The sequence below is a fragment of the Diabrotica virgifera genome, chromosome 4 (genome assembly GCF_917563875.1).
Source record: "Diabrotica virgifera virgifera chromosome 4, PGI_DIABVI_V3a".
Lineage (NCBI taxonomy): Eukaryota > Metazoa > Arthropoda > Insecta > Coleoptera > Chrysomelidae > Diabrotica > Diabrotica virgifera.
The window spans coordinates 156,155,428-156,227,516 of NC_065446.1; positions in this window are offsets into that span (position 1 = coordinate 156,155,428).

Here is a 72,089-nt window from a genome sequence, read left to right on the forward strand (position 1 = left end):
TAAATTTATCTGACCTGGCCCATTGTTAAGACCCACCCGGAGCGATAAGCAACCGAGGTAGACAGAGTTGGTCTTTTGACAATTAACACTTACTAGACGGTAAGAATTTAAGGGACTGGTTTAGATGAAGTTCTATAGAACTCTTTAGAGCAGCGGTGGATATAGTAAAGATAGTGATGATGATATCCAACCTCCGATTAGGAGACGGCACTTGAAGAAGAAGAAGAAGAAGACGGTATGGGTAATCCCATAATAAAGCAAAGAAATTTTACCAGAAAACATATTTAAATTTTACCTGAAACCGGACCTTTTATACTATTATCGGTTATTCCAGGATGTTTATAGTGGTAACTAATTGAACTCGACCATTTACTGCTAAACATACCATACCTTTATAGTTCACAATATCTCATTTAGAAGAATGTAATTGAACAGTGAAACATATTTTATAATTCCAAACAACTTTTTTTAATAGCAATTTTCGATATTGTGAAATCTAAAGGTACTTTACTCTTGAGTGAAATTCATATTTTTTTACATACCTCGTATGTCAAAATGTAAAATCATATGTAAAACCTCGTATGTAAAATTACTAAAATTTTATATTTGATGGTTGCATCTGAGATCATATACGATGCAGAGTATTTTATAAAGAATAACTTTTTTCGTAAAACTGGTAATAAAAAAGTTATTAATAGGTTCGAAGTTACGCAGACATAATGTTTAAGAGCTAAAAATATTTTTTTGTTGAAAATGTATTATTGTGTGTGTGGAAAGATAATGGCAAGGAATCAAGTCCATTTGCCACAGAAAGTTGTAAAAGGAATTTTCTTATAGTATAACTACAGAGATGTGGGTTATGCCGTTTAAAATTTGTATTTTATTTTCTTTAATAAAATTTACTAAAAGTTCAAGGTGTTTTTATTGGCAGCTAACAAAATGTGTGTGAGATTTAATGGAAGAAAATATTTCATTTCAATAAGTGTACGAATTAAATCATTGGATTTTTTAAAATGTTTTTTGCAACCGAAAAATATATGATTTAGATCTCCGTAAGAGTTCTGATCACAACTACAGGCCGAGGACTGTATAATGCCCAGCTTAGCAAGGTGCGATGGAAATCGCCCATGATTTGTTTTAAGTCGAAAAACACTTGCCGAAAAGAATTTTGAAGTAGGGTAGTTGAAAATATATAGAGGTGGGGATGGTAGGGTAGGATGTATTTTAAAGTAGGTATTTTGTGAGTTTTCTACAGTATTTTCCCACTGTCGTTCCCATTTTAATCTTATTTTATTTTTTATCAAATGAAAGACGTCTGGTAATGTATAAATATTACAAATGTATTATTGTTCAAGCTTATTATTAAATTTTAGAGAAAACATTTTTGATCACTTTTTATAAACAATTTTTTAGTTGGTAATTTTCGGTTTTTGTATTACATTTTTGTTATCTTTCTTAATTTTTGTCAAAAAGGAATAGTTTATTTCATTTCTAAAATAAAATTATTGAGTACATTTTAAAAAATACATCAAATGCTTTAAAAAATCACCTATAAAATTGTAAAAAATTTTTCAAACTTGAGTAATACCGTTTTAAAGTGCTGGTAATTCTGTAAACTACGTTTTTACTTAAAACTTACGTAAAAGTTTTCAAAAATTGCATTTTTTGCGTCATATCATTTCAATTAAATTTTTGGCATTTTTTTGAATGAAACATTGTTTAGTAAGATGTTTGAAAGGTAAGTTGTGCAAATTTGAGAGCTTTATAAGAAAAATTTTATTAGTTACACAATTTTAAATAATGTTTAAACAAAATTCAACCCACACCGTACTTATGCCCATACATTTTATTTCTTTTTATTATAACCATAAGATAGCTTAATTGTTCTTCTTTCCAATTAATCTATCCTTTCTTGTCCCTTCTCTTAATTTCCTTCTTTCTTGTCCAATTTGTAAACTTTTATTTGATCCATTAATTAGATAAATACACTGAAATAACTCAGCCGTGCACTTCGCTAGTTTACAGTGCGCCAATGTTTGTGAGAAGGGTGACTTTAGCGTTATAAATAAAAAATTATAGAAGCTACAGATTTAATTTTATAAAAATTTTAATCTTATATTATAAGGTTTTTTTCAATAGTCTGAATTTTTCAATAGTCAAGTCAGTTTTTTTCTAAACTTTATATTTTCGGGGTTATTTAAAGAAACATCTAATTTCGCAGTTCATTTGTTTAATAAAAAATTAAGTGCCCACTTCTAGGTAGAACTTTTTAATATGTTGTTTATTAAACATTTCTTAGGGCCATCGGTACATAATTCGCAAATATTTTAAGGCTATCCCTACTTTTTCTGTCTTTACACGGCAAATTACTTGTAGTAAAATTGTCACTGGTATGGATATGTAAACTTTACTTGACAATTTCATCATTAACTGTAAAGATGGCTTTTGAATGTTCTTGGATAACTTTTACTAGTATAATTAATTACCTTAATTGTTAATTCAGTTAATTAATATGATTATTTCATATTTCCGACCAATAGAAAGCTACAGAAATACAAATTAAATTGATCATTTTAATAATATCCCATCGTCAAGTATATTACTTCAGATGCCCTTCATTGCTAGGAAAAAATACATTCAGTGACATTAATGAAAATTACTGTTTTAAAACTTATAAAAGTGATGACTTTCAATCGTCAAATATTTATAACAACTGTGTGTTTAATTGTACTAATTTGTACTTACATAAATAAATTACAATAAAATTTTGGTTTTAAACAGTTTTATTCATGAAATAATCGCAGCAAATTGCAGCTCCATCTCTGAAATTATTATCGAATTGTTTCCCTCGTGCCACTTGACGTAATTTCACTCCCCTTCGGGTCGTGAAATTAATACTGTCAAAGTGTCACTCGGGAAAAATTCGATAATTTCAGAGCTCTTGAGCAATTACTACTGATAATTTTTTCACTACCTATGTATTCAGTAATAATTTATCTACTGTACAACAAAAGCTAATAATCAATCGAGAAAAGAGGGAAAAGTGATAAAGTGATTTTTTAATAATATATTGTTACTATGAAACGCTTACAATTTTGAACATCTGTAACAACAGTTCACGTCTTAAATCAATTATTTATCAAACACACTCACACTATCAATATTATTTAATCAACAACTGAAAATATTCCCGATGCCAGGTCAAATATTTAAAATTGTCACTGTCTGACTGACAATATGCTGGCAATATTCTATTTACTACTGACAACGATTTGGGAAAATACTACCACGGACATTGTGTTCATTTTTTTTTTCAAATCCTGAAAAAAAAAACAATAAATATTTTTGAAAAATTTAAACGCAAAATGAAAGACTAAATTATTACCAAGGGCCGAAAGTCTCTTACAATAAAAAAAAGTTTATTTTGAATGAGATATTTTGAAATTAAAAGTCACACTAAATTTTTTTTAGTTTTTTTAGCCCTGTAACTTATTAAAATAAACATTATAGAAGTTCTCAGGGACTTTCGGCCCTCGCTAATAACGTAATCTCTTATTCTGAGTTTAAAATTTTCAAAAATACTTATTAGTTTTCTCAGAATTCGAAAAAAAAAATGAATTCCATTTGAGTAGCATTTCAGCAGAAACTACGTACCCATCCCCTTAATGAAATTAAAAAAGATCTATATTGTTTGATTTTTTCCGAAGGGAAAATCTATATGCATTTGTATTAAATATTTTGTATTTGTATTAAATGAGGCGCTCAGAGCAACAGTGGCACAGTCCACAAATTGAGCATTTTTAGATTAATACATCAATAAAAGCAGAAAAATTGGATATATGGTTCAACAGTGGTCTACACAATCTAGCTCTATATTTGGCAAGATGGCACTACATAATGTATTGTTGCCTTGACAAATACTAAAAATACGAATGAAACAGTGGCCTAACCCTCAATTGTGTGGCTCAGACCCAACAAACAAGTGTTCATCGTATCAGAATCAGAATAATACGCATAATTCGTAAGAATGACTATTTTTAATTTTATAAAGTAATATTTAATAATAATAACTTTAACCCCGTCCTTGGCTGAGTGGTAAGAGCGCCTACCTTTGGATCGAAAAATCCTAATGGTTGTGAGTTCGAATCTCACCAGGGTCAGAAATGTTTCATTTATTATAAATTAATAAACGAAAATAGTTTCTGCCCTTGTGGGATCGGTACTCACCGGAGGGACCGCAGACGTTCAGATACAGTTAGCGTCTCTTTGCAAAGACAATGACGTCAACTTTGCAAAGTAACAAGACACTTACTCAACACACACACACTACACATTACACTAGGTACCTAACTGTTAAAAATTACCATACCTACCATGCCAATGGCCATTAGTTGTCGAGGCATTAACCTTTAAAAAAAAAACAATAATTTAATTTGTCATATTAATTTCCTATTTGGTGGCAAATTTTGTGGCTTATTACAAACTAAGGTAGTAAATTAGTAATACAAACTATTAATTTGTATTAATTGTATCAATTAAAATAAATAATTCTTTTGCGATTCAATTTTTAAATCTTTTTTCTGTCGGTATCTTACTGTGTACAGGTAATGCTAAGAATTACCATAATCTGTTCTCGGGAGTCTTAGTACACAAGATAAATGACGATGAACGACCCAAAAATACGAAAAATGTGCATTGCCAGGTAATATTAAAAATGTTTACAACCTTATAATACTTTGAGGCATACGCAAAAACGTTGCCAAACTTCAGGGCTTCTTATAATCGGTAGCTCAATGTGGGCTTCCTAACGCTGCTGAACTTCTACAGAGTATATACTTTTTTTCGCAGCGCAAACTGGTGGTAGATACCATGAACTACGAGTGTATGTTTTGATAATAATTCCAGGCATAAGAAGCCCGGGCTTCGTATTGTTAATCATGATTTCAGAGCTACCTATGGTACATTTCTAAAATTTGTCCGAATATATATGAAGCCCAAGCGTATTTACATATTCTGAGCTTGGTTAAAATATCGAGAGATGGTGTAAAGTACGTTTTTTGGGGAAATAACATTAAAGAATTACGAAGCCCGAATCCGGGCTTCGTGAGGAGGTGTCGGGCTTCGTATGACCGGTGCGATATAGCGTTTTTGGCTTCCCAAAGTCGGAATCCATATATATATATATATATATATATATATATATATATATATATATATATATATATATATATATATATAGTTTGAATATGATTCTTGAACCTTAATATATTTTTTAATTTGGGTTTCTTGGGCTTAGGTTCACAAAGAAAAAGAGATGGCTATGATGTTATGTCATATCATTTAATCGACGTTTCGACAGGAATATCCTTGCTACTAAACTAAAAACAAAAACTCCTCAATCAAAAAAATCGCATGTAGTATATGAAATCCCTTGCTCAGATTGCGATGGGGTATACATTGGACAAACCAGCCAGCTACTCAACTCAAGAATACGTTCTCACAAATATGATAAAAAAAACTCAACGGCCCTCACAAAACATGAAAACGAGAAAAAACATAAATTCGATTTTGACAACACCAAAATCTTAAAAACTGAACACAACAAGAAAAAGAGGGAGCTCCTAGAGTCTATAGAAATAAAAAAGAACAACCATGCTATTAATGACAAAAGGGACATCAAACATCTGAACAAATTATATTATAATCTAATTTAAAATATAATACAAAAGAAATTTCAGCACGCCTATGATGCGGAAGCAACTAGGTATTTAATTGATTGATATTTGAAACATCGATATAACATCACAATAATTCGACACAGTACCTAAATTTTAAATGTATCTACTAGTGGGTCTGTCCCTATGTTTTTAACATTGTTTTATTTTGTGACGTCTATTATTGTTATTGTTTCACTGCCAACTTTACATGCAGGGTAAGTCAAAATGTTTTCTTAAATTTTGGTATTGTATCTTTGACGAAATGTTTTTTAGTCACGTAATGATCTTGAAAAAGGCAAGGATATTCCTGTCGAAACGTCGATTAAATGATATGACATAACATCATAGCCATCTCTTTTTCTTTGTGAACCTAAGCCCAAGAAACCCAAATTAAAAAATATATATATATATATATATATATATATATATATATATATATATATATATATATATATATATATTTATATATATATATATATATATATATATACTATATATATATACATACATATATATATATATATATATATATATATATATATATATATATATATATATATACATACATATATATATATATATATATATATATATATATATATACATACATATATATATATATATATATATATATATATATATATACCTCACACTTACACTCAGTGTGAGGCTGTATAAATTGGTGAGACTGGGAGGAATTTATTTAATCGCGTAATTTCCCACAAAAGTGATTGCCGAATCAAAAAACCGTCTTGTGCTTTGGCAGAGCATGTGATTGATAAAGACCATATCATGGATTTTGACAACATAAAAATTTTGTGCAATGAAGGTAATAAATTCAAAAGGACTTTTTTGGAAATTAGTAGAAGCGATCATAGTTTAAATAAAAGATCAGAAATTCAAAATTTAAGTAAAATTTATAATTACATCATTTCCTTATAATTTTATCACAACACCATAAATATGTCACCTTTTTTTTTAATCTTTATTACATTTCTTTTGTACTTCTGTAAACTACTAAAATATTTTTTCTCTACTTATTTATTTCTTCTTCTTTTTTTTTAATAAATCATCACGGTATAATATATTTAAATAAATTGCTTTTAGCTACTTGTCGATGTAGGCTGATTTTTTCACTGACATTGACTTTGATTTTTTGTATTAAAAATTTCTTTCCAATTTACCGATCATTCAAATTCAAAATTCAATTCAAAAATTTAAATCTTTTGGCCATTAATTTATATTATGCAGTCTGGGAAGAATTCATTTTATGGATATTAATAGTTTTCCTCTTATTTATATGTATTAATGTTAGCAAGTTTTAATAACCAATCTAGATTTATCTGGTGAGTTATATTTTTACATGATCTTTGTTTCCACTTTATCAGTTACTTTTTAGCTCTTGAAAATGAATGTAAACACATTCGAAAGCTCGAGTAATAAAAAATAGTATTCTAACAGCCCCTTTTTTATTGACTCTAACCCACCGAAACTCGAAGTGTTTTATATATATATATATATATATATATATTATATATATATATATATATATATATATATAAAACAGATGAAATATATATATATATATATATGAAATTATATATATATATATATATATATATATATTATATATATATAGTTTGAGTTTAATTCTTGAACCTTGATATATTTTTTTACCAATGTTTCTTGGGTTTAGGTTCATAAAAAAAGCTTGTCTATGATGTTATGACCATATTTATTGATATATTATCCGACGTTTCGGCAGGAAATCCATGCCTTTTTCAAGGATTGACTAAAACAACATTTATTGAAAGCTACAATACAATTTAAAAGAAAATCGACTTACCATGCAATCGTAAATTTAGTTTTGAAACAAGTACACAAATAGACGTCACAATTAAAACAATGTTAAAATGTTAAAGCATAGGAACGGACCCACTAAGTCATTGCGTTAAGAGAGTAATGAACTGTGTCAAAAATTATTATGGTGTTTATTGATGTTTGATTTTATGTTAAGTCAAAATAGTTGTCTTCGTCTCATAGGCGTGCTGAAATATTATATAGTTAATTTTAGATTAAGTTGAAATATACCCTATTAAGGTTTTTGACATCCCGTTTATCATTGACAGCTTTGTTATTTTTTTTAATTTCTATGGACTCTAGCAGTTCCCTCTTTTTTTTGTTGGGTTCACTTTTTAGGATTTTAGTTTTATCGAAATCAAATTTGTGTTTCTTTTCGTTTTCATGTTTTGTGAGGGCTGTAGTGTTATTTTTGTCATATTTGTGAGACCGAATTCTAGAGTTTAGTAGCTGGCTGGTTTGTCCGATATATACCCCATCGCAATTTGAACAAGGAATTTCATATACAACATGTGATTTTTTTGATTGCGGGGTTTTAGTTTTAAGTTTAGTAAAATTCCTTTTCAAGAGATTATATCCTTTGTGAGCAACTGTAATGTTATGCTTGGCTAGAAGATTCGAAAGTTGTTCAGATAACCCTTGTATGTAAGGCAAAGACATATATTTCTTCTTTTCCTTATTATTTTTGTTGTTGTGGAATGAAATAAAAGTATTTACAGACATCCCTTTAGAAGAATTTGTTTCAGCAGTCGAAACAACATTAAAATCAACATATTTTATATATAAAAACAAAATTTTCCAACAAATAGATGGATGCGCTATGGGTGCTAGCATATCTAGCGCCATTGCTCAATTAGTTCTAGAGCACCTAGAGGAAATTGTTTTGAATAAAATTGATTTTAATATTCCTTTTTTCTATCGATACATAGATGACTGTTTAAGTGCAGCACCAGAGGACAAAATGAATGTTTTGCTAAATGAGTTCAATAACTTCCACCAAAAACTCAAATTCACGTTAGAAGTTGAAAAAAATTGTCAAATCAATTTTCTGGACCTGACCTTACATCGAGACAACAGTATCATAACTACTTCATGGTACACCAAAAAAACCTGGTCGTCAAGATACCTAAACTTCAACTCTCATCACCCGTTGTCCCAGAAGAAATCAGTAGTTATTGGCCTAGCCGACAGAGCCATCAGATTGTCTGATCCCATCAATAGACCTCATGCTATAAAAAAAGCAAAAACAGCACTAACACTTAATTCATTACCCACATCACCTCATTGAAAACACCTTCAAGTCACGACTACATACATTTTACAACAACAAAAATAATAAGGAAAAGAAGAAATATATGTCTTTGCCTTACATACAAGGGTTATCTGAACAACTTTCGAATCTTCTAGCCAAGGCATAAACATTACAGTTGCTCACAAAGGATATAATCTCTTGAAAAGGAATTTTACTAAACTTAAAACTAAAACCCCCCGCAATCAAAAAAATCACATGTTGTATATGAAATTCCTTGTTCAAATTGCGATGGGGTATATATCGGACAAACCAGCCAGCTACTAAACTCTAGAATTCGGTCTCACAAATATGACAAAAATAACACTACAGCCCTCACAAAACATGAAAACGAAAAGAAACACAAATTTGATTTCGATTAAAACTAAAATCCTAAAAAGTGAACCCAACAAAAAAAAGAGGGAACTGCTAGAGTCCATAGAAATTAAAAAAAATAACAAAGCTGTCAATGATAAACGGGATGTCAAAAACCTTAATAGGGTATATTTCAACTTAATCTAAAATTAACTATATAATATTTCAGCACGCCTATGAGACGAAGACAACTATTTGACTTAACATAAAATCAAACATCAATAAACACCATAATAATTTTTGACACAGTTCATTACTCTCTTACGCAATGACTTAGTGGGTCCGTTCCTATGCTTTAACATTTTAACATTGTTTTAATTGTGACGTCTATTTGTGTACTTGTTTCAAAACTAAATTTACGATTGCATGGTAAGTCGATTTTCTTTTAAATTGTATTGTAGCTTTCAATAAATGTTGTTTTAGTCAATCCTTGAAAAAAGGGCATGGATTTCCTGCCGAAACGTCGGATAATATATCAATAAATATGGTCATTACATCATAGACAAGCTTTTTTTATGAACCTAAAACCCAAGAAACATTGGTAAAAAAAAAAAATATATATATATATATATATATTATATATATATATATATATATATATATATATAATATATATATATTGTATTTGCGTCCCTCGTGGCTTCTGTATAGTTTTGACTCTTCGTGACTTCCGATCAATATACAGCGTGTATATTAACAAGAATATATTTCATACAGTTAGCGCTCGCTTTGGCATCCGTTTTACTGGCAACAACGTACTTATAATATCAAGTAAAATATTTAACCTTGGTCGTGTTTAAGTGCAAATTTAGTTGTAGAACCCAGACAAATTCTATTTATAACTTTTGCCAATTAGGTGGTTTTGCTCGGATATACGATAAGGATTTGCTGTAAATTGTTTGTTTTCGTTTTTTTATACTCTTAAATCAGGTTAGAAAAACTTATTTCTTGGGTGTAGTTATGAATGATGTATTTTCTAAACTTTTAGATTTTCTATTTTATTTCGATGGAAGAAGATTATGGATTTCGGAAGATTTCGATGGAATAAGTTATATTGTAATATACTTAACAATACCACTATATACCCTTGACAAATTTTTATTTTTTAAAGTTAATAATTGTTTGATGAGCCTTTCGATAAGTTAGGTTAGGTATATTATTAAATTTTATTTTGATAATAATCGGTACTGTTTCTCTCTCTCTCTCTCTCTCTCTCTCTCTCTCTCTCTTCCTGTAATCCCTTCCCAGCGCATCCTTATCTGTTTTATTCTTTCGAAATTTGTATACAAGTATTTTCCATTGCTCTCTGTTTCTCGCTCTCTGTTTGACTTCTCTCCAACTCAGGCCAATTCTTTCATGATCTCTTATTACAGTTCTTCTCCAGCTATTATCAGGTCTTCCTCTTCTTCTTCTTTCGTCTGGTTGGTATTCGAGTGCTTGTTTGGTTATATTATTTCGATCCTTCCTCAGAGTCCGTGTAATTCATTTCCATTTCCTATTTTTAATCGTGACTGTTATTTTCTCTTGTTTTGTTCTTCTCCGTAGATCTATGTTTTTTATTTTATCTGGCCAGTATATTTTTAGGATTTTCCTCAACGATTTATTTATAAAGGTTTTTAATTTTTTGCTAGTTGTTTCTTCCTGTCTCTTCCTGTAAATATTTTGATTTTGGTTAATTCTGATATATCGCGTGTGTTCAAGATTTTCCTTAATGCATTATGAATATATAATGAGTGCATATTGTGTCTTTACTATCCTTTTTTCTACATCTGATCTACTAGCGCCTTTTTTTCCATGGTTGATCCCAGATAATATGTAAAGTTATCTACCTCCTGTATTTGTCTTCCTTGTATTTTAATTTTAGTTTCTTGGTTGCTGTTTTTTAAGTTTTGTTTTTTTTTGTCTTTATCTTCAGGCCCATTACCCTGGAGTATTTTGCAAGCTTCTTTTGCTTATGGCTGCTATGTTCGGTTAGGGTAAAAATGTCATCTGGGAACTACAAATCCTCCAACTAGTCCTCCAACTTTAGTGTTTTCCCTGTCAAATTTCGGATGATATTGTACTGTATCTTCAGGTCGTTTTCTTGCGCAGCTTTTTCTGACATTTTTACCATATCATATACATAGTATCTTTTGTCTTTCCTGGCTTGCTTTTTAACCGCTATATTTTTTCTTTGTATTTCCTTTCTGCTGCTTTTTCCTTCTTCGGTTGCTTCTTTTTGTAACATTTTTTTTTAAGTTTCTTTCTTTCTTCTCTTAGTTGCAATTTGCAATAGTCCAGAAAAATAAGGTTTTTGTCGGGACACTTGACCGGCCAGGTTGCAAATGGGTTTTTTGGAGTTATACCTATTACATTATAAATACAACAATGCCCGTCACAGTTCGGACGAGAATTTTAGTAATTAACAAATAAGGGTCAAATATGACAGTTTTTCGTTTAAATCGCTACAGGTAAAAATAAGGTAATTAAATATCTTATTTAGATTATTCACCTTTTAGTAGATAAGCAAAGGTTTAAAATTTTTTAAATTTTGATCCGATTATTTGTTACTTCGGAAATTGCAAAATAAAACTAAATTTCGAAAATAAAAAAAATGTTATAACTTATAAAAATATTGTTATAAAAATGAAATTAAGACTTTGATATTGCATGAAATGTTGAGTCAAACAGTCCATAATGCACAATAAATTTCAAGACGATTTGTCAATTAGTTTAAATTTTATTCGATTTGTTTATCACAAAGAGCTTTTTTTGCAATATTATTGTTCAGAAAATTATAATAATACAGCAATTCTGTGGAAGCCACAGGAAAGAAGAATACTTATATTTTTAACTTATTTAAAAAATCAATAAGAAGTCATTTTTAGCATTCTGAAAACATTTTACGAAAGTAGAATCATTTTTGGCTTCTAAACAATTTTAATAACCATATTAACATATTGACTAAATCTGCGTTGGGATTTGAAAAGCTGATATTTTTACACGAATTTTCAAAAAAAAACTTTTCGCCTAGGTTAATTACGAGCAAAGTTAACCACTTTTATTACTTATTTAATTCACAGTTACTTCTATGTACATAAAATTCTCCTGTAACAGTGTTAGTTATCATATTCCTCCGAAACGGCTTGACCGATTTTTATGAAATTTTACACGTATATTCTGTAGGACTGAAAATAGGTGGTAATCTATTATTTACACCCATACGTTATAAGGGGGGTTGCCCCCTGCCACTTTTGTATTGTTTTGGAGAAAATTGTCTACCTTCATTTTATATTATGTACCATTAAAAATATATACAACCCTTAATTTTCACCTTTCTACCACCAACCCCTATTTTTTAATAGTTATCTATTTATTTACATCTATAAAATTCTCCTGTCGTAATGTTAGTTGCCATAATCCTTCGATACCGCTTGAACGATTTTTATGAAATTATGTATGTATACATATACTTGTATATGTATACATAACATTTTGTATTGTTAGGTGGGTATATGTGTACATAACATACTCTACAAAACTACAGGTATATATAAATTTAAAAAATAATGATCAAAGTCCATCAACAAACTCCGGAGATATTAAGCGCAACATATCTTTGAAAAGTTAATTTCATTTTTTGAGTGCACGGATTTTAATAATTCCGCTCCACAGACCACGAGTCGATTTCGTTAGGACGTCATTTTTAAAGATATATTAACAACTCTGTTCAAGTTTACTCAAACTTTTACACATAAACTATATACATACCTTGAACTTTAAAATAGCGCTAGTTAGGTTTCTTAATTGTTATAAAGGAACTAGCTGTGAATTAAATAAAAAAAGTGCCTAACTTTGACCGTAATTAATCAAGGTAAAAGTTTTTTTTAACATTTATGTAAAAGTACACATCGAAAACAATGTGATAACTACAGGGGTAATTTGTGTTACTAAAAGATAAATTTTTCATATCTACAGTATTTTTTGATAAAATGCATATTTTTCGAGGTATTCTCAAAAAACCCTCTAAAAAAGTCGATTTTTTCGTCGAAAAACTGTTACTTTCAAGCGCGAATAACTCGAAAAATATTAGTTTTACGAAGAAAATGTAAAAAACATTTCTTAGAATTACTTTTTACATCGATTTACATGGTTAAAATGCAATAAAAATTTCCCGTCCCCGAGATGGGGTGGCAACCACCCCAAGCTTTTAGCGTACAGCGGCATGATATAGAAAATGATCCTTGGCCTATTCCCTACGCCCTACCTTCTGTGAAAATTTCAAGTAAATCCATGCTGGACGAAAAAATTGCGAGTCAAAATGCTTCATTTCCTCGACTATAGAAGGAGGAGAAACAATCAGTAAATGTAACGAATATAAATACCTGGGTATGAATATGAAAATCACGAATGATGGAACACTAGACGGAGCCGTTAAAGAACGAAACATTCAGGGCAGGAAAGCAATTAGGCTCCTAAACTCAGTACTCTGGGACAAGCAGGTAAACAACCAAAACAAGAAAAAGATCTATAACGCCGTAGTGAAAAGCATTATAACATACAGCTGCGAAGTATGGCATATGAAGGAAAAATCAAAACGAATGTTAGAGGTCACCGAAATGGATTTCTGGAGAAGGGCTGCAGGAAGATCAAGAAGAGAACATGTCACCAATGAACGGATACGAGAAATAATGAAGGTCACACATACAATAAATGACGAAACCAACGAAATACAACTACGATGGTTTGGTCACGTATAAAGAATGCATGAAGACAGAATCCCAAAACAAGGGCAAAAATGGAAACTGCAAGATAGAAGAAGATGAGGTAGACCGAGGAAAAGTTGGCAGGCAGGAATAAACACAGCCATGGATGAAAGAGGTCTGCAAGTAGATCAATGTACGGACAGAGAGGAATGGCGAACGGGTATCGGAAGACGAAGAACGTTATAAACCGGTAATATAATAATAATGTAAAAGTACCAGCTTTTTAAATCCTAAAGTCTAGGGATGGCGCTTGTTGAACAAAAAACCGGTTTTTGGTTATACCGGTTTTTTTAACTTACGGTTTAACCTGGCGGTTATAACCGGTCAAAAAATCGGTTGTTCCAAAAACAGGTTTTCGGTTTTTTTTTTAATCAAAAGCAAATACTCAATAAGTTTTAATGTTACATTTATATTGCACTTTAGTTTGCTCAATTTTCCTCCCGAAAAATTCCCCAACCAATTCAACCTATAAAAATTTTCCCAGGCGCTTTCATGTTACCCTAAAAATGGGCCAGAGTACCCCAATCTCTGATTCGTCGCTCGTTGTAGACGGCGTCGGCGTATATTGCGTTGTCAATAATTGGGATATTCCCAAAAGTGATGGTCCTATCGATCTATCAAAATGTCCCTTGGATCTATCAAGTTTTAAAAAATGTCCAAATGACTTATAGGTATTTTACAAAATAAATTCGATAAACCAATTCAGTATTTACTTCTCTATTGCCATCAAAAAATTTCAGTAGGTAATATTTTTTAATACGTTTGTATAATACCTACCATTTATTTCGTAAGAATTATTAATTGTTTAAAAATTACATAATGGAGATTCCTAATCGTATTTCGGTATTCACATTATACAAGAGTCTCAAGTCTCAAGTACTCAAGTATAAACAATTTTTTAGCTGATGATGGTTGGAATATCGATTTCAAGCAGATCACATACTTTTATGTAAATATTATCATCACATGCACCATTTCACCAGTCTTTGAAACATTTATTAATCTAAATAACTATTCTCAAAATTGTTTCATAAAAGCTGATGTGACACTTTCGTCCAGTTCTCTATTAGTAAATAAAAGTTGAATTATGGTTGTTTGGGTTAATTACTTCGCATTTATTATTTATAATATTATATGATTAAGATCGAAAATATATAGAAATTTCTTCATTTTTCTCTAAATTAATTTTTTTCCACTGGCAACTTATTCGGTTTTTCAATGGTTATTACTTTAAAAAGAAAAAAACCGGTTATAACCGGGACAAAAAAACAACCGGTTTTACCGGTTGTTTCGAATTAAAAAAACTGGGTTTAGGTTATAACCGGTAGGTTTTTTCCATCCGTTAGTCGATTAATTTAGTTTGCAGTCAATACTAACAAAGTTATTCAAATTGTTTATAAGCCAAAAATGACTCTACTTTACTAAAATATTTTCGGAATGATAAAAATGAGTTTTTATTATTTTTTTAAAAACTTTGAAAACATAAGTATTCTTCTTTCATGTAGTTTCCACAAAATTGCTGTATCATTATTATTTTATGAAGAAAATCATGCTTTATCATTGCAAAGAAAAGGATTTTTTATTAAACAAATTGAATAAAATGTAAACTAGTTGACGAATCACCTTGAAATTTTTTGTTATATCTGGACTGAACATGGACTGTTTGACCCAATTTTTCATGTAATATCAGTCTTAAGTTTATTTTTGCAAAAGTTTATTTTTGCAACTTCCGAAGCAACAAATAATCGTACCAAAATTCAAAAACTGCCATTTTAAACCTTTGTTCATCTACTAAAAATGAATACTCTATCTGATATAAGATATTTAATTACTTATTTTTACCTGTAGCGACTTAAACGAAAAGACTGTAATTTTCAGGGCCGTGCCGTTCTATGATGCGGTGAGGCAGCCGCATCAGGCGGCATCACAAGGGGGCGGCATAATCAGTAAAATCTAATATCTTCTTCTTCTTCAAGTGCCGTCTCCTAATCGGAGGTTGGATATCATCATCACTATCTTTAATCTATCCACCTCTGCTCTAAAGAGTTCTATAGAACTGCATCTAAACCAGTCCCTTAAATTCTTTAACCGTGACATTCTCCTTCTTCCAATGGACACGCGCCAACTCGTAACTCTTAATGACAAACTTTTTCAAATCAAAATGTACGCCGGCCAATTCGTAACTTTTTTACTACCTGACCCTCCCAACTTGCAACTTATAGAGGTGAATTCGAAACCATTGTTTAATTCTAATTCTATTTACACATAAACATTACATCTACTGGTAATGCAGCAGAGTTATGCTCCACGTAACGTAGAGCCACACCCAGAGCTTTAGTGGCATCTGCGTGTGACACTCAATATGACAGGGAAGCTTCTTCCTCGCTTTCTTCATCTTCATTAGTCATTAGGGTTGCCTTGAGGTTGAACCAAGTCTACAATGTATTCATCCGTAAATTCTTCGCTCCCTTTGTCGTCAGCTTCAATCCATTCTGTAATTACACTTTCTTCTTAGTTTTCTGATCCATCTTGTATAGGGGAACGGGGAAAAATGGAGCTTATTCAAATTAGAAATCAAGCCATGGAGTTAACGACTAAGCACAAATGATGACACTGGCTCTGCATCAGTGACATCAATCTGAGATGGGTGGAAGAGGGAGAGAGACAGGCACAGCGACTCAAAACGACAAAGTAAACTTTCAATTATTAGTTAGGCTAACTTTCGGATAATCCGACCTTTTCGGAATCCGAACAGGCTGCCCCCCCAATTAGTTAGGATTTGCGGGGTTTTACTGTATATAGGTACCTACTATAATATCTGCGTTCCAATCGGCTGGTAGTCTGTTTTGTTCATATTTTTTGTTGTATTAGCTGGTTTATTTCCTTATGTAATTCTATTCCTCTGTATTTTTTTCCACTGTTATTTCATTATCTTCTGCTGCTTTTCCGTTTTCTATGTTTTTAATATTTGTTTTTGTACGTTTTCTTCTGTGAAAATTTCTACTTCGTTGTTATCTTGTTCTTCTTCATCTGTTTCCTTCATACCGAATAGCATTTTTTCGTAATATTCTTCTCATATTCTGCCGATCTGTTTGTCTTCAAACAGGGTTTCTCTTTTTTTTTTTTGTTTTTTAGTACTCTTGTTTTAATGCTGGACGTATTTTTTTATCTGACTTTTTTGTAAAATTGTTATATTTGATGGTTTTCTGTCTTTTTTAATGTCCTCCAGCGAAACTCGTCACTTTTCTTCTTTTTGTTTGTTGAGTTTGCTGTGTTTCTCGCTATTTTTTATTCTTCCCTGTTTTGTTTTGACGGATTGGTTGTTTATCCACGTCATTCTAGCGTAGTTTTTTAGTTTTCTGCGTTTCGCAGTCTTGATCGTACGTAAATTACACATTTAAAATTGAAAAGGATTTATAGGTTCCAAATTAGCTAAAAGACGGTGTTTCAATCCCTGTTTGTGTATTATCGCTCCAAACCCTTCTTGGCAGTAGCGCACCCAGGGGGGGGGGGGTTGGGAGTTAAACCCCCTTTCCCCCAGGGCATATGAAAAATATATAAATAATATCAGGAAAATGTAACTTGTCTTTCACAAAATATAGAAAAAAATTTCGATGCCCAAGCCAACCCCCTTCCCCCCAGAGAAAAATTATAGGTGCGCTACTGCTGCTTGGATGTGTCCCGTTTTTTTCAAATTTATGATATGGTCACCCTACAGTAGAAACGCTTCTTAATTCACGAGAGTATTCTGCACACTTGTTCTTAATCCAGGATACAGTTTTTTGTGTCAAATTAGAATTTCATAATGGTAGATAAGTTTATTTTAATTTTCTAATCTATTTCAACAGTAGGGCCCCCGCATACTGCAGACTTCTTACCTGCCGATAGTTTAGTCGGGTTGGGCAAAATTAAAGATTTTTCTTTTTAAAATATGTAAGAATGTAGTTCGTTTGGTATGGCATGAGTACTTTAATTTTTTTTAAGTATGTATTCTATTTGTTTTTAATTTTGTAGACTAGCAGACTTAACTACTTTATGTAATGTGAAATTTAAGACTTACTACTATATTTTAAATATTTTTCAAAATATTATTTTCTATATCCTTACATAAAAAAATACATTGAGTGTATGAAATAAGTAAGGAATGTTTTAAACATTTTTATTATTTTCCAGACACCTTTGCACCTATTAGTTGAACAAATTATATTATTAAAAATTTTGTACTTACTTTACTTAAGCCGTCCTCTTGTACCCTACGCTGTCGAGGTAAAAGTTTTGTAATAAAAAAATTAAGAATTCAATTTTAACACTTCTATAATATGTTACAATTGAGCAATTAGACCAGCAGATTCGGCAACTGGTTATGATAAATTCATCAATTTTAATGAACATACTTTTTAATTTTTTATTTTTGCAGTGAAAAAAAATACATTGTTAATTATACAAAAAAATATCATTAATATATCACAACAATATTTTTTTCAACATACTACAATAATCAATTATAAAAATATCCGAAGTCTAAATTCCAACATTTGAGGTGACAACAGCGCAGTGGAAGCCATGAGGACATAAACTCAAATATACGGAGACCACTACAACCGCAAACTGAATAAATATATATTTGGAGGCCATCAAAACCGTTAAAGTGATTTTAGATATACAGCAAGCGAACATGGCGCGCCTGACGGCAATTGCTCCAAGTAATGTGTATATTATTATACAGATAACGTGACTGAGGACGTCCGGCCAATATTTTGTGTAAGCATTGTAGGAAGTGGTACCTTTCATTTGCGATACATTTTAGGGAAAGTCCTCGTGGCAACCGTATATCGGAGTTCACGAAGACCTGGAAGCCACGAGAGACTACGGTTTAACATGGGGGGACGTCATAAGATGCTAAAAATAAATATATATATATATATATATATATATATATATATATATATATATATATATATATATATATATATATATATATATATATTGCATTTGCGTCCTTCGTGGCTTCTGTATAGTTTTGACTCTTCGTGACTTCCGACCAATATACAGCGTGTATATTAACAAGAATAATTCCATACAGTTTGCGCTCGCTTTGGCATCCGTTATACTGGCAACAATGTGCTTATGGTATCAAGTAAAAATATTTAACCTTGGTCGTGTTTATGTGAGAATTTAGTTGAAGAACCCAGACAAATTCTATTTATAACTTTTGCCAACTAGGCGGTTTTTCTCGGATATACGATAAGGATTTGCTGTAAATTGTTTGTTTTCGTCGTTTTTATACTATAAAATCAGGTTAGAAAAACTTGTTTCTTGGGTGTAGTTATGAATGATGTATTTTCTAAACTTTCAAATTTTTTATTTTATTTCGATGAAAGAAGATTATGTAATACCATAATATACCCTTGATAAATGTTTATTTTTTAAAGTTAGGAGTTGTTAAATGAGCCTTTCGATAGGTTAGATTAGGTTTATTATTAAATTTTATTTTGATAAATAATCGGTATTGTTTCTCCCTCTCTCTCTCTCTATCTCTCCCTGTAACGCCTTCCCTCCTTATGAAGTATTGAGCGTTCTTGCGTTTCTTAGCCAAAAATCAAAGACGGCTAATTCACAGGATCAGGACATCCTTTTCTGTTGTATTCTTTTGAAATTTGCTATACAAATATTATCCATTCCCCTCTGTTTCTCGCTCTCTCTTTGACTTCTCTCCATATCAGGCCAATTCTCTCATGATCTCTTTTTATAGTTCTTCTCCAGCTATTATAAGGTCTTCCTCCCCTTGTTCTTTCGTCTGGTTGGTATTCGAGTGCTTGTTTGGTTATATTATTTCAATCCTCCTTCAGAGTATGTATAATCCATTTATATTTCCTTCTTTTAATCGTGACTGTTATTTTTTCTTGTTTTGTTCTTGTCTGTAGATCTGTGTTTGTTATTTTATCCGGCCAGTATATTTTTAGGATTTTCCTCAACGATTTATTTATAAAGGTTTGTAATTTTTTGCTAGTTGTCTCTTCCTGTCTCTAAGATTCTGCGCCATACAACAATATTAGTATATAGTATTAATACAGCTGTTAAATATTTTGATTTTGGTTAATTCTGATATATCGCGTGTGTTTCAGATTTTCCTTAATGCATTATATAATTATATAATGAGTGCATATGATGCCTTTACTATCCTTTTTTCTACAACTGACCTACTAGTGCCTTTTTTTCCATGATTGGTCCCAGATATGTAAAGTTATCTACCTCCTGTATTTGTCTTCCTTGTATTTTAATTTTAGTTTCTTGGTTGCTGTTATTTTAAAGTTTTGTTTTTTGTCTTTCTCTTCAGGCCCATTACCTTGGAGTATTTTGCAAGCTTATCGATCTTCTTTTGCTTATAGCTGCTATGTTCGGTTAGGAGACAAATGTCATCTGCGAACTCCAAATCCTCCGAGTAGTCATGCAATTTCCATCTAATACCTGTTTTATTATCGCTTACTTTCTGCATGATCGAGTCCGTTATTATTAGAAATAATGTCGGGAATAGCACACATCCTTGTTTAACTCCGCTTTGTATAGCTATATCTACTACCATTTTTCCCGCATGTTCTAGTCTGGCTCTATATTCCTTGCAAAATAGTCTGATTAAGTTGATGTATTTTATCGGTAGTTCGTATAGTTTTAGAATCTTCCACAATTGTTCTCTGTTTATACTATCGAAGGCCTTTTCAAAGTCAAAGTCAAAGTAAACATTATGTTTATATTTTTTGCCATTCACGAGCTTGTTCCAAGATAATTTTAGAGTACGAGAGATACAGCGGTACAGGTACAAGATACAGAGGTACAGATAGAGTACAAATTGTGGTCGATAGTGGACCGTTTTGCGCGGAAGCCTGCTTGGTTGCTTCTTAGTCTTAGTTTCTTGTCTAGTTCTGGCTTCAGTCTATTCAATATGATACTTGACATTATTTTGAATGTGGCACTTAGCAGTGTTATTGCTCGCCAATTCTCGCATTTATTTAAATCGCCCTTTTTTGGTATCTTAATGGTTACACGCTCGTTCCATTCCTGTGGGAGATCCTCATCGGCCCATATCTTGTTAAAAAGTTTGTGCCCATTTCTACTGATTCGTTTGCATCCGCCTTTATTAGATGTATCAGTAGGTTGTCGCTTTCAGCGGCTTTGCCATTTTTTAGTTGATTCAGTGTGTTTTGTATTTCTTCTTTTGCAATTTCAACGGTACTAATGTCTAATTCCTAAGAAAAGTATATGGCCTGGAGGCCCGGTGCAAGAGGAAGACGGCACATGGAGAATCAGGAGAAATGACGAGGTTAATGATCTGAATGAAGGGTATGACATTTTAAGATTTGTGAAAAGTCAAAGACTGTCATGGCTGGGACATGTTCAGCGACAAGAAGACACGAACACGGCAAAGAAGATGTTACAGTGGAAGCCAGTAGGAAAGCGAAAAAAGGAAAGGCCCAGGACGAGATGGTTGGATGACGTGAAAGACGACCTGAAAACCATGAATATAAGACAATGGAGGAGAAGGGCCCAAGAGAGACCTGAATGGAAGGACATAGCCAGACAGGCAAAGACCCATCCAGGGTTATGATGCCAAAAGAAAAAGAAGAATGTCTAATTCCTGTATTACATTATGTTCGTCTATATCTGGTGTTTGGAGAATATTTCCTCGCAGTGTTCTTTTCATCTTTGTATTATTTTATGTTCTGATTTAATTATATTTCCTTGTTTATCTTTAATTTGTTTATTGCTGTTTAGTGTTTTCCCTGTCAAATTTCGGATGATATTGTACTGTATTTTCAGGTCGTTTTCTTGCGCAGCTTTTTCTGACATTTTTATCATATCATTTACATAGTTTCTCTTGTCTTTTCTGGCTTGCTTTTTAGCCGCTATATTTTTCTTTGTATTTCCTTTCTACTGCTTTTCCTTCTTCGGTTGCTTCTTTTTGTAACATTTCTTTCTTAAGTTTCTTTCTTTCTTCTCTTAGTTGCAATAGCCCAGAGAAGTAAGGTTTTTGTCGGTACGCTTGACCAGCCAGTTTGCAAATAAACTATATATATTTTTATAAACTATATACCTACTACATTATAAATACAACAATGCCCGTCACAGTTCGGACGAGAATTTTAGTTACATATTAACAAATAAATAAGGGTCAAATATGACGGTTTTTTCGTTTAAATCGCTACAGGTAAAAAATAAGGTAATTAAATATCTTATTTAGATTATTCAGCTTGTAGTAGATAAGCAAAGGTTTAAAATGGAAGTTTTTTGAATTTTGATCCGATCATTTGTTACTGCGGAAATTGCAAAATAAAACTAAATTTCGAAAATAAAAAAATTGCTATAACTTTTGCAAAAATGAACTTAATTAAGACTTTGATATTGCATGAAAAGTTAAGTCAAACAGTCCGCATAATACACAAAAAATTTCAAGACGATTTGTCAATAAGTTACATTTTATTCGATTTGTTTATCACAAAGAGTTTTTTTGCAATGTTGTTGTTCAAAAAATAATAATGATACAGCAATTCTGCGGAAACCACAGGAAAAAAGAATACTTATATTTTTAAAAAATTAATAAGATGTCATTTTTACCATTCTGAAACATTTGACTAAAGTAGAATCATTTTTGGCTTATAGACAATTTAAATAACCATATTAACATATTGACTGCAGACTAAATCTACTTTGGGATTTGAAAAGCTAATATTTTACACGAATTTTCAAAAAAACTTTTCGCCTAGGTTAATTACGAGCAAAGTTAGCCACTTTTATTGTTTAATTCACAGTTACTTCTAGATAAAATTCTCCTATAACAGTGTTAGTTATCATATTTCTCCGAAACGGCTTGACTAATTTTTATGAAATTTTACACGTATATTCTATAGGAGTGAAAATAGGTTGTAATCTATTATTTATGCCCCATAAGTTATACGGGGGGTTGCCCCCTGTCACTTTTTATTGTTTTTGAGAAAATTGTCTACTTTAATTTTATATTATGTACCATTAAAAAATATATACAACCCGTAATTTTCATCCTTCTATCACCAACCCCTATTTTTTAATAGCCATTTATTTAATTACATGTATAGAATTCTCCTGTCGTAGTGGGAATTGCCGTACTCCTCCGATACCGCTTGACCGATTTTTATGAAATTACTATGTATACTCGGTAGGTCTTAGAATCGGTCGTAATTTATTTTTCATATCCCTGAGTGATAAGAGGGAGCTCCATAAGATTTTGTATTGTTAAGTGGGTATATGTGTACATAACATACTCTACAAGACTACAAGTATATATAAATAAAAAAAAATAATGATCAAAATCCATCAAAAAGCTCCGGAGATATTAAGCGCAACATATCTTTGAAAAATAAATTTCATTATTTGAGTGCACGGATTTTAATAATTCCCCTCACCGACCACAAGTCGATTTCGTTAGGACGTCATTTTTAAAGATTTATTAACCACTCTGTTCAAGTTAACTCAAACTTTTACACATCATAAACTATATACATACCTACCTTGAACTTCAAAATAGCACTAGACTAGTTAGGTTTCTTAATTGTTATAAACAAACTAGCTGTGAATTAAATAAAAAAAAGTGGCTAACTTTGACCGTAATTAATCAAGGCAAAAGTTTTTCTTTAACATTTATGTAAAAGTACACATCGGAAACAATGTTATAACTACAGGGGTGTTTCCGTTACACCAACAATCAGCAAAATATACGGAAGGATCTTAAAAACCGAATAGAAGACGAATACAAGGAAATGGAAGCAGAAGAACAAGCAGATTTTAGAGCCGGAAGACCTACAATTGATCACCTTTTTGCAATCGCACAAGTCATGGAAAAGAAAACAGCGATCAACCAAGAAATTCATTTCGTATATATTGATCTAAAAAGGCATACGACAGTGTACCTTTGGTAAAGTTATGGGAGGCAATGGAGAATACAAATATAAACATAGAAAGCATAAAAATAATTAAAAATTTTTGTAACAACACGACCACGAGAATTAAACAAGGAAACAAACTCACCGAAGGATTTCTGACAAATAAAGGGCTCAAACAAGGATGCTGCCTCTCTCCAACACTTTTTAAAATATATTTGGAACAAGCTCTTAAAAATTGGAAACGGAAATGCAAGAACATGGGACTCCCACTAAATGACCATACACTATTATACTCTTTGTTTCGCAGACGACCAAATATTAATAGCACAAGACTACGATGATATTTGTTACTTGACAAGAAAGCTAATAGAGAAATACAGGAGATGGGGACTAGAGATCAACATAGGAAAAACCAAATATATGAATATCGGTGAAACGCAGCAGGACTTGATACTAGAAGGAGGAGAAACAATCAGTATGGAACAATGATGGAACACTGGACGGAGCCATTAAAGAACGAAATACTCAGGGCAGGAAAGCAATTAGGCTTCTAAACTCAGTACTCTGGGACAAGCAGATAAACAACCAAAACAAGAAAAAGATCTGTAACGCCGTAGTGAAAAGCATTATACATACAGCTGCGAAGTATGCCATATGAAGGAAAAATCAAAACGAATGTTAGAGGTCACCGACATGGATTTCTGGAGAAAAGTTGTAGGAAGATCAAGAATAGAACATGGCACCAATGAACAGATACGAGAAATAATGAAGGTCACACATACAATAAATGACGAAATCAACGCAATACAACTACGATGGTTTGGTCACGTACAAAGAATGCATGAAGATAGAATCTCGAAACAAGTGAAAAACTAAAAACCGCAAGATAGAAGAAGAAGAGGTAGACCGAGGAAAAGTTGGCAGGCAGGAATAAACAAAGCCATGGATGAAAGAGGTCTGCAAGTAGATCAATGTGCGGACAGAGAGGAATGGCGAACGGGTATCGGAAGACGGAGAGCGTTGTAAACCGATAATATAATAATAATGTAAAAGTACCAGCTTTTTAAATCCTAACGTCGATTAATTTAGTTTGCAGTCAATACTAACAAAGTTATTCAAATTGTTTATAAGCCAAAAATGACTCTACTTTACTAAAATATTTTCGGAATGATAAAAATGACTTTTATTATTTTTTTAAAAACTTTGAAAACATAAGCATTCTTTTTTCATGTGGTTTCTACAAAATTGCTGTATCATTATTATTTTATGAAGAAAAGCATGCTTCGTCATTGCAAAGAAAAGGCTTTTTTTTATAAACAAATTGAATAAAATGTAAACTAATTGACGAATCGCCTTGAAATTTTTTGTGTATTATCTGGACTCGACATGGACTGTTTGACCCAATTTTTCATGTAATATCAGTCTTAAGTTTATTTTTGCAAAAGTTATAGATCATTTTTTATTTTCTAAATTTAAGTTTTATTTTGCAATTTCCGAAGCAACAAATGATCGCACCAAAATTCAAAAACTGCCATTTTAAACCTTGTTTATCTACTAGAAATGAATACTGTAGGCAAGATATTTAATTACTTATTTTAACCTGTAGCGATTTAAGGCCGGCCGTTGTATGAAAGAGAGGTCCCCAAATGCCGGCGCAACAGAGAGAAAAGATTCTTTCCCGAGAGATGCTGCCTCTATCGGAGAAATAACGCAATAGATATCTAAGCGAGGCCGCAAACGGCAGAATTTTTAGTGAGTCGATAGTTTAGTTAAGTACAGAGAGTATGCAGGTGCGGCCTCGCTAAGATGACTCGAAATCGTTTTATATATCAGGTGCGAACTTTTAATTTTTAGTAGGCGGTTTAAGGACGGGGTCTCGCTGAAAATTTTACTTGGATAAATACTGTGCTCGTATCTCGTGGTAAAATCTAAACCAAAAGTATTGGAGAAATCTATTTTAGTCCATGTGGTGAGACCGCTCCCGTCTGGGAAATTTCTGATTCGGTTTCTTTGTGGATTCCTATTCAAACATGTCCCCTCTAAACAAATCTGAAGGGTGCCGGGCGGAATTTTTGGGCAGAAACTGTTTAAACAATTTTTATAAACAAATAGAAAAGATCACGTTTTTTTGCCCCGGAACATATATTTTTAAGTTTAGTGGGTCATTCTAAACAAGAAAGGTATCTTGTAATTTTTTTCAAAAATTGATAGTTTTCGAGTTATAGGCGATTTAAAATCTGAAAAGTGCGAAAATACTCATTTACGAGGCCTAAAAACTCATATTTAAATTAGAACTTTTGAGGTTGCCAGATTCTTAAATTGAAGTTTAAACATTCAGCTTGAAGATTCTAAAGAGTGATTGTGTCTAACCCTAATTTAAACCGTCGTGTTTTAATTGTTAAATATACATGTCCATCCGATTTTTTTGTCGGTGCGGCGCGCTCTATTTAAAAAATCTCCAGTTTTCCTCCAAAAAATATTTTTTCTAGATTTTTTGGGACATTTTAAATAAAATAAGTTTCTTGACATTTTTCTCGAAAGTTAACAGTTTTAAAGTTATAAGCGATTTAAAATCCAAAAATGCGTTTTGGCATTTTTCGGATTTAAATCGCTTATAACTTTAAAACCATTAACTTTGGAGAAAAATGTCAAGAAACTTATTTTATTTAGAATATCACAAAAAATCTAGAAAAAATATTATTTGGAGGAAACTAGAAGATTTTTGAAATAGAGCTCGCCGTACCGGCAAAAAAATCGGATAAACATGCATATAACAACTAAAAAAAAACGGTATAAATTAAGGTTAGACGCGATCACTCATATGTGGACCATATAGAACAATTTGGTGTTGCAGGAAAACTTTTACTTCGGATGTCTGGGTTAGGCCTTTTTTGGACCAATTATAACATACTACCTCCGTAACTTTGGAACCGTTCATTTTAGAAGGGTTATGCATAGGACCTTTTTTGTTTCAAATTTAATGTAGAACAATTTTGTATAGAAGGTTGTTCATGCTAAATCGCATAGTTTTAGAAATATTGACGAAAAACGTAAAAAACTACGAATTTACCGATTTCTCCCCCCTCTCCCCCCCAAACCCGACGCTCAAAATGGTGTGACTTTTTTCTGAACATTATGTGGACCATATAGAACAATTTGGTGTTGGAGGATAACTTTCACTTTGGATGTCTGGGTATGGGTCTAACTATACCATACTATATTCCCTAAAATAAAATGTTTCATCATAACGGCTGACCTGAGTAAAAATCACTTATTTATAAGTTAAATTTGAATTATAGGCTTGGATCTCGCGTACAAAAAAGAAGTTGATTAATAACAAGCTGAAAATTTTTAACTTAACTGTGTCTAGTCGGACAAACTTTGATGTACGGGAACACTGAAACAGGCGAAGCTTTAATTGTGGAACAGGTTAAAAATTTGGAACATCAGACTACGAAAACGTTCCATGTATTTTGTCTGACAGAACTTCCAACTGATTTGTTACGATTTCATTAAACTCTTATGCAAAAATCAGACTGGTATTATCACCAACTGGGCATTTTAATAAGTTTAACACGAAGAACATGTCAAATGGCAGGAATTATATTTTTGATAAATAGCAATATGATTTTTGCATGAGAGTTTAAACAGTAACAAATCAATTGGAAGTTCTGTTCGAAAAAATACATGGAGCGTTTTCGTAATCTGACGTTCCAAATTTTTAAACTGTCCTACAATTAAAACTTCTCCTATTCTTCTCCTGAAAAAACTTCTCCTGAAAACTTAGTGAAAACAGAGAAAATTTAGTGAATTGCAAATATTTAATTCAAAAGAAACTTTTTATTTATTCTAAGGGACTGTCGGCCCTCGGCAATAACGTTTTCTTTCATTCTGCGTTTAATTTTTTTAAAAATACTTATTAGTTTTCTCAGTATTCGAAAAAAATGAACACATTTAAAACACAGGAAAATTTTGAGAGGCGACATTTTGCGTCTTTCCCCTTAAATTTTTTTGCAACATGAATGAAGCACCCTGTGTATTAAATTAAAAATATACATTCAAGTAAATAAACAATAATATTTTGTTATATCAAAGTTTTCAAACAAATTTTATATAGGGTGTCTGCATAACTAGCAACCATATGGTTTCATATTAATTTTATTAATTATTAATTTTAATTATTATTAATACATTATTAATTTTACGGGAAAAGGTAATACCCAAGTTAAATACATAATCATAATTCATAGAGTATGTGTTTACTTAAGGGTAATTATCATTAGAGTAAAAGATTCACTTTATAGGAGTAAAACTGCTAAGTTGCGTTATGGGTACTAATTTATGTTTCTAGTCGTCAAGGAGTGTGATTTGATGTTTGATTTTCATATGGCAAGCGTAATTCAATCTATCTACATACTTCAAAGAAAAAAATTAGGAAGGGACAATAAAATGTAATATATTTTAGACGGAGTACGTTCAACATTTCAGGACGGGAATAATAATAATTTTTTCAGTAATAACACAATATTTGATTTTTGAGATTTCTCTAGCTGTTCATGAAATAAATAAAATTGTATATAAAAAATGATTATCTCATTTAAAATAAATATTTCTTATTTACCAATCCTTCGGTTTGGCGCCCCATTGGGGTTACGCACGCGTGCACCGCACGCGTTGCACGCCCGGTTACGGGGCCCTGATATTATTCCAAGTACGCAATAATGAACCACCCGCATCCCTCAAAACGGTATTACTCTCTATACAGTACCGAAATTTCCAAAGGAAAGTTTCAAACGGGCCATACCGCTCCTGAATTTTGCACATGTATATAATATTTTTCGTAGCGCCATCTTATACATAATGGCTACATTAACAGAGCTTAGATTCTTACAGATTCCTATACTGTATTCGTATTATATGTCGAATATTTACGTTTCACATGCCAATTTCTATTAATTTCAGAAATTGATTTTAAAAGTACACCACGCAAAAAGTACTTTATTAATTCACATTTTTTTAACGTTATATCCTTCCATTACTTCTACTGTAGTGCTAAACGGAATTTTATCATGAAATTCATTTAAATACTTAAGTAATTTAGATATAAACGCTCTTATATTTATTGAGAAAAAAGCAAAACTTTCACATTTTTTTATAAACAATACACAACACGTAGGATAACAAAAATATGGCTGGAACTAGCGACATATATTGTTAGTAGGTTAAGCATTTTTCGGTATACATATATGCTCTAGATTATGAGTGGTGTACTTTATAAAGGTGATGGGATCGGCTATACTTATAACATTACCAATGGCCGGCCTTAAACGAGAAAACTGCCATTTTTGACCCTTATTTGTTAATAAATAAATTTATCGTCCGAACTGTAACGGGCATTTTTGTATTTATAATGTAATAGGTATATAGTATCCAAAAAATCCATTTGCAACCTGGCTGGTCAAGTGTTCCGAACGTATATTTTTGCCTTATTTCCCTGGAGTACAATGTGTCTCCGGTTATCCATTTCTTTTCTCTTCTTTTCATCCCTATAATTTCGTTTGCAGTTTTTGCATAATGTCCTTGAAGTTCTTCCATATTTTTTTCACTGTTTCCTCATGTTGGGACACTGCTGTTCGGTTTAGTTTCAGTCTTTCTGTGAATTCGATTCTTGTGTTTTCTTGTTTAAGAGCTTCGACATTCGACATCTTCTTCTTGTCTTTACTTTCCGGTTTTTGTCTTTGGCTAATTTCATCTTTATTTTAGCCGTTACTCGCATGTTGTCTGATCCCACATCTGCTCCTCGTAGACTCCTAACATCTTGTAGCCAACTGTATCTACCTCCTGCAGACCTCCACTTTTCTTTCTGTATATTTTTTTGTTTAAACATATTTGCACCTGCACCTGCACCTATTAAAATCTCGTTTTGTTCACAAAACTGTATTAGTCGACTTCCATTATCATCTCTTTCTCCTAATCCTTCCTTTCCCATAACTGATTTATGTCCTATGTTATTATTCTCTATTTTTGCGTTCATATCTCCAATTATGTACTATTTTTATGTCTCTTTTGTATTTATTATTTACATTGTCGTGGGTTGCTTAGAGCAGCTCATAAAACTCATCCTTGTCTTCCTCATTGCTTTCGTTTATGGGTACGTAAACGTTGATTACTAATATGTTGTAGTAGTATTTTGCCTTGAATTTCTCCCACATAATTCTTTCAGATGTTGCCTCCCATTGTAATAGAGCATTTTTTCCTTTCTGTGACATCATTATTGCAACACGTTTTTCATGTTTATCGTTTCATTTATATTTCCCAAGTATATCATTGCCTGTAGGGATGGCGGTTGTTAACAAAAAACCTGTTTTCGGTTATACCGGTTTTTTCACGTACGGTTTAACCTGCGACGGTTATAACGGGTCTAAAATACCGGTTATTCCACAAACCGGTATTGGGTTTTTTTTAATTACATAATAGCCAATACCCAATAGGTTAAAAGTCTACATTTATATTGCACTTTCGTTTGCCCAATTTTCCTACCAAAAAATTCCCCAACCATTTCAACTTATAAAAATTTTCCCAAACTCTTTCAAATTAATCAAATTATCCTAAAATTGGGGGAAGATACTCTGGTTCGTCACTCGTGGGAAATTCTCAAAAGTTATGTTCCTTCTACCAATTTTTCGGTATACTTACCAAATTTGATAAAATATCTACCGACCTACCGAAATGCATCTTGGACCTACCGAGTTTAAAAAAATATCAAAATGCTCTTATAAACTACAAATAAATTTGATAAGACAATTATTTATCTTTTATTTCTATTACCATCAAAAATATTTCAGTAGTATTTTTAATACGTTCGTTTATAATACATTTTAATTCATTTATACTTCCTAATAATTATGTATTGTTTAAAAATTACATAACATAATACGGAGATTCTTTCGGCATTCATAATATGATCATGAACATTAACAGACCAGAGTCTCAAGTTACTCAAGTATAAGAAATTAAAATCGATGATAGACGGGTTCCATTTCAACTAGATCACTTACAGTTTTTATGTATGTAAACCAATTCCCCAAAATATAATAAAACCTGATGTGGCACTTTGTTGACTCCGTTCTTGATTTATAAAAAATGCAACTTGAATTATGGTTATTTGGAATATGTACTAATTACTTGCAAAATAATTTAGAATACATAATGATTGGGATCGAAAATAGAAATCTCTTTATTTTTTAAAATTACTAAGGTAGTAAAAATCTTCTCTTGTAGGTAGATGGTATGTATATAATTTATTAAAATTTTCTAAAAAAGATCCAAGTTGGACTTAAAGTGGGTACATCATTAGTACAAAAGAATCGTTTTCGGACTAATCAGTCCATCATCAGGTTAAAAGCTTCAGATCCAAAGTAGTTGGAACTAGCATACATAGGTAGGTCGAATGACCTTAACAGTATAAAAATTAAGCCATTTCTGCTACATCGATGGCGATAATAAGTCGATGTTATAAGAATACAATGTAATTAGACTATAATGGAGTCTTCATCTTGGCTCAAACTGATAGACTGAGTAGGTCATTCGAACTACCTATGTAGTTCCAACTACTTTGGATCTGAAGTTTTTCACCTGATGATGTACTGATTAGTCCGAAAACGTTTGTTTTGTACTAGTGATGTACCCACTTTAAGTCCAACTTGGATTTTTTTAGAAAATTTTAATAAATTATATAGCATCTACCTACAAGAGAAGATTTTTACTTCTTTAGTAATCTTTTATTATGGTAAACAGTATACAGTCAATGAGAGGAATTCTTTCCTTTTTATTTTCTTTATTTTTTCTCTGAATTGATTATTTTTCCAGATCCGGTTTTTCACCGGCTATTACTTCAAAAAGAAAAAACCGGTTATAACCGTGGCAAAAAACAACCTGTAAAACCGGTTGTTGAGAAGTAAAAAGACCGGATTTAGGTTATAATCGGTAGGTTTTTCCCATCCCTAATTGCCTGGCGATCTCCTACTCGAATTTCTTCGCTGCCAATCTGTCATCTTTTATTTACTTCAGTTTTCTTTTATTCTGCATGACCATCTTTTTTCGTGCCTCTTCTCCAGTTTAACCAAGCAGGTTTTGTTGCCTAGTTTTATTGTTTCTTTGATCCCTACCTCCATATTCATCTCTTTTTTAAAGTTTTTTATGTCTTCTTTAAGAACATTTTTGTCATCAGTTTTGCTTGGAATTCCTTGGATTATAAGATTTTTCTCCTTTTTCTCTCTTTCCAATCTCTCCAGTCTAGCTTTCGTATCATTCAATTCCTTTTCCATTTTTGTCTTCCTGCTTGCTTTGCGTGATTCTCTTGTTTAGTTTCCTCTATTTCCTTTTTTAATTCTAAAAAGCTCTTTCCTGTGTTCTCTTTGTTCTTCCTTTAGCTCCTTGGCCTCTGATGTAATTTTTGTGTTTCACTCGTTAATTCCATCATCATTTTTCCATATCAGTTCTTTTTCCATTTTTGTCTTCCCGACTTGCTTTGGGTGATTTACTTGTTTAATTTCCTCTATTTCCTTTTTTAATTCTCCAAGCTCTATCCTGTGTTCTTTTTGTTCTTCCTTTAGCTCCTTGGCCTCTGACGTAATTTTTGTGTTTCACTCGTTAATTCCATTATAATTTTTCCATATCAGTTCTTTTTCCATTTTTGTCTTCCCGACTTGCTTTGCGTGATTCCCTTATTTAATTTCCTCTATTTCCTTTTTTAATTCTCCAAGCTCTTTCCTGTGTTCTCTTTGTTCTTCCTTTAGCTCCTTGGCCTCTGCCATTAATTTTTGTGTTTCACTCGTTAATTCCATTATCATATCGATCAGTTTATCTATATTGTTATAATCATCTGTCTCCATTTAGCCCTGTTTTTAAATAATGTGTGTTATTTTATCTGCTTTATTTTTTAAAATATTATTTTCTATATTATTACATAAAGAAATATATTGAGTGTACAAAATAAGTAAGTAATGTTTTATATATTTTTATTATTTTCCAGACACTTTTGCACCTATTAGTTAAAAAATTGTATATTATGCAACGAGCATTTAATGATGGCCATTATGAAGCGAGTATTAGGGATACAAAACGAGCCGTATGCGGCGAGTTTCGTATAGAGTACGAGCTTCATAATGATCATTAAATGCAAGTTGTACACACTATTTCTCCTATGATCATTCACAACAAACATTCAAATTTATTAATTTTGTAACGCAAACAAATTAAGTAGTTTGTCATTTTGACCGTTTGTTTACATATTAAGAACTGTCAAAGCGTATGTATTTGACTCGCCATTGGTCACTGCGCGTGTACCACCTTTATCGCGAATGCCATATCACGATTCTATTGGTTAAAAATCTGCATCTTATTGAAAATCTGTATCATAATGATGATCATTATGATACAGGTAGTGACATCATAATTGATATAGTATGAGAATAGAAAAATAATATTATTAAAAATATTGTAATAAAGACTTCTATCTATCTATCTATCTATCTATAAGCGAGGTTCCTACAGCATCTGCTTCTTCTCGCATTTCGACCGCCATCTTTTTCTGTCCATCCATTCGTCTTCTTTGATGGCTCTATCTCTCATGATGTGCTGTACATTTTCTTCCTAGCCAACTGAAGGCCTTCCCTTCTTCTTCTTTGTTGTGGTATGTAATTTAAAGCTTTGTTTGGCCATCTGTCTTCATTCGTTCGTTTGACGTGACCATACCACACTAGTTGACTCGTTTCAATTCTATCTACACTGGAATATACAGTTTCTGTCCTCCTTCTAATATCTTCATCTTCATTCCTGATGTGATCTTTTTTGGATATACCACACGCTCTCCTTAGATAATGCATTTCTACTATCTACTTCTACTCTTTTTCTATCTTTTTTCGTGATCTGCCAAACTTCTGTCCCATCATAAATCATAATAGGCTCTACCAAGGTACGATAAATTGTCGTTTTTTGTCTTATCTCTTTAGACCCTAATAGAGAGCTTAGAATGTTTACCTCTATTTTGCCCTGCTGTGTTCTGTTTTCGATGTGTCTTTTGGTAGTGCCTTCTTTAGATATTATAGATCCGAGATATTTATATAGAATAGAAATATGCTTTATTGTCATGAAAAATTTAACAATTTTATAGACAAAGCTTACCAGAATCATAAATACAAGCAATAACAAATACAATTTACTAAAATTATACAAATCGTCAACATAAATAAAACATAATAAAGTGAAATAAAAATCAGTAACAATCTATTGCAAAATTTAAAAAAATGCAAATTGCGTAATCTACCTTAAGAAATTTAATAAGAAATTTAATAAGGAATTTAATACGTTATACTGCTGCATATGGCACTCAAATATAGATTAAGATTCTACTTATACATAAGAATACTGTAATTTCTTAGTTATTGGTTAAGAAACTCTGCTATTGAATAATATGGTCTTTCAGATAAATAGGCTTTTGTCATTTTACGGAACTTGGGGAAAGATGTTGCAGATTTAAGTTGTAGGGGGAGATGGTTGTATAGTTTTTTTTGCAGAATATAATATAGATTTCTTTACTAACTCACTGGACGGTATCGGTAAATAGATGTCAAAGGTAGAATTTCTGGTGGAATAGTCATGTCTAGGACTTGATGGAAAGACATGTAGATGTTTACGAATTAAGCAAACAGTTTTTAAAATATATAAAGAAGGTAATGTTAGAATCCTGTGATCTTTGAAGTAGCTTCTGCAATGTGTTGTTCTTCTGAGGCCAAACAGATATCTTATTGCTCTTTTTTGTAATTTAAAAATAACATCGGATTGGGCAGCTGTACCAGAACCCCGAAAAGGTAGACCATATCGAAGATGGGACTCGAACAATGAAAAGTATGTTATTTTGGAAGAGGCTAAATTCATTTCCTTCGAAACAGATCTTATTGTTTCTTGCTTAACACATCGAAATGAAGGGACCATTTAAGGTTACTATCTAAAAAAATACCAAGAAACTTTACAGAATCAACGATACTGATCTGGCTGTTATGAAGAGGTAAGGGTTAAAGAGTTCCTTTATAGGATAATGCTACTGTTTTATCTACGTTAAAAGAGAGTTGCGATATTTGAGTTGCTCCAAGTGATAATGGTATCGTCAGCAAAAAGAAAAACTTTTCCATCGATTTTCAAACTAGTGATGTCATTAATAAAGATAAGGAAAAGTAGAGTACCCAATACTGAACCTTGTGGTACCCCACATACAACATTTTTGAGACTAGAGTCTGTATCATTTGCTCTAACCAGTTGTTTCCTATTATCCAAGTAAGATTGAAACCAGTTCAAAGAAATACCTCGAATTCCATAGAAATCTAGTTTTTTTATCAAAATGTCGTGATTTACACAATCAAAAGCTTTGGCATAATCAGAAAAAACAGTGGCAGTGTGCAGATTATTGTTTCAAGCTTGATAAACCTCATGTAGTACAGAAAACATGGCATCGGTGGTACATTTATTATTTAAAAGGCCGAACTGATTTTGTGATAAAACCTTATTATCAACGAGAAAGGACATAAGTCGGGCTTTTATGAGTCTCTCAATAATTTTGGAGATTACCGGTCACCGGTAGTAATGCAATAGGTCTATAATTGCAGGCATTAGATTTTTCACCACCCTTATGAAGAGGAATAATGATGGCCGTCTTTAGGCACTATGGAAATTTGCCTTTCTCAAAAGAATCATTAATTAGACAGATGAGGACTCTTAACACATTGTACAAATTAACATATTCTTTACATGTATTTGTGGTTCTAATTTCTAAATCTGGATCTTCTAATAAATAATTAAGAATTAAATTCTAACACTTCTATAATATGTTACAATTGAGCAATTAGAGCAGCAGTTTCGGCAACTGGTTATGATAAATTCATAAATTTTAATGAATTTACTTTTTAATTTTTTTTTATTTTTGCAGTAAAAAATACATTGTTATTTATACAAAAAGAATATCATTAATCTGTCACAACAATAATTGTTTTAACATACTAAAATAATCATTTATAAAAATATCCGAAGTCTAAATACCAACATTTGAGGTGGCAACAGCGTAGTAGAAGCCATGAGGACTTAAACTGAAATATACGGATTCCGCGACAACCTTAAACTGAATAAATATATATTTGGACGTCATCAAAACCGTTAAAGTGATTTTAGATATACAGCAAGCGAACGTGGCGCGCCTGACGGCAACTGCTCCAAGTAATGTGTATATTATTATACAGAAAACGTGTCTGAGGACATCCGGCCAATATTTTGTTTAGGCATTGTAGGAAGTCATACCTTTCACTTGCGATAAATTTTAGAGAAAATCCTCGTGGCAACCGTATATCGGAGTCCACGAAGACCTGGATGCCACGAGAGACTACAGTTTAACATGGGGGGACGTCATGAGAGGCTAAAAATAAATATATATATATATATATATATATATATATAGTTCAAGGTTCAAGAATTAAACTCAAACAATATATATATATATATATATATATATATATATATATATATATATATATATATATATATATATATTGATACATGTATCCATGTAACTTCCAAAGTAGATACTCGTAATACGTTGTCACTTCATATATACCGTTATGACTTCCGATTTCGGAAGTCACAACGTTTTGCCTAAATTTTTACGAATTTGGCTACTAGATGGTATTAGAAGGCTTATATCAAAAATTTCACTAGAAGTCACATCGTATCTAATATACTCATAAGATCAGATTTTAGTACGACGGTATATCATCAGCGCTAGTGTCGCTCCCGTACGAGAATACACGTGATATACACAACGCGTAGGGACTTCCGTATACCACACCGCTCGTTGTGACTTCCGTTATTTGGCAACGCTGTGTAAACGTTCCCAGACGCCAGACATTTCATTGTTATAGATTTGCGGTCGTAGTATTTTGTGCAGCTGTTATTTAAATATGAGTAATAGCAGATCTGCTTTACTTTCATAGTTAGCGTTAAATTAAATATATTATCTCTATAATTAGTATATTATACATGTACAAAATTCAAAGTGTCCATTAAATAATATAAATTATTTTTAAAAACCTTATTAAAAAATAAATTTAGGTAAATATTTTCATTTCACGAAATTGCCGAAAATCGCGTATAGGTATTTTGGACCTAGGCTGAAAAGTCAATTTTAGTGATTGTTACTTCGGAAGTAAGTAAAAGTACACACAAAAAAATTGAAACAATGAATTAAAAGTGATAAATAGCTCTAATAAAGTAATAAATTCTGGTAATAATATGAAATACAGTAAACTCTCTCTTAACAGACACCTCCCTTTGCCGGGCACCTCCTCTATATGTACGGTTTTTCAAACAAAAATAATTCGGCGATATATGAACCTGTACCCTTCAACTGACAACTGACACTCAACACCGGACGTTGACAGTAAAAATGATGTGTAAATGCGGATCTTCTTCTTCTTCTTATGCCGTCTTCTAACCAAGGTTGGCGATCACCTTTTTAAACGCTTCTCTGTCTTTTGCAAAGTGAAATATCTGTTCAACACTGAGGTTAGTCCAATCTATGATATTCCTCAGCCAAGATTTCTTCTTTCTTCCCAAACCTTTTTCCCCGCTACTCTTCCTTGCATAATGACGTGTAGCAGAGAGTATTTATAGTTACGAAGTATGTGGCCCAGATACGATATTTTTCTTATTTTAATTGTGTTCATAAACTTCCTGCCATGTCCAATTCTTCTTAACACTTCATCGTTTGAGATTTTTGCAGTCCAAGGAATTTTCAGAATACACCTATACAGCCACATCTCGAATGCCTCCAATTTTTTTACGGATTGTGCTTTTAGAGTCCAAGCTTCTACCCCATATAGTAGTTGCGACCAAACATAACATTCGACGAACCTCAATCTAATGTCCATACTCAATTTCTTATTTGTAAACATTAACTTGAATTTTATAAATCCTTTTTGAGCTATTTCTATTCTCACCTTTATTTTCTCATCTTGATCTAATTGTGAGTTTATAGTTACTCCTAGGTATTTATACCTCTCAATTCTTTCTATCGGTTTACCTCCAATGTCAGATGTATGTTGTCAACAGGGTTTTTTGAGATCACCATTAATGTGGTTTCATTTATATTCATTGTTAGTCCCATCTTTTTGTTTTCTCTGTTAATGATATATAGGAGAATTTGTAAATTGTCTATATTCTCTGCCATGATTGCGATATCGTCTGCAAATCTTATATTATTAATGATGCTCCCTCCAATCCTTACACCTTCAATTCTTTCCCATAGTGCCTCCTGAAATATTAGTTGGGAGTATACATTGAATAATTGTGGCGACAGCACCCATCCGTGTACGACAGCACGTATCCGCAAATGTGGATAGTAAATATAAAATGAAGAACTTTTTCCAAATATTTTACGATATAAAACTACATTTTTTATTATTTATTAAGCTCAATATTCCTTGTTGGCCTAGGAATAAAACGTTTACATTTCTGATTACATTTTATTTTAGTCTTATAAATTTTATGTAATTACAATTCAGTCCATTTATACAATCTTTCACCACCTACTTCCCTCTCCTTCAGTTCAATGCTAGTTGTTTCCATCTCTCAATGTTACTTTTCTTCAGGTCTTCGTACACACTGTCCTCCATCTTTCTCTTGGCCTGCCTTTCCTTCTCTTTTGTTATGGTGTACGTAAGAGTACCATTTTGGCATTCTTTTACTTCTCATTCTTTCGATTTGCCCCAAATATTATTCTCTGTGCTTTGATCGTCATCGTTATCGTTGGCTCTTTATACAGTTCTTCCAGTTCTTTATTGGTTCTTCTTCTCCACTGATCTATTTTCGCACCTCCATATTATATTGCTCTTAGCATTTTTCTCTGCAATCTTTCTAAAAGGTCTGTTTCTGACTTTTCAGCACCCCTGTTTCGCATGCTTTGCGTATGATACTGTAGGTCATTTTTTATCGTTTCAAATTGATACATAGCCCGATCAAAGAACAATCTGACCCAAAAAAAATAAAGGAAGGATGAAAATTTGGGAATAGGTAGTTGAAATTGTCTATTATTATATAAGAAATAGTTAACTACTCTACACACCCTCCATTTTACAAAAATGGAGGGGAATACCCCTTCTCGGGGGTGAAAAATATAGAGTTATTTGCGAGTGAATATATTCATTTTTAACAACAAAAAACATGTTTTAGACGGTTTTTCGCAAATAACTCAAAAAGTAAGTATTTTATCGAAGAAGATATTCTTAGTAAAAATATAGCTTATAAATAGTGAAAAGAATGGAGTACTCATGAAATCTGTATACCCAGTAGAAGCGGAGTTGTAACTAATGAAAAGTAGGTCCTTATTCGTCCAGTTCCAAATCGAATATTTTAAAGTGAAATAACCAAAAAAGGGAGAACTTTCCGGGGAAAACTTATTAAAAATTTTTTTAAAGTATTTAAAAACAGGTTTATTTTTGTTTTTTTTTTTAACTTCTAACATTAAAAGTAAGTGAGTTACGCTCAAAATATTTTTGCTCCCTTTTATATTTTGGTAAAAACAATCGCGAAAATCACCCCCTAATTAGCATCCCAAATAAAATGAATCGTTACTGCTTCACAAGGTATTTTGTTTATGTATTCTTTATAATGATCTATAAGTTTTATTGGTTCAAACTGTTCAATTTTGAAAAAAATTGGTTTTAAAATAAAAAAAAATTTCTGATTTTGAAAAAAAATCCTTTTTTTTTCAAAATAACTGAAAAATTATTAGTAATACCAAAAACCTCAAACAGTAATAAAATGTACGTTTTGCTTTTCTGATTATTTTGGATTTTTTGTTTTCCTGGTAGACAAAAATTGGTTATGCTAAGACTGTTCAAAATTTGCATACACTCGTGATTAGTGACTTGTTCAAGCCATTTTAACTAAAGCCATTTCAAAAAGAAGCACTTTGAACCGATGAAACTTACAGATCATATAAAGAATACATAAGAAAAGTAAAGTGTGAAGCGGTAACGATTAAATTTATTTGAGATGCTAATTAGGGGGTGATTTTCGCGATTTTTATACCAAAAAATAAAAAGGGTTGAGCCCTTTTATTTGCGTAACAATATTTTGAGCGTAACTCACTTACTTTTAACGTTAAAAGTTCTTTTAAAAAACAAAAATAAACCTTTTTTTAAACACTTTAAAAAAGTTGTAATTAATTTTCCCTGAAAAGTGCTCCGTTTTTTGGTTATTTCGCGTCGAAACATTTGATTTCAAATTTGACGAAGAAGGACCTACTCCTCATTAGCTACAACTCTGCTTCTACTGGGTCAACAGACTTCATGTGTACACCATTTTTTTCACTTTTTTATAAGCTATATTTTTGCTAAGAATACATGTTTCGATAAAATACTTACTTTTTGAGTTACTTGCGAAAAACCGTTCATAAGCATAAAAATGAACATATTAACTTGCAAATAACTCGAAAATTATTGACTTAGTGAAAAAACTCTATAGAACAAAAGTTGCTTAAAATTAGTTATTTTATCCAATTCCGGACTTATTTTGAATGTATATTTTCAACCCCAAGAAGGGTGTATTCCCCTCCATTTTTGTAAAATGGAGGAGATGTAGAATTGTAAACATTTTCTTATATAATAATAGACAATTTCAACTACCTATTCCCAAATCATCCTTAATTTATTTTTTGGAGGTTTTCGATAAGTTTTGTATTCCTTGATCGGGCTAACAGATCTTTACACGAGTGATATTTGATATTAGGTATGAATACTGTTTACGCTATATTAATTATGTAATACAAATCTGTTCACATCTTTTAACTGTTAGCAACGCAAGCAAAATTTTAATGTGTATGTCGATCCATGAAAGAATTGCTGACCCCATTATTACTCTGATAATAAATACCTCGATAAATTTTTGTGTTTTGACTGAAATATGAATCTTAACTTAATTGTCGAATGAAGATATTTGGGTTCAATAGACGTCATTGTATTAATTTGTAGGTCTTAGCGTTTTAGTAAAAATTTCGTAAATTATTTTCGGATTAAATTTCACAATAAATTTTGTGCATGATCTGAGCCATCAACCTATATGTACATATAATTAAAGTAACTGAAATAATTTTAGTTATTAAAGTTATTAAAAATTTTAAATTAACATATTCATTGTTGTTCTGAAGCTATTTCCGTGTGGCATTTTTATATTTGTCGTTGTCAAAATACAAAATATTACTCTAGTAATACATTGTTACTCTAGTAATATTTATTTTGATGACACCCGACTTGGGCGTCGAAACGTTAATGAAATAATTTTTTTTAGTAAAATTGTGGCTTATTTCTCATTAAAAATAAATAATTATATCATATTTATTTTTCCCTTAAACGGACACCTGCCTTAAACGAACAGTTTATGCGGATCAACTACTGTCCATCCAAGGGAGAGTTCACTCTATAATAGAATAATTGTATCTAATTATTAAGTTTTTTGCTTTAAACGTGTGCAGAAATACATCATATTAACAGAGCTCGGAAAATAAGCACTTAAAAATTCTAAAAATGTTTTAAACAAATTGTTACAGTTGCTATTTTTGTGCCGTAAAAAATTTTTTGGATCACTGTTACTGTTAAAAAAAACTGACACTGACACTGACTTTGGATCACTGACAAACTCCCTGAGCGTTTTTTGCAATTATAGGATTTGCAACATTTTGTTTTCTATTTGTTACTAAGCTCGATTTTCTTGGCCGGAGTGTATCTACCTTTATATTGTTTATAATATTTTATTATTCAATATTATATTATTAAATTTAAAATGTCGTTAGTAAACTCCAACTCCAACAATAACCTGGAGCTAAAATAAAATCACTAAAAATATTTGTTAAAATTACTATTACCTAGCATCATTTTATTCATTATATTCATTTATTCTTCTTCTTCATCTTTTTGTGTAGACATAACTCTGTCTGTTTTTCAATGTGACTCCAGTAAGTTGTCATTCCATCGTTTTCGTGGTCTTCCCACTGATCGCCTTCCTATTGGGGAACCGTCTCTCGCCGTCCTTACTACTCTGTTTATTGTCATTCGGCTTTTGTGGTCATTCCACCATTCTAATCTTCTGTTTTTCACCCAGTTAATAATGTTGTCCACCTTGCATCTCTGTCGTATACGTATATCTGCACTTCTGGCTCTATCACATAGTGTCTTACCATCGATTTTTCGAAGTGTTTTCATCTCTGCTGTTTCTAGCATTCTTTTTGTCCTTTCTGTATCAGGTTGTGTTTCTGTCGCGTATGTCATTATTAGTCTGAGGACTCTTTTGTAAATTCTGCCTTCCATTTCTTTTCCGATATTTTTATTTCTCCATATTGTGTCATTCGGGCAGCCTGCGGCTCTGTTTACTTTATTCACCAGAGCTTGTACTTCGGTTTCGAGCCTTTCGTAGATAGAGCTAGATAGTGTGATGCCTAGATATTTAAACTCTATGACTTGTGCTATTATCTGACCGTCCAGCTCTAATTTACAACTAAATTTGTTGTTATAACCATGCATTTAGTATTTTTTTGGGGAAATCAACATGTTAAATTTTCTAGTGGTTATATTAAATTGGTGCAGCATACGTTGTAAATCATCTTCACTTTGAGAGATTAGTATTGCGTCGTCTGCATAGCAGATTATTTTAAGTTGTTTTTCTCCCATTTGGTATCTTTCTTTTGTTCTTACTTTTTTTTATTATTTCATCCATGATCAGGTTGAACAATAGAGAACAAGACAGGGAGTCTCCCTGTCTTATCCCATTGCCAGCTTCAATTGGGTCAGTTAGTCCTTTATCTACTTTTACTCTGACCGTGTTGTTCTGATAGATATTTTCGATCGTTTTAATTATTCCTAGAGGTACCTCTCTTGCGTACAATAAATGGATAACGTCTTTTAATTTGACTCTGTCAAATTCCTTTTTAAAATCTACGAAACATAAGTATGCCGGTTTGTTGTATTCTACTGATTTCTCTTGAATCTGCCTCATTATAAATATAGCGTCGGTGCATGATCTTCCCGACCTAAAAGCTTGTTGTTCTTCTGCTAATCTTATAATTTTATTCAGTGTGTTTGTTATCACTTAGTGTTGTGTTTAATAAATTAATTCCTCTGTAATTCTCCGGGGGTCCGAATTACAGACTCATATTCATTTAGAGAATTATGTTCAGCTGTAATTGACTAATGCATAGTTTTAATTATTGTAACAATTATTATTACAGTTAAACTATATAATATTAATGATATTTTATATATAGAATTAAGCCGTTTAACCAATTAACCAATTAAGCCAATTAACCAATTTCGATTTCCAATGCGAAAATGACATGTAATGAGAAATCAAGAACGTTACCGCCTTCTCCAACGGATTTTTCAAGGGAAGGTAAGTGGTAAAAGAGGACGTGGTAAAAGTGGTAAACTTTACGAACGTGGTATAACATGGCTACCACTGAACTGTCCCGCGCTGCGGTAAACAAAGTCAAGATAGCCATGATGATCGCCAACATCCGGAACGGGTAGGCACTTTAAAAAGAAGACATTCTTATTGGAACGCTAGATACCAATGAATTCCACTGCCAAGTGTGAGACTCTAAGATAACAGATCACGCTCAAACTACGAGGTAAATTTGGCAGAAGAGACGTTGTGACTTCCAAAAACATGACAACATCGCTGGAAGTGACAACGCGACTTCAACTACCCTATTTACAGAAGCCACAACGTATTATGTCCGCTTCCGTATATACCTATATATATACAAAATTTATTATGGTAAATCCTTTCCCCTCAATATGTAGATCTATCGTAGCACCCCCCCTCTTATCAAATATACAATTTTTAAAAAATCATCCCAAGTAGAAAAGGTGGAAGCCAGAGAGCCTCTTCTGTATACCGGAAGTCACAACTTAACGTGCATCAATATATATATATATATATATATATATATATATATATATATATATATATATATATATATTGTATTTGCGTCCCTCGTGGCTTCTGTATAGTTTTGACTCTTCGTGACTTCCGATCAATATACAGCGTGTATATTAACAAGAATAATTTCATACAGTTAGCGCTCGCTTTGGCATCCGTTATACTGGCAACAACGTACTTATAATATCAAGTAAAATATTTAACCTTGGTCGTGTTTAAGTGCAAATTTAGTTGTAGAACCCAGACAAATTCTATTTATAACTTTTGCCAATTAGGTGGTTTTGCTCAGATATACGATAAGGATTTGCTGTAAATTGTTTGTTTTCGTTTTTTTATACTCTTAAATCAGGTTAGAAAAACTTATTTCTTGGGTGTAGTTATGAATGATGTATTTTCTAAACTTTTAGATTTTCTATTTTATTTCGATGGAAGAAGATTATGGATTTCGGAAGATTTCGATGGAATAAGTTATATTGTAATATACTTAACAATACCACTATATACCCTTGACAAATTTTTATTTTTTAAAGTTAATAATTGTTTGATGAGCCTTTCGATAAGTTAGGTTAGGTATATTATTAAATTTTATTTTGATAATAATCGGTACTGTTTCTCTCTCTCTCTCTCTCTCTCTCTCTCTCTCTCTCTCTCTCTCTCTTCCTGTGATCCCTTCCCAGCGCATCCTTATCTGTTTTATTCTTTTGAAATTTGCTATACAAGTATTTTCCATTGCTCTCTGTTTCTCGCTCTCTGTTTGACTTCTCTCCATCTCAGGCCAATTCTTTCATGATCTCTTATTACAGTTCTTCTCCAGCTATTATCAGGTCTTCCTCTTCTTCTTCTTTCGTCTGGTTGGTATTCGAGTGCTTGTTTGGTTATATTATTTCGATCCTTCCTCAGAGTCCGTGTAATTCATTTCCATTTCCTATTTTTAATCGTGACTGTTATTTTCTCTTGTTTTGTTCTTCTCCGTAGATCTATGTTTTTTATTTTATCTGGCCAGTATATTTTTAGGATTTTCCTCAACGATTTATTTATAAAGGTTTTTAATTTTTTGCTAGTTGTTTCTTCCTGTCTCTTCCTGTAAATATTTTGATTTTGGTTAATTCTGATATATCGCGTGTGTTCCAGATTTTCCTTAATGCATTATGAATATATAATGAGTGCATATTGTGCCTTTACTATCCCTTTTTCTACATCTGATCTACTAGCGCCTTTTTTTCCATGGTTGATCCCAGATAATATGTAAAGTTATCTACCTCCTGTATTTGTCTTCCTTGTATTTTAATTTTAGTTTCTTGGTTGCTGTTTTTTTGAGTTTTGTTTTTTTTTGTCTTTATCTTCAGGCCCATTACCCTGGAGTATTTTGCAAGCTTCTTTTGCTTATGGCTGCTATGTTCGGTTAGGGGAAAAATGTCATCTGGGAACTACAAATCCTCCAACTAGTCATGCAATTTCAATCTAATACCTGTTTTATTATTGCTTACTTTCTGCATGATCCAGTCCGTTATTATTAGAAATAATGTCGGGGATAGCACACATCCTTGCTTAACTCCGCTTTGTATAACTACATCTACTACCATTTTTCCCGCATGTTCTAGTCTGGCTGTATATTTCTTGTCAAATAGTCTGATTAAGTTGATGTATTTTATCGGTAGTCCATATAGTTTTAGAATCTTCCACATTTGTTCTCTGTTTATACTATCGAATGCCTTTTCAAAGTCAAAGTCAAAGTAAACATTATGTTTATATTTTTTTGCCATTCACTAGCTTGTTCCAAGATAATTATAGAGTACAGGATATACAGCGGTACAGGTACAAGATACAGAGGTGCTGATAGAGTACAAATGTGGTCGATAGTGGAGCGTTTTGCGCGAAAGCCTTCTTGGTTGCTTCTTAGTCTTAGTTTCTTGTCTATTTCTGGCTTCAGTCTATTCAATATGATATTTGACATTATTTTGAATGTGGCACTTAGCAGTGTTATTGCTCGCCAATTCTCGCATTTATTTAAATCTCCCTTTTTTGGTATCTTAATGGTTACACCCTCGTTCCATTTCTGTGGGAGCTCCTGGTCGGCCCATATCTTGAGTTTGTGTAACATTTCTACTAATTTGTTTGCGCCCGCCTTTATTAAATTTATCGGTAGGTTGTCGCTTTCAGCGGCTTTGCCATTTTTTTAGTTGATTCAGTGTGTTTTGTATTTCTTCTTTCGTAATTTCAATTGTTCTAATGTTTATTTCCTGTATTACGTTATCTTCGTCTATATCTGGTGTTTGGAGTATATTTCCTCGCAGTGTTGTTTTCATCTTTGTATTATTTTATATTCTGATTTAATTATATTTCCTTGTTTATCTTTGATTTGTTTATTACTGTTTAGTGTTTTCCCTGTCAAATTTCGGATGATATTGTACTGTATCTTCAGGTCGTTTTCTTGCGCAGCTTTTTCTGACATTTTTACCATATCATATACATAGTATCTTTTGTCTTTCCTGGCTTGCTTTTTAACCGCTATATTTTTTCTTTGTATTTCCTTTCTACTGCTTTTTCCTTCTTCGGTTGCTTCTTTTTGTAACATTTTTTTTAAGTTTCTTTCTTTCTTCTCTTAGTTGCAATAGTCCAGAAAAATAAGGTTTTTGTCGGGATACTTGACCAGCCAGGTTGCAAATGGGTTTTTTTGGAGTTATACCTATTACATTATAAATACAACAATGCCCGTCACAGTTCGGACGAGAATTTTAGTAATTAACAAATAAGGGTCAAATATGACAGTTTTTCGTTTAAATCGCTACAGGTAAAAATAAGGTAATTAAATATCTTATTTATATTATTCACCTTTTAGTAAATAAGTAAAGGTTTAAATTTTTTTAAATTTTTATCCGATTATTTGTTACTTCGGAAATTGCAAAATAAAACTAAATTTCGAAAATAAAAAAATTGTTATAACTTATAAAAAAAAATTAAAGGCACTCGTGGGAGTGCCGACAGAAGTGAAAACTTGTTATAGTATATAAATTACGAGCTCAATGCTTTTACCCCATCCTAAAAGAAGTGCTATACCTATATCATATACGATATACGCGATGCGTAGGCCCTATGCTATTTATGTATACATACACATAATTTATATATGTACAAAATTTATTTCAGCAAAGTGATGACGGTCGCAAATTCAATACTTTTTTCCCATCCAAGAAGTGCACAACGTCCCTAAAGAAATGTTCAATTCAAAAATTTATTTCGTCGAAGCGATAACGGTCGCTAATTTAATAATTTTCTCCATCAGAAAAGTGCACAATGTCCCTCAAGAAGTTTTCACTTCAAATATTTATTTCGTCAAAGCGATGATAGTCGCTAATTTAATACTTTTTTACATCGAAAAAGTGCACAACGTCCCTAAATAAGTTTCACTTCAAATATTTATTTCGTCGAAGCGATTACGGCCCGAATTCAATATTTTCCTCCATACAAAAAGTGCACAACGTCCCTAAAAAAGGTTTTTCTTAAAAAAAATATTTCGTCGAAGCGATGACGGTCGCTAATTTAATAATTTTACCTAATAAAAAAAGTGCACAACGTCCCTCAAGAAGTTTTCACTTCAAAAATTTATTCGTCGAAGCGATGAAGGTTCGCTAATATAATATTTTCCCATTAAAAAAGTGCACAACGTCCCTCAAGAACTTTCCACTTCAAAAATTGATTTCATCGAAGCGATGACGGTCGCTAATTTAATACTTTTTTCCATCGAAAAATTGCACAACGTCCCTAAAGAAGTTTCACTTCAAATATTTATTTCGTCGAAGCGATGGATGACAGTCCCTAATTCAATACTTTTCCCCCATCTAAAATGTGCACAACGTCCCTAAAGAAGTTTCACTTCAAATATTTATTTCGTCGAAGCGATGACGGTCCCTAATATAGTAATTTATCCCCATCCAAATAGAGCACAACGTCCCTAAAGAAATTTTTGACTTCAAAAATTTATTTCATCGAAGCGATAAAGGTCGCTAATTTAATATTTTTCCCCATCCAAAAAGTGCACAACGTCCCTCAAGAAGTTACCACATCCAAAAATTTATTTCATCGAAACGATGACGATCGCTAATTTAATACTTTTTTCCATCGAAAAAGTGCACAACGTCCCTAAAGAAGTTTCACTTCAAATATTTATTTGGTCGAAGCGAAGACGGTCCCTAATTCAATATTTTTCCCCCTTTCAAAAAGTGCACAACGACCCTCAAGAAGTATTCACTTTACAATTTTATTTTATCGAAGCGATGACGGTCGATAATTTAATACCTTTTTCCGTCCAAAAAGAGCACAACGTCCCTAAAGTTTTCACTTCAAATGTTTATTTTTCCGAAGCGATGACGGTCGCTTATTTACTACTTTGTCCCCATCCAAATTTAATAATTTTTCCCCATCCAAAAAGTGCACAACGTCCCTAAAGAAGTTTTCACTTCAAAAATTTATTTCTCCGAAGCGATGACGGTCGCTAATTCAATACTTCTTCTCCATCTAAAAAGTGCACAACGTCCCCAAAAAAGTTTTCACTTTAAAAATGTATTTTGCCGAAGCGATGACGTTCGCTAATTTAATACTTTCTCCCTATCTAAAAAGTGCACAGCGTCCCTAAAGAAATTTTCACTTCTTAAATTTATTTCGTCGAAACGATGACGGTCGCTAATTTAATACTTCTCAAAAGGAATACTTTTTCCCATCCAAAAGTGGACAACCTCCCTAAAGGAGTTTTAACTTCAATACATATACGTACAAAATTTATTGCGCCGAAGAGATGACGGTCGCGATGACGGTCGCGAAATAAAACCTTTTTCCCTATCGAAAAATAGGTTCTACATTTATTTTAAATTTAAATACTTCTATACAATTTATGTATAGATACACATAATATAGATACGTACAAAATTTATTTCGTCGAAGAGATGACGGTCGCTATGATGGTCGCGAAATAAATCATTTTCCCCATCCTAAAATAGGCTTTACATTTATTTTAAATTTAAATACTTCTATACAATTTATATATACATAAAAATATTATATATAGCATAAGTGATGACGGTCGCAATGACGGTCGCGATGACGGTCGCGAATTCAATGCTTTTTCCCCTATCCAAAAATCGCACAACGTCCCTAAAGAAGTTTTCACTTCAAAAATTGTTATAAAAATGAAATTAAGACTTTGATATTGCATGAAATGTTGAGTCAAACAGTCCATAATACACAATAAATTTCAAGACGATTTGTCAATTAGTTTAAATTTTATTCGATTTGTTTATCACAAAGAGCTTTTTTTGCAATGTTATTGTTCAGAAAATTATAATAATACAGCAATTCTGTGGAAACCACAGGAAAGAAGAATACTTATATTTTTAACTTATTTAAAAAATCAATAAGAAGTCATTTTTAGCATTCTGAAAACATTTTACGAAAGTAGAATCATTTATGGCTTCTAAACAATTTTAATAACCATATTAACATATTGACTAAATCTGCGTTGGGATTTGAAAAGCTGATATTTTTACACGAATTTTCAAAAAAAAACTTTTCGCCTAGGTTAATTACGAGCAAAGTTAGCCACTTTTATTACTTATTTAATTCACAGTTACTTCTATGTACATAAAATTCTCCTGTAACAGTGTTAGTTATCATATTCCTCCGAAACGGCTTGACCGATTTTTATGAAATTTTACACGTATATTCTGTAGGACTGAAAATAGGTGGTAATCTATTATTTACACCCATACGTTATAAGGGGGGTTGCCCCCTGCCACTTTTTTATTGTTTTGGAGAAAATTGTCTACCTTCTTTTTATATTATGTACCATTAAAAATATATACAACCCTTAATTTTCACCTTTCTACCACCAACCCCTATTTTTTAATAGTTATCTATTTATTTACATCTATAAAATTCTCCTCTCGTAATGTTAGTTGCCATAATCCTCCGATACCGCTTGAACGATTTTTATGAAATTATATATGTATACATATACTTGTATATGTATACATAACATTTTGTATTGTTAGGTGGGTATATGTGTACATAACATACTCTACAAAACTACAGGTATATATAAATTTAAAAAATAATGATCAAAGTCCATCAACAAACTCCGGAGATATTAAGAACAACATATCTTTGAAAAGTAAATTTCATTTTTTGAGTGCACGGATTAATAATTCCGCTCCACAGACCACGAGTCGATTTCGTTAGGACGTCATTTTTAAAGATATATTAACAACTCTGTTCAAGTTTACTCAAACTTTTACACATAAACTATATACATACCTTGAACTTTAAAATAGCGCTAGTTAGGTTTCTTAATTGTTATAAAGAAACTAGCTGTGAATTAAATAAAAAAAAGTGCCTAACTTTAACCGTAATTAATCAAGGTAAAAGTTTTTTTTAACATTTATGTAAAAGTACACATCGAAAACAATGTGATAACTACAGGGGTAATTTGTGTTACTAAAAGATAAATTTTTCATATCTACAGTATTTTTTGATAGAATGCATATTTTTCGAGGTATTCTCAAAAAACCCTCTAAAAAAGTCAATTTTTTCGTCGAAAAACTGTTACTTTCAAGCGCGAATAACTCGAAAAATATTAGTTTTACGAAGAAAATGTAAAAAACATTTCTTTCTTAGAATTACTTTTTACATCGATTTACATGGTTAAAATGCAATAAAAATTTCCCGTCCCCGAGATGGGGTGGCAACCACCCCAAGCTTTTAGCGTACAGCGGCATGATATAGAAAATGATCCTTGGCCTATTCCCTACGCCCTACCTTCTGTGAAAATTTCAAGTAAATCCATGCTGGACGAAAAAATTGCGAGTCAAAATGCTTCATTTCCTCGACTATAGAAGGAGGAGAAACAATCAGTAAATGTAACGAATATAAATACCTGGGTATGAATATGAAAATCACGAATGATGGAACACTGGACGGAGCCGTTAAAGAACGAAACACTCAGGGCAGGAAAGCAATTAGGCTCCTAAACTCAGTACTCTGGGACAAGCAGGTAAACAACCAAAACAAGAAAAAGATCTATAACGCCGTAGTGAAAAGCATTATAACATACAGCTGCGAAGTATGGCATATGAAGGAAAAATCAAAACGAATGTTAGAGGTCACCGAAATGGATTTCTGGAGAAGGGCTGCAGGAAGATCAAGAAGAGAACATGTCACCAATGAACGAATACGAGAAATAATGAAGGTCACACATACAATAAATGACGAAACCAACGAAATACAACTACGATGGTTTGGTCACGTATAAAGAATGCATGAAGACAGAATCCCAAAACAAGGGCAAAAATGGAAACTGCAAGATAGAAGAAGATGAGGTAGACCGAGGAAAAGTTGGCAGACAGGAATAAACAAAGCCATGGATGAAAGAGGTCTGCAAGTAGATCAATGTACGGACAGAGAGGAATGGCGAACGGGTATCGGAAGACGAAGAACGTTATAAACCGATAATATAATAATAATGTAAAAGTACCAGCTTTTTAAATCCTAAAGTCTAGGGATGGCGCTTGTTGAACAAAAAACCGGTTTTTGGTTATACCGGTTTTTTTAACTTACGGTTTAACCTGGCGGTTATAACCGGTCAAAAAATCGGTTGTTCCAAAAACAGGTTTTCGGTTTTTTTTTAATCAAAAGCAAATACTCCATAAGTTATAATGTTACATTTATATTGCACTTTAATTTGCTCAATTTTCCTCCCGAAAAATTCCCCAACCAATTCAACCTAGAAACATTTTCCAGGCGCTTTCAAGTTACCCTAAAAATGGGCCAGAGTACCCCAATCTCTGATTCGTCGCTCGTTGTAGACGGCGTCGGCGTATATTGCGATGTCAATAATTGGGATATTCCCAAAAGTGATGATCCTATCGATCTATCAAAATGTCCCTTGGATCTATCAAGTTTTAAAAAATGTCCAAATGACTTTAGGTATTTTACAAAATAAATTCGATAAACCAATTCAGTATTTTTTACTTCTCTATTGCCATCAAAAAATTTCAGTAGGTAATATTTTTTAATACGTTTGTATAATACCTACCAAATACCTACCATTTATTTCGTAAGAATTATTTATTGTTTAAAAATTACATAATGGAGATTCCTAATCGTATTTCGGTATTCACATTATACAAGAGTCTTAAGTCTCAAGTACTCAAGTATAAACAATTTTTTAGCTGATGATGGTTGGAATATCGATTTCAAGCAGATCACATACTTTTATGTAAATATTATCATCACATGCACCATTTTACCAGTCTTTGAAACATTTATTAATCTAAATAACTATTCTCAAAATTGTTTCATAAAAGCTGATGTGACACTTTCGTCCAGTTCTCGATTAGTAAATAAAAGTTGAATTATGGTTGTTTGGGTTAATTACTTCGCATTTATTATTTATAATATTATATGATTAAGATCGAAAATATATAGAAATTTCTTCATTTTTCTCTAAATTAATTTTTTTTCCACAGGCAACTTATTCGGTTTTTCAATGGTTATTACTTTAAAAAGAAAAAAACCGGTTATAACCGGGACAAAAAAACAACCGGTAAAACCGGTTGTTTCGAATTAAAAAAACTGGGTTTAGTTTATAACCGGTAGGTTTTTTCCATCCCTTAGTCGATTAATTTAGTTTGCAGTCAATACTAACAAAGTTATTCAAATTGTTTATAAGCCAAAAATGACTCTACTTTACTAAAATATTTTCGGAATGATAAAAATGAGTTTTTATTATTTTTTTAAAAACTTTGAAAACATAAGTATTCTTCTTTCATGTAGTTTCCACAAAATTGCTGTATCATTATTATTTTATGAAGAAAAGCATGCTTTATCATTGCAAAGAAAAGGATTTTTTATTAAACAAATTGAATAAAATGTAAACTAATTGACGAATCACCTTGAAATTTTTTGTTATATCTGGACTGAACATATGGACTGTTTGACCCAATTTTTCATGTAATATCAGTCTTAAGTTTATTTTTGCAAAAGTTTATTTTTGCAACTTCCGAAGCAACAAATAATCGTACCAAAATTCAAAAACTGCCATTTTAAACCTTTGTTCATCTACTAAAAATGAATACTCTATCTGATATAAGATATTTAATTACTTATTTTTACCTGTAGCGACTTAAACGAAAAGACTGTAATTTTCAGGGCCGTGCCGTTCTATGATGCGGTGAGGCAGCCGCATCAGGCGGCATCACAAGGGGGCGGCATAATCAGTAAAATCTAATATCTTCTTCTTCTTCAAGTGCCGTCTCCTAATCGGAAGTTGGATATCATCATCACTATCTTTAATCTATCCACCTCTGCTCTAAAGAGTTCTATAGAACTGCATCTAAACCAGTCCCTTAAATTATTTAACCGTGACATTCTCCTTCTTGCAATGGACACGCGCCAACTCGTAACTCTTAATGACAAACTTTTTCAGATCAAAATGTACACCGGCCAATTCGTAACTTTTTTACTACCTGACCCTCCCAACTTGCAACTTATACAGGTGAATTCGAAACCATTGTTTAATTCTAATTCTATTTACACATAAACATTACATCTACTGGTAATGCAGCAGAGTTATGCTCCACGTAACATAGAGCCACACCCAGAGCTTTAGTGGCATCTGCGTGTGACACTCAATATGACAGGGAAACTTCTTCCTCGCTTTCTTCATCTTCATTAGTCATTAGGGTTGCCTTGAGGTTGAACCAAGTCTACAATGTATTCATCCGTAAATTCTTCGCTCCCTTTGTCGTCAGCTTCAATCCATTCTGTAATTACACTTTCTTCTTAGTTTTCTGATCCATCTTGTATAGGGGAACGGGGAAAAATGGAGATTATTCAAATTAGAAATCAAGCCATGGAGTTAACGACTAAGCACAAATGATGACACTGGCTCTGCATCAGTGACATCAATCTGAGATGGGTGGAAGAGGGAGAGAGACAGGCACAGCGACTCAAAATCAACGACAAAGTAAACTTTCAATTATTAGTTAGGCTAACTTTCGGATAATCCGACCTTTTCGGAATCCGAACAGGCTGTCCCCCCAATTAGTTAGGATTTGCGGGGTTTTACTGTATATAGGTACCTACTATAATATCTGCGTTCCAATCGGCTGGTAGTCTGTTTTGTTCATATTTTTTGTTGTATTAGCTGGTTTATTTCCTTATGTAATTCTCTTCCTCTGTATTTTTTTCCACTGTTATTTCATTTTCTTCTGCTGCTTTTCCGTTTTCTATGTTTTTTATATTTGTTTCAGAGAAAAATTATAGGTGCGCTACTGCTGCTTGGATGTGTCCCGTTTTTTTCAAATTTATGATATGGTCACCCTACAGTAGAAACGCTTCTTAATTCACGAGAGTATTCTACACACTTGTTCTTAATCCAGGATACAGTTTTTTGTGTCAAATTAGAATTTCATAATGGTAGATAAGTTTATTTTAATTTTCTAATCTATTTCAACAGTAGGGCCCCCGCATACTGCAGACTTTTTACCTACCGATAGTTTAGTCGGGTTGGGCAAAATTAAAGATTTTTCTTTTTAAAATATGTAAGAATGTAGTTCGTTTGGTATGGCATGAGAGCTTTAATTTTTTTTAAGTATGTATTCTATTTGTTTTTAATTTTGTAGACTACCTAGCAGACTTAACTACTTTATGTAATGTGAAATTTAAGACTTACTACTATATTTTAAATATTTTTCAAAATATTATTTTCTATATCCTTACATAAAAAAATACATTGAGTGTATGAAATAAGTAAGCAATGTTTTAAACATTTTTATTATTTTCCAGACACCTTTGCACCTATTAGTTGAACAAATTATATTATTAAAAATTTTGTACTTACTTTACTTAAGCCGTCCTCTTGTACCCTACGCTGTCGAGGTAAAAATTTTGTAATAAAAAATTAAGAATTCAATTTTAACACTTCTATAATATGTTACAATTGAGCAATTAGACCAGCAGATTCGACAACTGGTTATGATAAATTCATCAATTTTAATGAACATACTTTTTAATTTTTTATTTTTGCAGTGAAAAAAAATACATTGTTAATTATACAAAAAAATATCATTAATATATCACAACAATATTTTTTTCAACATACTACAATAATCAATTATAAAAATATCCGAAGTCTAAATTCCAACATTTGAGGTGACAACAGCGCAGTGGAAGCCATGAGGACATAAACTCAAATATACGGAGACCACCACAACCGCAAACTGAATAAATATATATTTGGATGCCATCAAAACCGTTAAAGTGATTTTAGATATACAGCAAGCGAACATGGCGCGCCTGACGGCAATTGCTCCAAGTAATGTGTATATTATTATACAGATAACGTGACTGAGGACGTCCGGCCAATATTTTGTGTAAGCATTGTAGGAAGTGGTACCTTTCATTTGCGATACATTTTAGGGAAAGTCCTCGTGGCAACCGTATATCGGAGTTCACGAAGACCTGGAAGCCACGAGAGACTACGGTTTAACATGGGGGGACGTCATAAGATGCTAAAAATAAATATATATATATATATATATATATACATATATATATACATTCTACTATCAATTTGGCATCGATACATTATGCATTTACCATCGATTTGGCATCGTCTTGCAAAGTGGCATCTGTATATCGATGCCACTTTACACTACCTTAATAACTTTTTTTCTGCACTTGTTACCAGAAGTCTAATCAACTCGGTAGTTAGAGATTTGATTTCTTGATGTTACTTTAATATATCAGCTTTCTTTGTTTATCCCTTACTAAGTTATATAAGTTTATTCCATAAAATGTTTGGGTCCAAAATGATGGTACAGTGAAAATATTATATACATTTAGTTCAGCGTTTTACCGTTTTGTCGCTGCCGCTATATACATGAAAACGTATATCCCACTTTCATTATCAATCATTTTGGCATCAGAAATTTGGCATCACTGTTGAATATAATATTATCCACACCGAAAAATAGGCAATTTGAGAATGTATATATTATTTTCATCAACAAATCATTCTGGCATCATGTTGTTTTCACCCAATTTTGAAAAAATGTGAAAACTTTGTATTATCCACGTCCGTCTGTCTGTAATCACAACTCCTCCGTCAACATACCAGCTAGAATGACAAATGAGGTGTCAACTGAAAGCTGATAATCCGAGGATGGTACTAAAGGTGAGATATTTGACCTTGGCGGTCTGTTTGTCGGTCTGTCCGACCGCGAATATAATTCCTCCATCATTATACCAGGTAGAATGACAAATGAGATGTCAAATGAAAGCTTATAATCCAAGGATGGTACTAAAGGTGAGATATTTGACCTAGGCTGTCGGTCCGTACGACCGCGAATATAACTCCTTCGTCATTATACCAGGTAGAATGACAAATGAGGTGTAAAATGAAAGCTTATAATCCAAGGATGGTACTAAAGTTGACATATTTGACTTATGCGGCCTGTGCGTCGGTCCCTCCGACCGCGAATATAACTCCTCCATTATTATACAAGCTTGAATGATAAATGAGGTGTCAAATAAATGCTTATAATCCAAGGATGGTACTAAAGGTTAGATATTTGACCTAGGCTGTCTTTCTGTCGGTCCGTACGACCGCGAATATAACTTCTCCGTCATTATACCAGATAGAATGACAAATGAGGTGTCAAATGAAAGATGATAATCCAAGGATGGTACTAAAGGTGAGATATTTGACCTAGGCTGTCTTTCCGTCGGTCCGTACGACCGCGAATATAACTCCTCCGTCATTATACCAGGTAGAATGACAAATGAGGTGTCAAATGAAAGCTTATAATCCAAGGATGGTACTAAAGTTGACATATTTGACTTGGGCGGTCTGTGCGTCGGCCCCTCCGACCGCGAATATAACTACCAGCTTGAATGATAAATGAGGTGTCAAATAAAAGATTATAATCCAAGGATGGTACTAAAGGTGAGATATTTGACCTAGACTGTCTTTCCCTCGGTCCGTACGACCGCGAATATAACTTCTCCGTCATTATACCAGATAGAATGACAAATGAGGTGTCAAATGAAAGATAATAATCCAAGGATGGTACTAAAGGTGAGATATTTGACCTTGGCTGTCTGTCCGTCGGTCTGTCAGACCGCGAATATAACTCCTCGATCATTATACCAGGTAGAATGACAAATGGGGTGTCAAGTGAAAGCTTATAATCCAAGGATGGTACTAAAAGTGAGATATTTGACCTAGGCTGTCTTTCCGTCGGTTCGTACGACCGCGAATATAACGCCTCCATCATTATACCAGCTTGAATGATAAATGAGGTGTCAGATGAAAGCTTATAATCCAAGGATGGTACTAAAGGTGAGATATTTGACCTAGGCTGTCTTTCCTTCGGTCCGTACGACCGCGAATATAACTTCTTTGTCATTATACCAGGTAGAACGACAAATGAGGTGTCAAATGAAAGCTGATAATCCAAGGATGGCACTAAAGGTGTGATATTTGATCTAGGCGGTCGGTCCGTACGACCGGGAATATAACTCCTCCGTCATTATACCAGGTATAATGACAAATCAGGTGTCAAATGAAAGCTGATAATCCAAGGATGGTACTAAAGGTGAGATATTTGACCTTGGCGGTCTGTCCGACCGCGAATATAACTCCTCGATCATTATACCAGGTAGAATTACAAATGAGGTGTCAAATGAAAGCTTATAAACCAAGGATGGTACTAAAGGTGACATATTTGACTTAGGCGGTCTGTGCGTCGGCCCCTCCGACCGCAAATATAACTCCTCCATTATTATACCAGCTTCAATGATAAATGAGGTGTCAAATAAAAGATTATAATCCAACGATGGTACTAAAGGTGAAATATTTGACCCAGGCTGTCCTTCCGTCGGTCCGTCCGACCGGGAATATAACTCCTCCGTCATTATACCAGGTAGAATGACAAATGAGGTGTCAAATGAAAGCTAATAATCCAAGGATGGTACTAAAGGTGAGATATTTGACCTTGGCGGTCTGTCCGTCGGTCTGTCCGACCGCGAATATAACTCCTCGATCATTATACCAGGTAGAATGACAAATGAGGTGTCAAATGAAAGCTTATAATCCAAGGATGGTACTAAAGGTGAGATATTTGACCTAGGCTGTCTTTCCGTCGGTTCGTACGACCGCGAATATAACTCCTCCATCATTATACCAGCTAGAGTGATAAATGAGGTGTCAAATGGAAGCTTATAATCCAAGGATGGTACTAAAGGTGAGATATTTGACCTAGGCAATCTTTCTGTCGGTTCGTACGACCGCCAATATAACTCCTCCGCCATTATACCGGGTAGAATTACAAATGAGGTGACAAATGTCAAAGTTTAGTAAAAATGACTCAAAATTAGTAAATTCGTATATCAATCCACGCAAAGTTTCACGTAAAATGCAAATATCGTCTTCCAGTTCTACTTTCGATTACTTTGGGTGAAAACCTAGGACTTACGAAGTCCAATTACTTGTTTTGTTTAAAAATAAGGCATATCATAGACATGCCTTAGGCATCATAGAAGACAATGACACAGAAAAATCAAAACACAGCAGCATGTCAAAAAGGCCTTAGTTATGTATCTTCGGTCCTGTTAGTCCAATCGTGATGTATAGCACCTCTAATGATAGGATTTGACAAACGGAATACAATGACATAGAAAAATCAAATACAACAGCATGTCAAAAGGGCCTTAGTAGCGTATCTTCGGTCCTATTAGTCCAATCGTGACGTACAGCATCTTAAATAATAGGACTTCATAAATAGAATCAAATTTGACACAAACAAATCAAATACAGCAACAAGTCAAAAGGGCCTTTGTTATGTATCTTCGGTCCTATTGGTCCAATCGTGACATACAGCAACTCAAATGATAGGGTTAAACGAACAGAATACAATGACACAGAATAATCAATTACAGCAACATGCCAAAAGGGCCTTATTTACGTATCTTCGCTCCTATTGGTCCAATAGTGGAGTACAGCACCTCAAATAACTGGATTTGTCAAATAGAATACAATGACATAGAAAAATCAAATACAGCAGCATGTCAAAAGGGCCTTAGTCTTGTATCTACGGTCCTATTGGTCCAATCGTGATGTTCAGCACCTCAAATAATAGTATTTGACAAATAATATAAAATGGCACAGAAAAATCAAATACAGCAACATGTTAAAAGGGCCTTAGTCATGCAGCTTCGCTACAATTGATCCAATGGTGACGTACAGCGCCTCAAACGATGGGATTTAACGGGCAGAATGCGGCTGTAGACAAATCAAAATGGCGGCATGTAATAGCACCTTAAAATTGTAGAAATAAAATGGATTAACGCACAGAGGTGTATGACATATTATGTGACAGTATTTAACAAATTGAATACGATTACATATGTCCAGTTTTTGACAAGTGACTTCTCTACATGATAAACGCGAAAAGGCTCCGTTCGTTCACTGTTCGACATAGGCCTCCCGTTCACTGCATATATCCACTGCTTCCTGAAGCCGTGACATAAGAGGATAGAATTTAACGAATTAAACGACAAAGAAGACTAAACAAGGCAGCGTGCGGGAAAAACAGGACCATCCTTTGTATACTCCACAGGAAAGCATTATATATTCAACGTTAGAATTATGTTATAGTATAAGGGTATATATTTTTAAATGATAAATATATTTTTTATTTAGTACATTCCGTACGTTTTTTAAACATGATCAGGAGAATTTGTTGCCTGAAGTCTATAAAAGAATTTCATAACAATCCTTGTGTTATGGATTATTTTTGAGAATGTGTTTGAGAATGCTTATTGTTCAATGGTCTTATCAGTTTTAAGCGCTTGTCTTTTTGTAGGGCTATTAATTGTGATTTCAACCATTCTTGCGGGACAATGCCTTTTCAGTAAATGAAGTGAATATTGTTATACATTTAATTTTTTTCCTCAATTAATTGGATGCCCCCTACTGGTGTTTGGTCTAAGCTTACAGCTTTTCCCCATTGAAGCTATTTTATAACTAATTATAATTAGGGGTACGAAATTTTCGCAAACAAAAACATGAATTTCGCATTTACTTTTTTTATAATTACAAAATTTCGCATTTATTTTTAACTACGAGTAAAACAACAGAAAACATTAAGTAAAAGCTAGCATCGTTGTAATTTCGACATTCGACTCTTTAAGAGCTGTTCTTCGATCTGTCACTACAATATTATATGTGCTGAAGAATCGTTCTGCGTCTACGCTGTTCGTTGGACTCCAAATGTTCTGTAATGCTGCTTTAGCAAATGACGGAAAACTGCACTGTGTAGCAATTGTGTCTTGTGTCACACAGATATAGGTCATCTGTTGCAAATTCTTTGACTCGATCACTCAAAATTGTTTTAGGGCGTCCCATTTTAGGGGATACTTTAAGTAACTTTATGTTACTATGAAAACTTTTTTGATAGACCATGTTCTTAATAAAAATTGACGGAATGAGCACTGATTGTCCTGTTTGACTAATTTATATGTTTAGAAAATAAGAATTAGCCGACTTTTATTCCTACTTAGATTTTTACCAATACAAAAGACCGAAATGCAGATAACAACAGTCAGATTATTTATATTTCTCAAAGAATCAACATTGAAAAATATCAATTCCTTATCTTATCTTTATCTATTTAATGATGAACAATGAAAGTTCCTTCTGTTTCAACACGTGTTAGAAAAATAAACAACCTTTCAAAAATTATGTACAATAGAAAACTTTCCGTAAAATCTTTCCATGCCTTATTTACTACGTAACTACCTACTTATTTACGGGCGAGTTGGGCACCTGCAGGTATTTCGCGGAAATAAACAAAATCTCCATATTTCACATTTATCGCATTTATGTTCAAAATTTCGCCGAAATTCGCATCTATTTCGTAAAAACGAAAATTCCGTACCCCTAATTATAATAAAACAGTTGGTCCAGAATCATTATCTCGTTGACTGTTTCTTGTTTATCGTTGATAATTCTGCCGTTTGAACCTTCTGATAATCCATATATTTTCTCTATCTGCTCTTAAAGTGTGTTTATTATATTATTTTATTTCTCATTTAATTTACACCGATCCAGACTAGTATAGCTCCATATAACAGTTCTTGTTCTGCAGTAACGAATCAATACTTTTATTTAGCACATTAATTTTTGTTTTGTCTTCGGGTCTATTAAATAATTTTCTTGCACTGTTTCTCGCAATTTTTAATTATCCATTTATTACTCTACTTGTCTTATTTTTTGAATATACGACTTGAATAAAGACTTTAATGTTTTTCCAGTCGTTATTGTTTAGTAGACTGGAATATTGAGATATTAATTCTTTACATTACATATTTGTCTTTCGGTGATTTTCTATTATTAATATGAAGCTGGAAGTGTTAGGTTACACTGGTTTTTGATATTTGGTCCAGAGTTCCCTCTCAATTCTTTTGTCGGATTTCTCTTTAATATTATAGTCCACTTCTTCTGAGGTGGGTTCAGAAGTGGATATCAACTTCTATTCCATTATTCCATATCTATTTATATGCCATCTAATGATTTTACTTTAAATTTAGCTGCTTGATCTTCTTCATGAGTAATAAAATTTTTGTTATTTTTGCTACTTAGCATAAAGCATTAGAAAGTCTGTAAGCTTTTTTTGTGAACTGCTGAAGTGCGTCCTATAAAAGTAGACATATTTTCATGAAAAACATGTTTTCATGAAAATTCTTTAATTTTATTCAATATGTTCAATACAGCGATTTTAACGGATTTACAAATTTTTTATGTCGATGCCGTGCGCATAATACGATTCTGAAAACTCTGAAAAATAGTTATTTTTTTCTTCAATTATCTCAGCTGATTTTTTTATTTACGAGTCATTTCTTCAGATTTGGGAACACTTAATAATCGGAGGGGGCCAAGTCAGGAGACTAAGCCGCATGAGAAAGTAATTCGAACCCCAACTCGAATTTTTGCTACTGTGACAACGCTCTTGTGAGTCGATGTATTGCCTTAGGTCTTGAGAACACTTTAAAGAACACTTTTTTCTTCTGTTTATAGAGTCGTTTTTCATTCATCACATACCGGAACTCACCACATAAATTTTGAAGACCCTGACATCAAAACTGTATTAAATTATATGTGATCTAAGTAAGTTATAGAAAAAGTCAGAATAGATAGAGTAGAACACTTATAAAAAAAATTGTAACAAGCAATTGGACATCGTAAGTTCTAATTTTTCACCCAAGGTGACCGGAAGTTGAACCGGCAGTCGATATTTGAACTCTTCGTGTAACTTTTTGTCAGTTGATATGACGGATGAATTTTGTTCACCGACAGACATGGACGAACAGACAGGCATGAAACCGGAAGTATGTATTTGTTCTGGTCTTTCTTAGTCGCGTTGAATAATAGTTTGTACTATTTCGACGAATTTAAAACAGTACTTTCGGTTGCAACTCTGGAACAGCCAGTCCGAGGTCAAACTTCTCACATAAAATATCATATTTTGGTTATAGGCTTTCATTTGACACCTTATTTGTCATTCTTTCTGTCCTACTAACAGAGGAGTTGTGTTTATTGACGGACAGACATGGATAATTCTAGGTTTTCACATTTAATAATAAAAACAATAATTATATAATTCAGTTAACCTGACTATGTCATTGTGATAATGACTTCTTATCTAAAAGTGACAACGGCAATCATTCCATTCACTCACGGTAAAATATCGCAAAACCTCCAGATTTTAAAGAACCGCTTGGATTGACATGAAATTTGGCACACACGTAGCTAAGATGCCAAAGAAAAAAATGAGATTATGCCGATATGTTCTCTTGCCCTGGATGTGACTTTCACCCCTTCTTGGGGGGTGAAAAAACATACGTTCAAAATAAGTCCGGGAGTGGATAAACTGACTAACTCTAATTCTAAGCAAATTTTGTTCTATAAAAGTTTTAAACCGCTGAAAATATTATAATAATTTTTTGCTCTACATTGTGCTTTCTATCTATACCTTTAAGGAACGCACTATTTTCGGGGACACCCTGTATATGATCTGTAAGTTGCATTGGTTAAAAATGCTTATTTTTGAAAGGGGTTTTGTTGAAAGGGCTCTAACGAATCACTAGTCACGAGTATGTATATGCAAATTTTAAACAGCCATATCTTAACCAATTTTTGTCTTCCAGAAAATCAAAAAATCCCAAATATTTAAAAAAGCAAAACCTACATTTTTTACTCTTTAAGATATTTGGTATCACTAATAATTTTTAAGTTATTTTGAAAAAAGTCTTTTTTTTTCAAAATTAATGATTTAAAATTTACTTTAAAACCAAATTTTTTCACAAATAAGCACTTTGAACTGATGAAACTTACAAACACAAACAATACATAAAGTTACTTGTGAAGTGGTAACGATTAATTCCATTTGGGCTGTTAATTAGAGGGAGATTTTTACGATATTTTTAACCAAAAAATAAGGAACAACTGTATTTTGAGCGTAACTTGCTTACTCTTGCTGCTAGAAACTTTTTAAAAAAATAAAAATAAACGTTTTCTTAAACACTTTAAAAAAGTTGTAATAAGTTTTCCCAGAAAAGTGTTTCATTTTTTTTATTTCACGTTAAAATATTCGATTTGGAATTTGACATATAAGAGCTTATTTTTCACTATAGTCTGTTTTTAAACCAAGAGGAGTAATTCAAATTTCCCGCGCCGTAAACCTTGTTTGTAATTGGTACAACCTCAGGCAATTTTACTCATATCAAATTTTGACAATAATGACATTTATAAAATTTTAACACTATTGGCATTTCATAGGTTAGTTTATTTATTTTATCAGCGATTTTTGCATTTTCTGCGTTATTCCTTTTATTTTTAGATTTTTAGTCAATATTACCGTCAAAGGCCGATATGATCAACCAAAAAAGAAGATGTATCTGAAGATATTTCTAGTGACTTTCTTGGGTGTGAATCTGTCTTTTTACCCTAATAGCACAAGGACGTCCAATGAACGTCCATAGGACGTCCTTCACGGACTTTAAGGACGTCCGTTTACGTCCGAGGAACGTCCTTTATACGTCCTATTTTGGTCCAAATGTCGCGCTACCGAACGTCCATTGGACGTCCATTTACGGTCCGAGGGGACGTAAATTGGACTTTAATCGGACGTAAATTGGACCTTAATCGGACGTCCTAGGGGACTTAAATTGGACCTTAACAGGACGTCCTAGTTTGGTCCAAAGCCACATTGCCAAATGTCCAATGGACGTCCACCTAACGTCCGAGGGGACCTAAATTTGACCTTAATCGGACGTAAATTGGACGTTAATCGAACGTAAATTGGACCTTAATCGGACGTAAATTGGACCTTAATCGGACGTCCTAGGGGACGTAAATTGGACCTTAACAGGACGTCCTAGTTTGGTCCAAATGCCTCGTTGCCAAACGTCCAATGGACGTCCACCTAAAGTCCGAGGGGACGTTCGGTGGACGTCAATTGGACCTTCATAGGACGTCCCAGTTTGGTCCAATGTCGTGCTGCCGAACGTCTATCTAACGTCCTGAGGGGACGTTCGGTGGACGTCTAGCGACGATATTTAGACCTGTGGAGAATGTATTGTGGGAAATAAAAAATACATTTTTTAAGGAACTTATATTACATCTTATATTAAATTACAATTATTGGATATTACATTATTTACATTAAATTACAATTACACTTCTCCAAGAAATTAACGCACCACCTTAAAATGATGCATTTTTGATGTCTCGAATTTCCTAAACCTGTTGTCCAATCTCAGTGATTTTTTTTATAATATTATAGCCTAGGCTACAAGGTTACCTCCTTAAGCTTGTCATGAACGGGGAGCTATACTGTAATATATTATGTATATTATATCATATCACTCCCTATAGTAATGAGTGAGCCTGGGGACACGGAACTAATGGTTCCGTGTGTGCAGGCTCACTCATTACTATAGAGAGCTATGTGATATAATATATATTACAGTATATAGCTCCCCGTGCATGACAAGCTTAAGGAGGTAACCTATAGCCTAGGCTATAATATTATAAAAAAAATCACTTAGATGGGACAACTGGTTTAGGAAATTCGAGACATCAAAAATGCTCAATTTTTAAGGTGGTGCGTAATGGGCTGTATATTATACATATACATATTATTTCAAATCGACACCTTGCTCATTTGGAGATAATGGACAATTTCTTAAAAAGAAGATATTCTATCTATGTATACTTATTATACAGAGAGCACGTAAAGGTTGGAATAAATTCATTTTTTTTGAGAATGGAGGATTTTGGAGAAAAATCCCGAAACAGGTCAATTTTTGTTTTTAAATTACGACTTTTTGGCATATATATCATACTAGTGACGTCAACCATCTGGGCGTTATGACGTCATCGATGATTTTTTTAAATGAGAATAGGGGTCGTGTGATAGCTTATTTGAAAGGTAATTCAATTCTCTATTCAGTAATATAAACATTAACATAATTATTTATACAGGGTGTCCAAAAATTTTTTTTTGATTAAATTAATTGACATGGAAAGAAGAATGTATGTAATTTATTTAATTCAAAATACATTTTACTGCTCTCAGAAAACAAAAAAATGTTTATTTGAAAAATATTCATGGCTTTTCGCTTAAATTAAATATTCAAACTGTCACGAGGCTGGTGGGTGGCTGCTTTAATATTGAATTTAAGCAAAAAACAATATTTATTTGCCAAATAAACATTTTTTGTTGTCTTCTGATAGCAGTAAAATGTATTTTGAATTAAATAAATTACGCACATTCTTCTTTTTATGTCAATTAAATTAATTCAAAAAAATTTTTTTGGACACCCTGTATAAATAATTATGTTAATGTTTATATTACTGAATAGAGAATTGAATTACCTTTCAAATGAGCTATTATACGATCCCTATTTTCATTTAAAAAATTCATCGATGACGTCATCACGCCCAGATGGGTGACGTCACTAGTATAATATATATGCCAAAAAGTCGTAATTTAAAAATAAAAATTGACATGTTTCAGGATTTTTTTCCAAAATAGTCCATTCTCGAGAAAATGAATTTATTCCAACCTTTACGTGCTCACTGTATAGTGTAATATTATATTATAATATTATAATAATCATTCAACTTTTGTCTAATTTTTTTTCATCCGCCTTCGCTTTCTGTCTTTAGATAATTCAATATTATAAATAGATTATAAAATACTGAGATAAATACTTTTTGCTTACTAGGTACAATAACCAACCCAATCTGTTTGACAAAAGAACCGTTATGGGTAAAGGTAATAAGTTAAGACGAACAAAAGGCGACCGCGGTAGCGAAACTTTCCTTTAACAATTGTAATTCAAAATTCAAGGAAGTCTATACTTTATAGAAAATCAAAAAGATTGGCTAGAATACAAATACGTACTTATACAGAGTGTTTGGTAAATAATAGGCCATAGATTAACCTTAGATTTCGGAGGGTAAAATAGGTCGATTTAAGTTAACTTACGTTAGTACTAAAGTTGATAATAACCGAAATACAAGGTGTCAAATTTAAACTTTTATTTTATTTATTCTTGAATATTTCCTAACAAGCATGGGATAATATCACGAAATTTGGTAAGCGGGGTTTTTTTGGGACAAGAAATCTAAATTCAACACCAAAATTGATGTATTGCCCAGGAAATAATCAAGAATAAAATAAAAGTTTAAATTTGACACCCTGTATTTCGGTTATTATCATCTTTCGTCCTAAAGTAAGTTAGCTTAAATCGACCTATTTTAAGCTCAGTAATCCAAGGTTAAGCTATGGCCTATTTTTTACCAAACACCCATAAGATTGAAAAATGTATGAAAAATATACCAGAAAGAATAAGAAATATATATCAAAGAGCATGAAAAAATATGTAAATGTAATAAAAAACGTAAATAATACCAATGTTTGGATACCAGTTGTCCTGGCTGGTGGGTTTTTCCATCATTCTCGGTGACTTTGTCCTCTAGGCCATCAGGGATCGATAGGCTATGTCCAGACGGTGGTAGCAGCAGAGTCTGAATGCTTCCTCTTTGGCGTTCACTTACCAAGAAGTGACTGGCTGCAACGTGGAGCTCCAGTAGCTGTCTGGGGTTGATGGCTCCGAAAACTCCTCATCTGATCGAGGAATCAGGAACATAGACTGTTTCGGCACTTCAGAAAAACTCCAGGAGCAGGAATCCTCAGGGTGGTAGATTAAAATGTTGTGCGCTGAAAAATATACCAGAAAGAATAAGAAATATATATCAAAGAGCATGAAAAAATATGTAAATGTAATAAAAAACGTAAATAATACCAATGTTTGGATACCAGTTGTCCTGGCTGGTGGTTTTTTCCATCATTCTCGGTGAGTTTGTCCTCTAGGCCATCAGGGATCGATAGGCTATGTCCAGACGGTGGTAGCAGCAGAGTCTGAATGCTTCCTCTTTGGCGTTCACTTACCAAGGAGTGACTGGCTGCAACGTGGAGCTCCAGTAGCTGTCTGGGGTTGATGGCTCCGAAAACTCCTCATCTGATCGAGGAATCAGGAACATAGACTGTTTCGGCACTTCAGAAAAACTCCAGGAGCAGGAATCCTCAGGGTGGTAGATTAAAATGTTGTGCGCCTATGTCAAAGGGGCACATAATAATCCATTGGATGGGCTTATGCATTGATGCTCTAAATGGCCCGATGAGGCGGTCGGACTCTGTGTTATGTTGTGAAACAGCGTCTTCATAGTTTTACGTAATATATAGTATATGTATAAGTATATTATACTTTAATTCGTATATAATATAATTTCTTACATTATGAAAATCAGTGGTTATTGAATAAAACTCTACGCGGGAGCCCTAACGACGACAACGACTGAGAGATCAACTCTCCAACTTCGAACTGATATCGGTGGGTGAATCGAAAATCTATCGCCTATCGTTATAGTTTTGTGAACAGAGGAACCAAGTAGTGGGGGTGATTTTCAGACGTCCACAAGAAGTCCGTATTTCGTCCAGTACGGACGTCCAAAGGACGTTCGTATTTATTCCACCATCGGACGTCCACCATCGGAAGTCCGAAGGACGTACATATTTAGTCCACCGTATTCATATTTATTCCACCCGAAGTACGTCCAACGTCGGACGTCCAAAGGACATCCATTTATAGTCCATAGACATTAGGACTAAGACTGGACCTATTTTGGGCACGGCCACGTATATTCAACTTCAAAAAGATGCTCTTAAGATTCATTTTTAGTACAGATACATTGATAAAAATTATATTTTTGCTTACTAGAATTAATTAGCAAACTTATGTCATCTTGGTAACTAGAATAATAAAACATTGTAACAAATAATTTACAAATAAGATTTTCACACTTTACAAAAAAAAAACAAAAACATGTTTAGAATATTAAACTGTGCAATTTTGAATTAAAAATAATTATCTTTTCGATGTAAACTATTTTATTAACATAATTATGTTAATATTTTATTGAATTATTTTGCTATTTTATCCCGTAATTCGTATAATATGTCGAATATGGACGATCAGCAAACGTCCGTATTTCGTCCAGTACGGACGTCCAAAGGACTTTCATATTTATTCCACCCGAAGGACGTCCAACATCGGACGTCCGAAGGACGTACATATTTAGTCCACCGAAGAACGTCCAACGTCGGACGTCCGAAGGACGTACATATTTAGTCCACCGAAGGACGTCCAACGCCGGACGTCCAAAGGACGTCCATTTATAGTCCATGGACGTTAGGACCAAAAATGGACCTATTTTCGACGTCCAGAGGACGTCGTGTGCTATTAGGTTTAGTTTACCTACTCCTCTTGGTTTTAAAACACAGCTTAGCAATAACTCTGCTTCTACTGGGTCTACAGACCTGACACATATACCATTTTTTCACTTTTCTATAAGCTATATTTGCTATTTGCTATTTTTTTTTTTTTCAATAAAGTAGGTACCTACTTTTTGAGTTATTTGCGAAAAACCGTCTAAAAACGTGTTTTTTTTTTGTTGAAAAATGAACATATTCACTCGCAAATATCTCTAAAGGTATTGACTTAGTGAAAAACTCTATAAAATAGAAGTTGCTTAGAATTAGTCAGTTTATCCAATTCCGGACTTATTTGAACGTATTTGTTTTCATCCCCGATAACGGACGAAACTCACCTCCAGATCAAAAGCACATATCGGCACAATATCACTTTTTTTCTTTAACATATTAGCTATGCGTGTCCCAAATTTTATGTCAAACCAAGCGTTTCTTCAAAATTCTGAACAAAAACCGTAAGTAAATTAAATGAAAATGTAAAAGGTACATTCCATGTCAAATCACTCAGGCAAAAAAATTTGGATCTCCGATTTGTCTGAAAATTGGTATATAGCTTCTGCGGGACGTAAAAAGAAGATATTTAAGGTCAAAAAATCTTCTTCTTCTTTTTTTCTCAAAATGTTATTTTATGCGATTTTACAGTGATTTGGTGTTTATTTAAACAAATTTGCATTTTCTGTCGTAAAGTATCAATGAAAAACATAATATTTTAATAGAAATGACTCAAAAATGTCATTATATGGCATTATAACAAGTTATTTTGAATCAAAACAAGATTTTGATCAAATTTTATAGTGTAAAAAACGTTAAAATACCGTTTTTTACATTTTCCTCCATTCCCAAAATACATCATCATCGATTTGGCTAAAAATTTGCCCGCAGATAGCTAAAAGATAGGACTTTAAGTGGTTAGAAGGATTTGAATTATATTACAATACCAAAAAAGTTACATGCAGTAATATCATACTCAAAAGTATATATTAGTCCAGTCGGGATAGCATTTGACCTTAAATGCCAAGCTGCACAAAAATTTATTTTTCTGATCTTTAGGGGAGTCAATAGTAGCCTAAATTTAAAATCGCGAATGAATTCCTCCGTTACGTTAGCGGCCATCTTGATTTTAAAGGAGAACCTGTTTTGCTCAATATCTCCGCCATTTTTAACTTTTCCACAAAAATGGAAGGAACTGAAATTGTTCCAAATAAATCGTATTTACAATTATTACAATTTATTTTTAACAATTTTTGTCGTGAGGTCGATATTTTCGAGTTAATTTTACTTACAGTAGACGCCTATATTTTTGACTATAATATTGCATGTAACTTTTTGGGTATTGTAATATAATTCAAATCCTTATGACCACTTAAAGTCCTATGTTTTTTCTATCTGTGGGCAAATTTTCAGCCAAATCGATTAGGATGCATTTTGGGAATGGAGAAAAATGTAAAAAACGGTATTTTAACGTTTTCTACACTATAAAATTTGATCAAAAGCTTGTTTTGAATCAAAGTAACTTGTTATAATGCCATATAATGACATTTTTGAGTCCCTTCTATTAAAATATTATGTTTTCCATTGATACTTTACGAGAGAAAATGGAAATTTGTATAAATAAACACCAAATCACTGTAAAATCGAATAAAATAACATTTTGAGAAAAAAAGAAGAAGAAGATTTTTTGACCTTAAATATCTTATTTTTACGTCCCGCAGAAGCTATATACCAATTTTCAGACAAATCGGAGGTCCAAATTTTTTTTTGCTCCAAAATTGAGTGATTTGAAATGGAATGACACAAAATTAATTTTTCAAACAAATATTTTAAGTCGTTATGAGAAAATTATAATTTAACAGATGAAATAAAATAAACACAATTCAACTCGTAAAATATTTGGACCCTTACCAGCCGAACAGGTAAAGAACCCACCTTTTATATAGTTTCTAATATACCTTTTCTACCTGGCCTCAAACGCTCGATATTTTTAACTCGTGGCAACCTCGATTGACGGCAAATAGATCGCAAATACACATTTTTATGTGGTGGAAGTCAAAATGGCTGTGAAGTGTAAAAATTTTTGTATAAAATTTAAATTTTTAAAATCAAAATTTTAGAAAACTGAGAACGATAAAGGGCATTAAAAAATGCGCTCAACAAACATACACGAATTAAAATTCGAAAATGATAGTATTTCTTAGTGATGCCAAATGACTGCAACATGAAAAGATGACATAATGATAGCGGGATGTATATATATATATATACAGGGTGTAACGAAAATACAGGTCATAAATTAAATCACATATTCGGAGACCAAAAATAGTTCGATTGAACCTAATTTACCTTAGTACAAATATGCACATAAAAAAAGTTACAGCCCTTTGAAGTTACAAAATAAAAATCGATTTTTTCGAATATATCGAAAATTATTAGAGATTTTTTATTGAAAATGGACATGTGGCATTCTTATGGCAGGAACATCTTAAAAAAGAATTATAGTGAAATTTGTGCACCCCATAAAAATTTTATGGGGGTTTTGTTCCCTTAAACCCCCCCAAACTTTTGTGTACGTTCCAATTAAATTATTATTGTGGTACCATTAGTTAAATTCAATATTTCTAAAACTTTTTTGCCTCCTAGTATTTTTTCGATAAGGCAGTTTTTATCGAGTTGCGGCTTCTTTTTTAATATGTTTACATAAAAATTTTATGGGGGTTTTCTTCCTTTAAACCCCCCAACTGTTTGTGTATGTTCCAATTAAACTTTTACTGCGGTACCATTAGTTAAACACAGTGTTTCTAAAACTTTTTTGCCTCCTTGTATTTTTTCGAGAAGGCACTTTTTATCGAGATATTAGGTACGTCTTTTTTAATATGGTTCAAAATATACCTAAACATTTAAATTATAAATATATTTTCATATTATTACCAAGTCTCCATGATCGTACTTAGCCATATACAAATGTGGTGGATTTGACAAATATTCAAAATATCTCGATAAAAACTGACTTTTCGAAAAAGTACTGAGAGGCAAAAAAGTTTTTAAAATAGTGTGTTTAACTAATGGTAATACAATAATAATTAAATTGGAACGTACACAAAAGTTTGGGGGGGTTTAAAGGAACAAAGCCCCCATAAAATATTTATGGGGTGTCCAAATTTCACTATATTTTTTTCTTAAGATACTACTACCATAAGAATGCCACA